We start from the raw sequence: 72,089 nt of genomic DNA on the forward strand, positions 1-72,089 counted from the left end.
GCACAAAATGACAAATAAAATTACAATAAAAAATTAAAAACAAAAAAATTTATATATAAAAAATAAAATGAAGAAATAGGTGGCAATGATTAGTTAGGTGTTAGGTCTATCGGGAAAAAAAGAAACATAGCTGAACCACAAAAGAAGATATAGCCTTTCAAATCAAACTCAGAAATATAATAATATTATTACATTAAAATACCCTATCAAGTAAAGCTCAAGTTCAAACTTGAGACTAGAATAATTGATTCAAACTCTGACTCAATAAATACAATTAAATTATATATTTTATATATTTATTAATTATTTTATATTAAAAAATAAAAAATTTAAAATATAAATATAGAATTTTTAACTTTTAAAAATTTATTAATGCTTTATTTGAATAGAATTGAAAGCTTATAAGGTCTGTGAAGCAAATTCAAATGGTTGAAATTTAAGTTTGACTTGATAATAATCGAATCGAAGCTAATTGTATTAGTGTTTAAAATTATCCAGTAATTAAATTGAACTGATTTTTAAACTAAAAATTAAACAAAAAAATAAGTTATTCGAAAAACCGGTTTATATACTGGTTTAAAAATATAAAAAAATTAGTTTTTCAATTCGATTATCGGTTTATCTAATTTTTAAAATTGATTAACTAAATAGAACCAGTTTTAAAATGTTAAATAAAATATTTAACATATTTTCACAAAAATTAAAAAAATAATAAATTTTTTTTAAAAATTTTGTTCAAAAACAGATTAACCAAAAATTTGGTTTGATTAATTGATATTTTCAACTAGGTTTAAAATTGATTAATATTTAAATTAATTCAGTTTCAATTTATAATTTTTTCTAAATCAAAAATTTAATTCCATTCAAAAAAATTAATAAACCAATTCAGGTAACTAATTAGTTTGCAAACTTGCTATCAGCTAGCAAAAGATACCACCAAATTGGTGGTCATAATCACCTTTATAATCACTTAATTTGATCTTGATTGGTGAATTATAAAATATTTAAATTAAAAAATTTGATCCAAATGACTGGATGTCTTGTAGAAAAGGAGCAAGGCTGGAACAAATCTCTTTCAAAACTATACTCATGAGTGATGACTTTGAGACAATCAATTTCAACTAACCATTTGATTTTTGATCAGACTGGCCCGAGATCTTGCCTTTGATTGTGATTTAACGTAGGGGGTTAAATCGGAATGCACCGTTAACATTATTGAATAAACTTATACCTTTATCCATTATTATTGCTTTTAAAACATGGGATTACGGAGGATTGAATTCAGATTGAATTAATTTAATCTCAAAAATCTGCTTAATTTGGTTTGTTTCATTTAATTTAATAAATTCGAGTTAGATTGAAAATAAATCAAACTCAAGTTAAAAAAAGTTCTATTCGATTCTATTTGCGAGTGAAGAGATAGTTTGATTCAATTTAATTTAACTCATTGTTTGATTTAAATGATGTTGTTTTATTAATGAGTTATAAATTTAAGTCACGAATTTGACTTATGGATTTGAACCATACATTAAGTCAAATTAAACTGAACTATTTGAGTTAAATTCAAATTACTTTTAATTTTAACTTGTTGAAATCGAGTTAAACTATTTTTTATTTGAATCAAACTCAAACAAAAGAATGTTTGAGTTTGACTTGATTCGTATATACTATTAGTGATAAATGCTTCTCTTAATAGAATATTCGATAACCTTATAATAATAGGAAAATGACTTTAAATAAAGATTAAATAACATTAAGAAAGTTTAATTAAATTAAACTCTCTATAACTAGGAAACATGCCACCTCATGCCATTTAAGCAAGCCACATCGCTTTGCTATGTCACACCAAACATGTTGTCATATCATCCACTCATCCTCTCTCTTGCCTTTGGTTTGTTTTTTTAATATCTTTATTCACCTTTTCCACCCAATATCCCTCTTTTCTCGAATCTTCTATCGACCTATTTTCCTTCCATAATTTAGTCTTATTTTTCCTCCATGATTGAAATGTTTTGATCTCTCATCACAAGATGTAGGGTTTTTAAGGCACCGATAACCAACAACACAATAAAATTTAAAATTTAAAAAACAAACAAACCTAAAAATCCTAACCAAGATACCCATTTTAAACATACGTTCATGAACATGCAAAACACTCATAGGATGTTTTAAGTTTATACTTACGTTGATAGCTCCTCCGAATCTTCACGTGGCAAGAGAAAAAACATTATCCAACCCTCACAAGGTGGTGCTTGGTATCTACACAGAGCACGAACGTGATTGAAGAAATTCAGACGAAAAGGTTGCTAAGGCTCTTGATTGGATTTACTGGCTATTGATTGGATTTATTATTCAGGCAAGAAGAGAGAAAGCAGAACATATGGCTAGGGTTTTTCTTGTTTTTGCTTTTGTGTGTTAACTCTCTTATTAAATTAATTCATGCCTTAAATATATATTTGTGTAGATATCCAAGTATGACTAGAATTCTAAGCACGCACAACACTCTGAACACACATGTATGGCTGGACAAATAAATGCACAATCGACATAGTATAAGGCTATTTGCATGGCTAGCACACATATGTGTGTTGGGCAACATGGCCAAGCCTTGCACGGGTGGCAGACCAACATGGCTTGTTTGCATAGTTGGGACACTAAAGTATGCTCGACAACATGGCCATGCCTTGAACGACTAGCACACAAATGTATGTCGGTCGTGCTAGGCCATTGAATACATGATACTGGTCAACACCATTACACCAAGTACATGGGTGGCACTTGGTTAAGACATGATCAAACCAAATTCTCTCAACCTATAGAGCAAACTTAGTCCATTCGCGAACAAGATATCTGGTCTGAACATCAAATTATCAATAAACAATCCATTCCTTTAAGTTTGATTCAACTCCTTTATATGTGTGACCCATACGCTCTTTATCGAGTCGTTAGTGCTTGAATTCAAGGTGAATTCAGGCACAGACCAAAATTGGCCTCTAGTAAAGCATTATGGTCACCCGGATAATAAAGTGTCAACAGACATCTCTTAAGCTTTTACTATATCACAGTTATATGCAATTCATCCTTTTGTTAACTAATATATCTCGAGATTAATACATAAAAATGTGTTTATCTTAATGATACGCTCTTTATCGAGTCGTTAGTGCTTGAATTCAAGGTGAATTCAAGCATAGACCAAAATTGGCCTCTAGTAAAACATTATGGTCACCCTGATAATAAAGTGTCAATAGACATCTCTTAAGCTTTTACTATATCACAGTTATGTGTAATTCAATCATTTTGTTAACTAATATATCTCGAGGTTAAGACATAAAAATGTGTTTATCTTAATGATCTCTTAGCACGAATTAATACACATCAATGACTAACACAAATTAAGTTATAACCTCATCCCACTATGTCACAGATTCAAGCTATCATAGATGTCATTTAATTTTCTCATGTGAGATATCTCCTTTTGTGCTCAGGAAAGATGAATTATTTATCGATCAACCATAGTCACTATGTATCTCAAGATATGATTAATTACTACCTTTATAATTACCCAAATTATGATGACACGTTAGATAGCGTCAAACCATATCAATCTTTACACGAGACGATCTGGTGATCTCAAGTCAAAAGATCACACGCACCTGCAATGTTCAGAAGATTTGTTCCATAAATAGTAAAGTAACCATTTATATGGATATCCTTTGATTGAGTTAGTCCAATAAACACGTCTATAACATGCATCCATATATTATACAAAGTTGTTTACAATAGCTTCGATAGGTGAGAATTGTCACCACTTTTGGTGGGGTCACTCAACACTATAATAATCTCATCATCATTACACTTGCTCTTGTTTATTGTAATGTCGAGATTACAAATGTTTCTAGAATAACCACTAAATATGTATATAAGATTCTTATGATCAGTTATTTGATCTTTTTATCATCGTTTTATTATTCTAAGAGCATATCATTTATACAATCATATAAATAGTCAATATATAAATTGAATAACAAATCATTATTTTATTAATTATTAATATAAAATTATATTTATAAATGTCAAATTCGGTAACTTTAAAACACTTATCCTAACACAAGACTCTAACGTGACTTATGATTAGTAGGTGTGGGCTGTGTCCCTATAGGCAATGCCAAAAATTTATTTTAAAAAAAAAAAAAAAGGCCCTAGGCAGCCCTTGACATGCCTAAAAGAGGTAGACAGAAACATTGTTTGGATGAAAATTTCCCCAATTTGAATGCGGCCCTCGCCAGCTTATATGGATGAGACTCGTAGATGTAAAACTCTAGGGGGAATATGGTGAGTTTCCCTGACTTTAGTGGTTCACTACCTGCATGTCGTGGCTGGAAAGAGCAAGTTAGTAGACTGGTGGTGATTGATCAGGTCAGTTGGTGCAGTGATTTCTGTCCAGTTTGTACGTTACCCACAACAAGTCCCTCTCTATTTCTGCACTTTGATGAACCGAATCCGTGCCCCCCTCTGCCACACACTCTGTTTTTTTTTTTCTTTAAACAGAAAAAAGTTTTAAAAAAATAATATTGAGTTTGCCTTTTTGTTTTATTTATTTTTATTAGGAAGCTTTATATTAATAGATTTAAATTTTTAATGACAAAATTACATGAAAAACACTTTTTATTAATTTATCTCTACGTATTCATATAATAAGATATGATTTAACAATTTAAAAAGAGAAAAAAATTAAATATAATTTGTATAATTTTTTCATTTTTAATTTAAGAAAATATATTTTTATTAAGAAATTAGCCTAAATAATATAAATAAAAAATAGTATAAGGGTAAAATAATAAATTTATTATTTATTAAATTTTAAAAAGTAAAAAAAATTATTTTATGAATTATTTAGTTCTTAACTTTAAAATATTTAAAAATTTATAAATCAATCTTTAAATAAGATTTTCAATGGTTTTCGCATAGAAAAACCACTATGAAGGGAGGGGAGATGCTGTTAGATAAGAACACCAAGAAAATTCACCGTCGAAAAGTTAGAATGAAGTTTTTGAGATGTACATGCAATATTTTAAAGTTTGAGGGCGTGACTATTCATTCAAAGTTTGGGGCGTAAATGAATGTTTCAAAGTTTGAGGGTGTAAAAATTAGTTCTTAGTTTTTAAAACTAAGAGGTTAAAAAAATCAATTTTTCTTTATCTAAATAAAAATTTCTAAATAACGATTTTATCTTTAACTATAACAGTGAAAACTAATGGATGAATTAGTATTTGAGTTTTTAAAAATTAGTGGAAGTAACTTTGGATTTTCACTATACTTTGGGCGAAAATAAATCTTTTGGCACTTTTTTTATTTTGAATCAAAAGAGTTTAATTTAGATCGGTAAAGTATTACTTATGCTATTTAGAATTGAAGAAGCCAAAATAAAGGGTAGCTTAAATCGATTCATTTGAATTATTAGGGAAGAAAAAAAAATTATAAAAAGAAAAAAATTATTGAGAAACCAATTTGGTGCAACAACATCAACATATCGAGAGGGTTTGAATCAAATCGAGTTTCAATTGAGAATTTTTCAATTCAAATTTCACTAAATTCAAACAACTTTGAGCAAATTCACACTTACATGAATTTGATTAAATCATAACAAGATGAGTTTTGGAAAGAAAAAAATGTATAATTATAATGACTAAAAAAAATTGAATGGTAAAAAAAAAAAATTATGTGTATTTATTTTAAGTATATAAATATAAATATTTATGTGTATTATAGTGTAATTAAGTGATTTTAAATTTAAAATAAAGTAATATTTAATCATATTATAATACACATAAAAAAAAATATATATATATATATATATATTTCTTAAAATAAATATAATAAAAATATATAAATTGCTACAAAAAATAAATATTCTTCCTCAAAGAGCAGGGCCTTGGCATGGCGAAACAAAAGGTGGTCGAGAAGTGAGTGAGACTGTGCAGAGAGAAAGAGAAAGCAAAAGCCACAGAAAGAGAAAGAGAGAGTTCGTATGGAAAACCCAAAAAAGAGAAAATAGATAAATAAATATTTACTGAAGATTAAAACAAAAGCAAAAGAGGCAAAAACACAAACATTGCTTTCGTCTTTCAGTTTCGTTTCCATCTTGTGTTTTGTGTTCATAAAAATAAAAACCCACCTCGTTTTCGTTTTTTTTATTTTTTATTCCATCGCTTCGTGATTATCCTCATCACCATCAGTTTCAGTTAAGAAAGGATTCTTTTTAACCGCCATGGCCATTTTGAACCAACACTTTCTTCTCTTCTTGTTTTGTTTATGTTCTTTTTCTGGAGTTTATCTCTCTTATGAGCCTCGTAACCATGAAGGTAAAATATTTCTTTTCTGTTTTCTGCTTTAACGCTGCTATGAGGATGCAAATTTTGTTTTTGTTTTGTTTTTTTGTTGCAGTGGAGGCGTTGGTGAGTATAAAGAGAGGCTTGAATGACCCACATGGAGTGTTGAGCAACTGGGATGAAGACTCAGTGGATCCTTGTAGTTGGGCTATGATCACTTGTTCTTCGGAAAATCTTGTTGTTGGCCTGTGAGTTTTTGTCATTTTGGTTTGTCTAAATGTATTTTAGTCTTGAGAAAGTTGAAAAACAACTTTTTTGGGTTTTAATTTGTTGGCAGTGGAGCTCCAAGCCAGTCTTTGTCTGGAACTTTATCAGGAACAATTGGGAACCTCACTAATCTTCGCCAAGTGTATGGGAATTATCATTTTCGACCACCCATTTGGTTTGAATTTTGTTTAAGATTGTAAATTTTGTTGCTTGCTTTTTCAAAAGATTGTTGCAGAACAATAACATATCAGGTGATATCCCTCCTGAGCTTGGAGCTCTTCAGAAACTTCAAACTTTGGATCTCTCTAACAACAGGTTCTCTGGTGTAATCCCAAGCTCTCTTGGTCAACTGAATAGTCTGCAATATTTGTAAGTACTGGATGATCGTTTTGGTTTCACACATGATCATTTTAGCTACATAGGTGGTCTAGACTTTGTCCTATTTTAATATTCATATTTAATAAGCAAATGGGTTTTATGACATCTTTGCAAATTGCTTCTTTGAACTAATTATATACTGTGTTGTTTTGTCATGTAATGAGAGCAGAAGGCTGAACAACAATAGCTTGACGGGACCTTTTCCTGTGTCTTTAGCCAAAATTTCTCAGCTTGCTTTCCTGTGAGTGTGGATTTTCTTTATCTTTATGGGTTTTGTCTCCTTTTTTGTCCTGAGAATAGGGACAACCTGCAAGTGTATTGGAAATTTTCTTATTTTTAAACATTTTGGATTGATGATTATTTTATAGATTTTGTTTTGTTTGTTTCTATGGTGATTCAGGGATTTGTCTTATAACAATCTCAGTGGACCAGTTCCCAAGTTCCCAGCTAGAACATTCAAGTATGTTCTCTCACCAATGGCTCTCTCTACTTTTATCTGTTAAATGTTCATTCATCCTGATTCTTTACCTTTCTGGTGCACTGTTGTTGAATCATGAATGTAGTGTTGTGGGGAACCCATTAATTTGTGGAAGCAGCTCCACTGATGTTTGCTCTGGATCACTCAATAGTGTTCCTCCTTCCTTCCCTCTAAATGCTTCACCTGGTAACTTTGTGATCAGAAAATTCGGCATTTATTAATCTAATCATCTTTGATTTTTCATATTTTAATCTTTAATTTGTCAGGGAAACACAATTCCAAGAAATTAGCAATTGGTCTTGGTGTTAGCCTAAGTGTTGTGTGCCTCATACTTATTGCTCTTGCACTCCTTTGGCACAGAAAGAGACAGAAGAACCTAATTATCCTTAACATTGGTGGTGAGTAACATCACAGCCCCGATTTAATAATTTTATTTTTGAAGCAACATTGAATGGGCAAAATCTCAATAGGGGTCTATAATTTTTGTTACAGACAAACCAGAAGAGGGTCTAATAGGCCTTGGTAATCTGAGAAGCTTCACTTTCAGAGAGCTACAACTAGCCACAGACAACTTCAGCTCTAAGAACATACTTGGTGCCGGTGGATTTGGCAATGTTTATAAGGGAAAACTGGGAGATGGGACTATGTTGGCGGTGAAACGGTTGAAGGATGTGGCTGGAACTTTTGGGGAATCTCAGTTTAGGACTGAATTAGAGATGATCAGCCTGGCTGTTCATCGGAACTTACTTCGGTTAATTGGATATTGTGTCACCCCTAATGAGAGGCTTTTGGTGTATCCTTACATGTCTAATGGCAGCGTGGCTTCCAGGCTCAGAGGTTGATACTTTATCTTACTGCAGCTTTTGTTACTAATTTTGCATCATGGACAAAGTCAGTCACTGTTATGCTTCCGTTGAAGTTTTGCATTAGCCACCAGATTGGTACTTATCCAAATATAAGTTGGTCTTGATATGGGCCACTATTGGTTGTTCCAACTTCTATTCTAGGCAGGTTGGGACCATGACTATGAAAGTTGGTGGTTCCAAGTCCCAAAAAAAAAAAAAAAATCAATTCCCAATTTTAGATGAATGTGGTAGATCAATTTTGGAAGGTGTCAAAACTGGCTCTTCTTTTTTATGAAAATTCTCCAAGACGTAACTTAGAAAATAAATTGGTAAATGATGAGTCAATTTGTTAACCATCATACGGTTTGTGCTATTATTTTTTGTCTGTCCCAAATTCATTATTTCGTGATGCTATTTCAATTACAAGCTTCGATTGAGCTCTAAAATGTTATTATATGCATATTTAGTGTTAAAGTAGAACAGTTTTTGTCTGGTCGGATGCCGACATGTGAATATAATTTTGTTGTTATACTATAATCTTCAGGTATACAAACCACTTTAACCATTACAGCTGCTTAGCATTAAGTCTGTTGACGATTTGTTGATTTTTTTATGTCTTTGGTCTGTTAACACAGCAAAACCAGCTCTAGACTGGAATACTAGGAAGAGGATAGCCATTGGAGCTGCAAGGGGTCTGCTGTATCTACATGAGCAATGCGATCCAAAGATAATTCACAGAGATGTGAAGGCTGCTAATGTACTTCTGGATGACTTTTGTGAGGCTGTTGTTGGTGACTTTGGCCTGGCAAAGCTACTTGACCACGCTGATTCTCATGTTACTACTGCTGTCCGTGGCACGGTTGGGCACATCGCACCTGAGTACCTCTCCACTGGTCAGTCATCTGAGAAAACTGATGTATTTGGATTTGGCATTCTCTTGTTAGAGCTCATTACTGGGATGAGAGCTCTAGAGTTTGGCAAGACAACTAATCAGAAAGGAGCCATGCTCGAGTGGGTAAGTTTAATCCTAGTAGTGGAATTAAATGTCATAATTTCTATCACTTGAATTGGTTTGAACACGATACAGTTTTGATTATGAACAAATGCAGTAGCATTCATCTTGATCTGAATTTTGTGTCACGGTGACTAAAACTTGAGATGTGGATGGCAGGTGAAGAAAATTCACCAGGAAAAGCAAGTAGAAGTATTGGTGGACCGGGAGCTAGGAAGCAACTATGACCGCATTGAGGTAGGGGAGATCCTACAAGTGGCATTGCTGTGCACACAGTACCTTCCCGCCCACCGCCCGAAAATGTCAGATGTTGTCCGCATGCTCGAAGGCGATGGTCTAGCCGAAAAATGGGCAGCATCACATAATCATACGAATCCCACAATGAACCTTTTCCATGGCAACAACAACAACAACAACAACACATCTCGCACCACTACCGCACCAGACCATGTCCACACTCACTCTCATGACCATTCAAGCATGTTCGGCACAGGAATGGACGATGATGACGATGACCATTCTCTGGATTACTTTGCCATGGAACTCTCCGGTCCAAGATAGTAAGAACAACAAACCAGTACAAGCAAAATTTTTTACCAATTCTTTACAAGCCAGTACATGTTTAAGCAAAAGATAAGTTGATTATTAAGTTTTCTAGTTTCATGGGGTTGCTGTAATGTAAATATTGCTGTCAATGTGGGGGTCATGGTGATGTATAGTGGGGACATTATGAAGATTCTCTGATCCCAAGTCAGGGAGTCACAGAGAGAGGCAATCTGGGGAATTGATTTCAGAAGGGTTTGGTTTTGACTGAAATTTGGTAATGATATTTGCACTGTTTTTTGAGGAGTGAATGTGTGAGTGAGATAAGATTTGTGTTCAAAGTTGCAGTTGTTATGGGTCATTTTCATGGCTGCTTTTTGCAGGTCACGCGGTTGGATTTTTGTTCCCGGTCTTCCAATCCTTGCACAGGTTCTGCCATCACTTTAACTGCTTTTCCTTTATAAGCAATGTTACCCAAAAGGTTTGGGATCTCTGCTCTCAGCTCCCTGTATCTTGTTTTCATATTTTTGTTTTCAAATATCTTAAATCCAACAATATTACAATAAAATTAAGGCCACCCAGCTTTGAGTATTTATTTGTGTGTATAAATAATATATTATTATGTGATTGAATGATTTTAAATTAAATATAAAATAATATTTAATTACGTTGGGGAACATCACATCATTTGAAAATTAGGTTCATGTGGTATTGCTCATAAATATTGAGTAAAAATAAATAATATTTTTCCACTCAAGGTTTGTCCCATAAACACTTTTCCATCTTCAATTGACATAAACAATATTTTTTCACTTAAAATCAAATTTTATTAAAAAAATTAATGACGTAACAATAAAATAATAATTTTACTGTTATTTAATTTTGCAAAAAAAAAAAAAATTGAGACCAAATTTTAACATGATAATTTAACTCTTGAAGATGTTTTAAAATTCACAAATTAATTTCTAAAAATTTTCGAATCCCATGTATTTTGAAATTATATATGACCTTGATAGTTCTTATATAAGATTTACACAAATAATTTATCCATTATATTCAATTCTTTAGGATGTAACTCTAATTTTTTGTGAATGAAAAAAAAAAACTCTCATTTTTTAAATTATTAGGGAAAGACGCATTTAGGGTTGGATTCGAGCCGAGTCAGCTCGAGCTTGAGATCGGCTCGGCTCAGTTCGATCCCGAAACGACGAGTTCGAGCTGGCTCGGTAATTTTCTTTTTAAATTTTTTATACAAAACGACGTCGTTTTGATCCATATATATATACAAAACGGTGTCGTTTTGATATGAAAAACGAGTCGAGCCGAAAACAAGCCGAACTCGAGTTCGGCTTGAATCCAGCCCTAGACGCATTTCAAAAGATCCTAAACTTTTTTAAAATTTTCAATAACCCCTAAAATTTTGAAAATGATTTTAGAATTTTTAAAATATGATTTTATAATAAAGACGTCTTTATCTATAAGAAGAAAGTAAAAAGAAATGAAACTAAAAGACTTTGAATATAATTTGAATATTTAAAAGATTATTTTTAATTTTTAATAATTTAAGGATACATAATAATTTAGAAAAATAAAATAGTAAGGATAAAATGATAATTTTACTTCTTAATATCATTGTTTCATTTATAGAGTTTAATTTTTGGTGAAAAAATATTATCTATGCTTGATTGTGGGTGAGAAAGTTCTATTATGCTAACTATGAGTGAAAAAAACTTTTCAAACAAAATCTTGGGTAGGAAAGGTAAAATTACTCTCTGCCTAATATGCTCTTTTAGTTCAAGTGGATAAGGTAGTGACATCTAAGCAAGAAGAAGATATGAATTCAAAACTCGTCAGACATGTAGCAAGATTAATTTTTTGTCTTTATTTGATTATAAGATCGGAGTTTTCACTTATTTGATATATTCAGTTCAAACCTGACTAGCGATGGTTCAATGTACAAATGGTGAATACATGATATTCAAACCTTATCAAAATTGTTGTGGTAGCATGTCATCTATTGCTAACCTTCCCTTTATATCTGGTTGGATTAGATTTTGGTTGAGTTTATACAAGTTTTAACTTAAAAATAAACTCAGTTCAAAGTAGTTTAATTTTGGATTCGGCTCAAATTAATTTAAACTTGAATGTTTTATATATATATATAAGCAATATTGTTTGTATCTAAATTTGAATATTTAATTAATATTCAAATGATATGTCATTATGTGATTATGTATTATTTATTCTTAATTTAAAGGCCAAAGGACAATTTCCCACCTAAGGTTTAATGAAAGGACAAATTCCCACCCATTAACTTTCAAAAACTCAAATATCCACCTTATGAATAGGGGTAAAATTGTTATTTAACTAAAAATATTTAAAAAATAAAATATTATCACGTTTTTCCCCCACTCAAGGTTTGAAAAATTACCATTTCCCCCTTAGGGTTTCATTCCTTCTTTGATTACATTCTCTGATCGACCTTTCGTCTATCGATGCTCTCTCCAACCTCCATGACTAAGACACAGTCATGAAAAGGCCACGAAGATGACAATTGGAACTGAAGTCGTTGAAGATTCGTCGCGCAATGGATCGTCTGAAAGCAATGTCTGAAGCCAATAATCTCCGACCAAGATTTAGGGTTTTAGACCAAAAGGAAGAGAGAAGTTAGAAGGGAGGGAGAACGCGACCGGAGATGACGAACTCTGCCATCTCTGGTGATAGTTTCAAAACCCTAGGGGGAAAAGGTGATTTTTCAAACCTTCATGGTAGGAAATAAATTTATAAACTTAGGGGGAAATAAATTATTTTTATTTTTATGAAATGACAATTTTACTCCTATTCATAACAATAAATAGGTGGGTATTTAGATTTTTGAAAGTTAACAGGTGAAAATTTGTTCTTTCATTAAACCTTGGCTGGAAAATTGTCCTTTGACCTAATTTAAAAACACTTAATCACATAATGATATATTATTTAAGTACTCAATTAAATACTCAAAACTAGACATATAATTTTATTGATTTTTTATTTAATTTTAAGCCGTTAATACTTGTATAGACTTTAACTCAAAATTTTCTAAACGATTGAAATATTTCTTTTACTTCATATATTTCTTCTGTTGAGGAAATCCATGGAAAAAGTAATCACATAATGGGATCAATCAGAAAAGGGTTGGATTTAATCTAAACAACACTCGAAAAAGGTTTAATTTGATGAGATAAGGTTTGAATTTAATTTAAAAATAATTTAATTTTAAATTTGATTCTATTTTACTCGAATTCATAAATAAAAAAAGCCAATATTTAGGATCAAAATTGGCTAATTTAATCTGAGTTAGGGTTTAAACTGGAGTAAATGTAATCAAATGTAGTTCCTTTGTCAAATCATGTTTCAGATTTCCTCTCTCTGCTTGTTATTGAAGTAAGAAAGAGCTTTTGGACCCAAGCCTGCCAAATCTGGGCCAACCTAAACCCGCCACAAACTCTCTTCAACTATACGTCAAAACTCCATACTTTCTGTAATTTTTGACCTTTAGTTCGAAGTTGAAAACTTGAATTCCAGACACCATCAACAGCAAAGCCGAATCAAATCAAATCTTCAAACCATTTTTATACGAAATGTCGGGTCAATCCTTTCGTCGTTTCTTTCAATTAAGACAACAGGTACGTCTGTCAGTCAGTTTAGTTCCGCCACAATCACTTCCCTCTTCATCTGTTTATTTTTAATTTTTTGAAATTCTGAATGTAAGTTTCCTTTGTGCCCTAATTATGTGCCGTTTGATGTCAATTGATGGAATATTTTGTATTTCCTGAGAAACAAACGGAAAATTATGTAACTTGAGAGACTGAATTATTATTTTTCCGTTCTAACTGTAAGTGAATTCATTTAAATTTACTTTTTATCGCAGAAACTAGAATGTATTGTATGTCTTAATGTGAACTTAAATAAGTTTGGTGTAATCTTATATATTTCCTGAGAAACAAACGGAAAACTTTGGAGTTTGTAAGATAAGATTATTTTTTGTGTGAATAAATTGTTGTATTGGATTTGCTGTACGAAGGATGGCTCGAAACATTTGACTCAAGTGCAGGCAGTTGGTTAAATAAAGGGTGTTTTCGGAATTTTTTTTAATTTGTGGTAAAAATGTTAAATGTTTATATGCGTGATAATTTTATATATGAGGTTGACTTTTTGAGAAAAATTTCAATGTCCCTTTTTTGGCGCCTTTAATTTCTCTCCGCTAGCGGTTGGAGCTATCATAATTGCTGAAATGCTATATAGCTCTAGTCTTCTCGCCATTTTTGGAGCTTTCATAATTGGATATATCAAATTAGGGTTTCTTTCTTGCTTTTATTGAAAATAAATATAATTTAATTATTTTATTAGATATTAAGGGATTGTTTAGTTAAAGATAATAAAAATATTACCTTAGTAAATTATCTTTTATAATAAAATATTATGGTATATAGTTATTCAGTTAAACCGATGATTTCTTATTAGAGCAGATAGCGATAACCATTTCATCCAACATAAGTATTTTTTATTTTCTAGTAGATTTACATCTTTCTCTTTCATTAATGGAAATTTTTTGATGTAGTTAGTAATGATGATTCATTATTTAAGAATTCTTGTTTAAATAGTTCATACTATTCATACGTAGTTTTTGATCTAAGATTTCAATTCTTCTATGTTTTAGTAGTGGCATATTGACGTTCCCAAAATTCGTATTATTGGGTTCGGTGAATTTAATAATAGACACTTATTGAAATTCCAGCCTTTCTTCTCCTTTTAGGACTTATCCGAAAGAGTATCCAGTACTTCTTCTTGATTGTGGATATCTGAATAGGGTAAACTGTCTCGTGGATATCTTTCCTTTGGTACAAATGAATTTGAAATAGGTTGAGTCAATTGGAATATGTATTATCCATATAGGGGATCTTCCAATTGAGAAGATCTATCGACCTAAGATAAAAGAAGGGTGACTAATATTGATGTAACAAATAATCTAAGAGAAAAATCTAATTACTAATTTCACCTTAGGTATTAAAAGATAAATAATTTTGAATTTATTACAATCTTATCCTTATTTATTAATTTTTTATAATAAAAAGACTCTTATTTTCAATTAATATAACAAATAACATGTAAAATATTTTAAAATAATTATCCCAAAGGATATTTAAGTAATAAAAATTTTTTATATTATTTTATTATATTCAATCAAATACAGTAATTATTTATACTTATTCATTTTTATTAAATATAATAATAAGTTATACCTAGTATTCTTTTAAGAAATCTATATTTCTGAAATTTTTTCATTTTTAATAGTTACCCGAAATAAACACACCATAATGTTTCATTGTAAAATTTTGACTTAATGGAAAATAATATGAGATTTATTTCCTTATTTTTATATATTTTTGAAGAACAATACGAATTTTAAATTATTTGACAATAATTATCTAATTTATTGTGAAATTACATTATTAATTAACGATTGTGCGCTACATTTGTTGTAGATAACTTAAATTGGAGGCATGACCTTTAATCTTTACCTGGTTCTAAAACCTAGATAATTCATTTACTGACATATTATGCATTAATTATTTGGTTTAGTTATAAACTACAATATAAACCTGTAATTATTTGATTAATGTTTGAGACTTTAGGTTATTTTTGTAGCAATAAATAAATAGTCAATTTGACCAATGTTTTCAAACCCGAACTGTATATCAACTTGGAGCTGGTCCAGGCCTTACACTGATTCGATTATCTATTGGATTGATAATAAATTAAATAGACATTATAATAATATTTAACCAAATAAAACTATGACTTGGTTGTATATGGGGCACAATCATGATTAGGTGGACTCAATTTGAGTCTTAGACTAGGGTTTTAAAACATTGAATAGCTAGTGCTATGATCCAATTCACTATTCGAACTAAATTGACTATTGGGGCCGACTTTTCATCAAATCGATTTGATTGGTTTAATTTGTATTTTAAAACACTAAATAGTAATTTATGATTTTTTAAATATTTAATTAAATATTTAAATTATATATAATTTTATAATTGATGATTAAGTACTTTATCATTACACTAAAATTAATTAATCATACAATAATATATATATAGAGGTTGGTTATAATTCTACGCTGTTTCGAGGCTTCTATTTTTTCATTTCATGTCCTTTGCTTCTTCCCAGATTCTCCATATTATTCTACTCTCCTTCAAAGCCTTCCATTTCTTCACCTCTAACTACATATTTTTCAACACTAAATGGCCTTTGTGTGTGCCAAAAATCTCAATCAATCATTCTAATTTAAATCCAAACATTCATGGCTCTCCAAATTAAGCGCCATTCTTTCTCCCATGGCCGCCATTCCTTTCAGTCTCATTCCTCCTCTCATCTTCTTCACCTTCACAACCATCACCTTCACTGCTTCACCAAAACGGGTCGTTATCGAACTCATTCATAGAGACTCAATCCACTCTCCGTTTCACAATCACAAGCAGAGCCTCTCAAACAAAGCTCAACAAGCCATAAATACTTCCTTTGCTCGCCTCGCTTACTTACAATCCAAAACCAGATCATCATCTTCTTCAACCTCTGAAGAAGAAGAAGATTACCAAGCTGATGTTTTTCCCAGCATTGACTCGTCGTTATTCTACTTAAATTTCTCCATCGGCCGCCCTCCCATCCCACAGTTCACCGTCATGGACACCGGCAGCAGCCTGCTATGGATCCAATGTCAGCCTTGCATAAACTGTTTCAAACAATTTGGCCCCATTTTCAACCCTGCAAAATCTTCCACCTTTAATAATGTATCATGCTTGTCGCCTTATTGCCGCTTCTCGCCAGGCACCAGGAATAAGAGCTGTGATAAGGCTAACTCTTATAGCAAATGTATGTACAATCAAACGTACGTTCATGGTCCTTCCTCTTCCGGCGTCCTCGCCACCGATGAAATCGTCTTCAAAACGTCCGATGAGGGCACAACAACCGTTCCGGAAGTGATATTCGGCTGCGGCCATGACAACGGAAAGTTGAACGACCGTCAACTCAGTGGAGTTTTCGGCCTCGGCCTTGGCCATTTATCCCTCGTCTCTCAACTGGGTCGTAGCTTCTCTTACTGCATAGGCAACTTATACGATCCTTTCTACCACCACAATAAGCTCGTCCTGGGATACGGTGCGAGAATCGAAGGCGATTCGACGCCTCTCGAAGTCATCAACGGCCGTTACTATGTAACCCTAAAATCCATAAGCGTAGGAGAAAAACAACTCGACCTTGATGTGAATATATTCAAAAGAAGAACGTGGAGCAACGATGGAGTGATAATCGATACGGGGTCGCCGGCGACATGGCTGATAAAAGAAGGGTTTGAAGCTCTGAGGGATGAAGTGCAGAGTCTGCTGGACATGTGGCTAAACCGTTATTGGTACAGTTCGTGGAGTTTGTGCTACGAGGGGTCGGCGAGGGAGGACCTGGTGGGGTTTCCGGTGGTGAGGTTTGAATTTGAAGATGGGGCGGAGCTGGTTTTGGATAGGGAGAGCTTGTTTCTTCAGGCGTGGCCGAATGTTTTCTGCATGGCTGTGTTTCCAAGCTTTGTTAATGGCGATGCCTACACCAGACTATCGCTCATTGGGATGATGGCGCAGCAGAATTATAATGTGGCGTATGATATTGATGGGAGGAAGCTGAGTTTCGAAAGGATTGATTGTGCACTTCTTGATGATTAAGGTCATACAAATTCTATTTCGATATTGAAATACATAATTTATATATAATATAAAATCTCAGCCATTTCCGGGAAATTAATTAAAATAATCAGTTAATTTACCGTCTAAACCTTTTTTGACAATAATTATTAACTTTTATTTTTTTAAGTAAATGATATTTTTCATTTCAAAATTATCTTTCATTTTATTTTTCTCCATTTACAGTAGTTTTCACAGCAACTTTCATTAATCAATCTTTTATATTTCAGAGGATACGAATAAAATTTATAGGTTAAAAATATATTAATTTTTATATAATAATTGATACTTATATACTTTTATACATTTACAAAATGATGGATATAATTAACACAAAATATATGGCCAAAGCATGGGCGTTTTCTCAAAACGGTATGTTTTTCCGAGGGGGTGTGAAAATGTGCGAAATGGTACGTGAAAGGGTGTGGCAACACTTAAGAAGTGCGTGAAAGGGTGCGGGTGCATGGAAGGTGTGATACGTTTGAAAGGGCGTGTGAAGGGGTGCGACAATGTTGAAAAGGTGCGGGTACGTGAAAGGGTGCGGGTGCGTGAAGGGGTGCGGGTGCGTGGAAGAGTGCGACAATTTGGAAAAGTGTGCATTAAGGGGTGCGTCCTTTGCGTGAAGGAGTGCGGATGCGTGAAAAGGTGCGACAATTTGGAAAAAGGTGCGTCAAGGGGTGCGAGTGCGTGGAAAGGTGTGACAATTTGGAAAAGTGTGGCGTACCAACCCTTGCATCATCAATAACATTATCACCTATTTCCGTACCACAAATATCACTGTCACCATTATAATCTTTATCATCGTCATCATCACAATCATGATATTCATTTTTTTCTCGAAAGTGAATATTATTTGTTGGTAAATCATCTGCTTGACAACAGCCTTCCGGTGTACCCCATATTAGTTATAGGCCTCTTTCACCATATGCCTAGTCTTGAAACAAATTGAAACAAAAGATTCCAACCAACATTATTCTCAATACTATGATGATCATGATTTATATTTACCCCGTTATTTTTTGGTACACTTTCTAGTTGTGTATATATATGTTATCCATGGAATGAACTTCAGTTGATGGATTATGATAAATCCCTTGATGAATGTCTTGTTCTAGTTGTGAATATTACTCATAATTACCTTGAAATTCAATTTGTTGCATCACCACTTTAAGAAATAAGAGAGACCTTTTGCGTGACCTACATAGCTACATCATCATTCGAATATCGTAATCATCTTTTAATAAATAAGACAAATCACTAAACTCAATTGGATTTGACACAAATTTTAATCTCATTATAACTTTGATTGATATCTAAACGAGAACATACTCCTTCTACAAATCCATCATAATTGATTCTTTTATTGGCTTGTGTCATTGTCCACTGAATCCAAGCATGAACATCACTGCTACCATTTTTTCTGATCAATGGATTCAAGAACAGAAATATGAGGTGGGTTTAGAATAAAACAAATTTGGAATAATGAAAATAACTAAAGAAAGAGATGTTTATGAAATAACAAGAAAAGGTTATTTTTGGAAGAACTAAATAATTGTATTTTTATAAATATTGCAGTAAATACTTTCATTTGCCTCAAATCTACTCTATCTAAATATTAATGAAAAAAATGAATTCTCTCTTCTAGTTTAATGAATTAATTTTTAATTTTTTTTATGAAAGTGTTTTCATTACAACTAATGAATTGTGCATGCAAGCATGCACACGCCTTTGGAGAGAATAACGCACCGTCCATGCACCCATGGAGAGAATCACACACCTTTTAGGGTTTTCATGCACCCCTTGATATTATAACGCACCATTTCAAAGTGTCGCACCCTTCCACGTACCCCTTCAATGTTGTCGCACCTTTCAACCACCTTTCAACGTTGTCGCACCATTTCACGCACCCCTTCAGTGTTGCCGCACCCTTTCAAGCACCCGCACTCTTTCACGCACCTTTTCATCATTGTTGCACCCTTTCATGCACTCCTTTATACTTTTGCACATTTTTGCACCTGTTAAAAAAATGCACCATTTTGAAGATACACCCACCCTTTCACTCATTTTCGCACCATTTCCAATCGTTTAGAAGAGACATGCCCCCTTTTTCATTCGACACAACCCACACATTCTGTATAAGTTATATCCATCATTTTATAAATATGTAAAAGTATATAAGTATCCATTATTATATCTTGTTTTCGTCAGTAAATTTTATTCATTACTGATAAATTAAGCTTAATGCATATCCTCTGAAATATAAGAGATTGATCGGTGAAAGCTACTGTAAACAGAGAGAAATACGATAAAGGGTATTTTTGAAATAAAAAATATCATTTGCTTAAAAAGATAAAAGTTAGTAATTGTTGTCGAAAAAGATTTAAACAGTAAATCGGCTGCCTATTTTAATTAATTTCCCGCCATTTCCTAAGTGTAATTTACCTAAATATTTAGGTGAGGCCAAATGACTATGTCCCTCCTAAGGTTTGATAAAATATCAAATTATGCTAATTTTTTAAGTGAAGTCAATTTTTCACCCATTTGTTAAATTTTTTTTTTATAAATTCTATTAACTTTTTTATAAAATTTATGAAAAGACCAAAAAAAGACACTCAAGATAAATAACATTATACCTTTGAAATTTTATTAAATAATTTTATATCTTAATTTATACTTGATTTCAATTAAAAATAATTAAAAAATTATTGATATAAATATAGATATTGATGTTAATTCTGTATAATCATATATTTCGGATAAAATATAATTTTTAAAAACATTAAGTTTTTAATGAAATTGTTAAGAGGGTTTGAAATTTGAAAAAGTTTGGGATGTTTGTTAAATTTTAATATGTCTTTTAATAATTTTAAAATTGATAATTATATTCTCAAAATATAAAAAATATAAATGTTATATTACAAATATTTAATATTTTTAACTATTAAAATTAATAATTAATTTAACAAATTAATATAAATTAATTTTTTTAACTTTACAAATGAAAATTGATCATTTTATCAAATCTCAAATAAAAAATAATTAAGACGATATATTTAAAATGGGCTTCTAGCCAATCCGTGCATTGGGCTTGTCACCTCAAATCGGATAACCTCTGGTTTTTACCAATCAAATCGCCTTTTATTTTTCATTGACGAATGGCATGTCTAAGAACTCATTGTTCTAGACGAAATTACGCTTATACCCAATTTCTATTCCATGCACACAGACACATTTTCCGCCGTCGATCATATCCCATAAAACGTCGCGTCTGCCTTCTACATCAACGGCGATGCAAAGTAAACAGCACCTTGTAGACCCCCTTCAGTTTTTGTGGCGACGGGTTCATAGAATTGGGCATTTGGGCTTCTATTTGGAATTCCAATCCCCACGACTGCACACGCTTTTTCCCATGAAAGGAACCCCAGGAGTTTTTTTGGGCCAAAATGACTATTTCGTACTCAAAGTTGGGTAAAAATCAAATTTTTTATTTGTTAATTATTAAAAATTTTAATATTTATTTATCTATTGTTATTATTAATATAATATTGTCATTTAATAAAAATATTTAAAAAATTATAAATTTATCATATTTTTCTCGATAGATTTGAAAATTAACAATTTATTTTACCTACCTTTACCTAAAATTTAAAAAACTTACATTTTCCCTTAAGATTTTTGTGATAGTTGCCAACAGCTAGAAAAGACAGTGACAGTAGCGTTCTCTTTCTCTATCTTGGCTTCATTCTCAAACGCGATCCATTTATGAAAATTATTGACCATCCTCTTCCCTCACCATGTAACGAAGAGATTGAGATCTCTTCGTCGCATGATGACATGATGAAGAGATTGAAATCTCTTTGTCGCATGATGAAGAGACTTTTATCTTGGTCTCGTTATGCTTTAGCCGATGAGGGGAGAGGATGACTGATGATTGTCAAAAATGGATCGTAACTATGAGAGAAGCCAGGAGAGAGAGAGAACACCTTTGTTGTTGTCGTCGTTTACGAGCACTGACAGTTACTGCAAAAACCCTAAGAGAAAATATAAGTTTTTCAAACTTTGAGTGGGGGGAGGACTTTGTTAGTTTTTAAATTTGAGGGTTAAAAATATGATAAATTTTTAGTTTTTAAAATAGTTTTGTTAAATAATAATTTATCGTTGATAATAACAGTTAAATTTAATAGAAGAATAAATATTTAGATTTTTGATAATTAACAGGTGAGAAGAAGTAGATTTACACTAAACCTTGGGTAGGAAATATATATATATATATGGCCCTAATTCAATGGAATGATCTCATTAGTTGAATGAATGATCACATTAGAAAAAAAAGTTTTTATAACTATTATATATAAATAATGTTCAATATTTTCTTTTTCAAACTTTATATGCTTTGATGTTGAAAAAAAGTGAAGATTCTATTCTATACGGCCTTTGCATGGTTAGAATCCATTGAAAAAGTATTTTTGACAGTGATTTGACAATCTTTTTGTATAATTTTAGGGGGATATTAATTAAAATAGCAATTATTTTTTTTGCAAAAATCTTTTTAGACAAACATACTATAATTTTACTTTATATATATATATATAATTTAATCAATTTTATTTTATTTCTTTTAATACCTCTTTTGGTTAATTACGTCATATTTGACAACATTTGAGCATACTATATTTGATAAGTTATGATTTAAAGAATTAAAAACTTATTTAGAAATTGATTAATTTTTATTTTAATATAGATCGAAATGAAAAGATGAACATAAGTATAAAGAATGACATAAGTGCAAATAGGTGAGTTCGAGTACATTGGGGTATGTGCAGGCGTGTTCGGATGTATTCGAGTGCATGCAAATGTGTGAGAGTGCTAAGAAGTGTGCGCACTTTATGCACTCATAACTTACCAAACATAATATGTTCAAAAAGTTATTGAAAAAAACTATACCGAATTTAACGTAATTAGCCGAGAGAGTGACATAATTAATTGAGAAGGGTATTACTGAAAACAAAATTAAATTTGTTTATAAAAGTAAAATCACTATAAGTTTACCTAAAAAGATTTACACAAAAAAATTAGTGCATATTTTAATTAATATCCAATTTTAGAGTTACAAATAGTTTAATTCGATTTAAATAAAAATAGAAATAACTTTTAAAAGTCTAAAATATTAAATTTACGTTTTCGAAATCTCAGTTTTATCTAGCAAATTTTTTATTATAATACGATGTATCTCATCTTATTCTTCAAATTTTAAAATTTGTACATATAATCTAACACCGAATTTTGAATATTGAAATATAGTCTATAAATATATAAATTATAAAATTTAACATAATTTCTCTCGATCGAAGTCAAGTTATCAATTTTTTATCTCACTCAATCCTAGAAAGGATAATTTGACTAGTAAAATTGGATTTTTAGTTCATTCCTCCCCAAATAAGAAGAAAATTCATTGATAAAGACGTGGATAGAGACGAAAAAAGGGATGAGTAAAATCTCTACAATTACGAATAAAATAAATATCTTATTAATCTGTCTTCTCTCTTAACTTACATATTATGTAAATTTTTATATATTGAATTATCTTAAAAATTTTAAATTATTATAAATATATTTTGATACTTAATAAATATTATATTATTTTTTTAACAGATATAGATAGATAAAAGTGAAATGAATTTTTCTCACGAGATAGAAAAGAAAAAGAGAGATAAATTTTATATAAAAAGGGAGGACACAAATTCTCTGTTATCTTAATATCATAATTCTACAAAAACAAGGATAAACATAAGATTAAGAATTAAGATATTCAACTCGATCTCCCGCGTTATTGTCTCTACTATAATTTACAACAATATTCGTATTCGAGTGCATTAATATATAAAAAATATAAAATCATATAAAAAGTAATAAATCATGTGTATAACAATGATTAACGCATCATATGATATAATTAGAATCCTGATCATGCTCGTAATTATAATTTTACCCCTAAGGTTTGACCTAGGTAACTTGAAGTCAGTGAAAGTTGCCGGTTACATTCTAGTCTGTGTCAGTAACATTTTTGTACCACGGTTTAAGACGAAAGTACCCTTCACCCAGGTCAAACTTTGAGCACTAAATTGTAATTTAGCAGTAGAACCATTAATGAAAGATAATGTGAGTCGTAATCACGTGTCAAAGTACTGAAACAATTTTCTAAGTGCAAAAGACAAAAGCTGACGTGTCAGCATCCTCCAAAAATGTTTGAGTATTGAGAAACTCAACTTTCGCCTCCTCTTTCTCGATTTCTCTCCATTTTCCAGTCCAATTTCTCCCAATTTCTTCTTCTTCTTCTTCTTCTTCTGTACAAACTCTATTTCAATCAACCAAAACGGTGCGTTTGGCTTTATTTTTACGCTTTTTTATTTGATTTTGTTAAGATTCTTCTCATCTGTTTGATAATACTCTGTTTTTGATTCAGGATTGTATCTTCGTTTCAGATAATTTGTCTGAAGCTTGTTACGAACGAGACTTTTGTTTGACAGAAACGACGAGTTTCTGTGTCGTTTTGGGGGAAAGATGAGGAGAATTGTGGGATCTGTTCGCTACTTTCGATCAGCTCTACGTTGTCGAAATCGTCTTTTGAGGAGATCCCAGTGCTTGATTGAGAATGATCATACCCCCCCTTTCCATGGTTCTGGGTACAGAGTTATTAGTGCTAATGTGGGAAAAATCAATGGAATTGTACGGCCAAACATGTTCATCGTTTCAAGAGCTTTGTCTACAGAAACCGCTCTTGAAAAAGCTGTTTCAGGTTATTTTTTTATTCCCTGTGTTAGGTTTATTTGGTTTAATTTTATGAAATGCTTTTGAGAGAATTGTTTTTTTTTTTTTCCTGAGAAGTGCCTTTTTGGTAGTGTTTTTGTAAGAAGTGCTTTTGCATGCTGACTGCTTGATTAGGATCTGGGAAGTGCTTTTCTGTTTTTGAGAGAGGCGTATTCTTTGGGAGGAGTGCTTTTGTGACTCCAAAATTATTTTAATGGAATCTAACAAAATTAGGTGGAAAACTGTTTTTTTTTTTTTTTGGGCGTGCTCGAAGCAGTTGTATGGGAACCCTGATGTTGTGGACGCAGAAAATTTCAGAATGAAGAAAGAGCATTTGGAGTGGCAGAAGCACTTTTAAACCTGCCCTTCTAATTATTGACGTTCAAAGCGAATTAAATGTTTTGTCTTTCTGGGTTTTGCTAATTTGGATGCAGAGGTGTATACAGCAGGGCCTCTTGTGGAGTATGAACGAAGAATTGCAGCAGGTGACCTTGTTGATGGTGATACTTGTCAGGTAAAAAACAACTTCGCCTTCACTGTTTTTTGTGTTTAATGGATATGATATGTGGGAAGTGTTAGTTTGAGGCTGTAAATTCTTCTAAGTAAATTTGCCCATGGTTTGAACTTGGAAGTCTAGCTTTCTTGACCGACAAAGAATTTGGAAATTTGGGTCTCATTTACTTGAAGCTTTATTTTAAATTTGCTTGCAATATGGCCACATACAGAATTGCAATGGATGTTAGATGATGTGTGTAGGGTTTGAACTGTGTACTTAATTGTACATGGAAATGGCTGGGTAAGCCTTGTTGGAAGATGTTCTGATAGTGATTTTTGCAGGTAGGAACCTTAAGAGAACTTCAGAGACTGTATGATGAGCTTGTTGAATCAGCTGATGCCTGCAAGTTAGATCGCTATGCATCTTCTGAGAAGTCTGGAAGGTGAATATTCTGTTTTTGAAGTTGTTTGATTCAGCTTTTTCCTGTTTTAATTTTCCTAAGAATGTTGAAACCATTTATGTATTTTGAGTCTACATAACACTTTTCCATTTGGTCCCCAATCTGTTTGTCTTCAGGAGTCGGTGGCTGTGGAGTCGTTTAATGCCACAATCTTCATACTCACCTGTCACAGGATTATATCTTTATGGAGGAGTTGGCACTGGGAAGACAATGTTGATGGACTTGTTCTATGATCAATTGTAAGTTTAATGCTCACATATATTTGTTCTGAGTTTTTCATACATTTCTCTGCATTCAGAGTAATTAGGAAATGAACTCAGTTTAGACGTAAGTGAAATGTGGAAATATTATGTGATAGTTTTGGTCTCATCAATATTAACATTGGCCCAGCTGATAACCAATGTTTATTTTTTCTCAGGCCTGGCAATTGGAGGAAGAAGAGGATTCATTTTCATGACTTCATGTTAAATGTCCATAGCCGCTTGCAAGTAAGAGACCAGAGTAGTGATTATATTAATTTAGATATATTTTAATTTCTTGAAATTCAGGTTTTTATTATCATGTAAGAAGTATTTTTGTTTGCCTGGATTACACTTCTTTTCACATAGTTGAATTTTGCATTTGAATGTATGATTCCTTGGATGATAATTGGCTTTTTGGCCAGAAAAACTAGCTCTATTTTTTCTTTTTTAAGAAGTGTGGGGGTTACCTTTTGCAATTCAATCTTCTCTAATATTTCCATTGATGTTCAATCAAGCTTATTCTCTTAGTTGGGACTCAAAATAATCAATAAAGATATTTCAGTTATTGTAACCTCATCAATAATTCTTGTTGATTTTGCTTGGAACTTGACCAAGTTTATTGCTGAATTCTTGCAGAAACACAAGGGTGTGTCAGATCCACTTGAAGTTGTTGCAGGAGAGATATCAGATGAGGCGATTTTATTATGTCTAGACGAGTTTATGGTATATTAGTTATAACACCATTATTCTAAATGAAAACATTTGAAAAAAAAAGTGTAAGTTATGGTACAAGTATTTGTGTTGATTTTTTTTTTTTTTTATCCTTTGTGGTCATTTATAGGTAACTGACGTTGCTGATGCATTGATACTGAATCGTCTTTTTGGACATCTATTCAACAATGGTGTTGTAAGTGATATATAATATGTGAATCGTTTTTTATGATTTTGCTCTATAAAGTATGAGATATTGAATTTTGCTGGAAACTGACGTTGAGTCATATTTGCATGCATGTTGGGAGGCAAGTGTAGATACTGGTTGCCACTTCAAACCGTGCTCCAGACAATCTCTATGAAAATGGATTGCAGAGAGATCTGTTTTTACCCTTTGTTGCCACCTTGAAGGTATATTTGTGGACATTATTTCATGTAAACTGAATTTTCTATCTATATCTTTTATCCTCATGAGCGTTAGAGTACTTATACAATCATGTTATTTTGTGTAACTGAAATTGGAAAGCTGTGTTGTTGTAGGAAAGATGTGTTGTCCATGAAATCGGCTCATCAGTAGATTATAGGAAACTGACTTCGGTATGATACAATTCTCTTTCCTGATCCAGGAGAACTTTATTTCTGGTTTTCAATCTGATAATTCTTATTATTATTTTGCATTCTAATTGCTTTGTGATTTTCTTTGAACTGCAGGCTGAGCAAGGTTTCTACTTCATCGGCAAAAATTTATCAGACCTTCTTAAGCAAAAATTTAAGGAATTGATTGGTGAACATGAAGCTAGACCACAAGTGGTTGAGGTTGTAATGGGAAGGACATTACAGGTGTGTTGTAGCAAGTGCTTCTGCGTCGACACAGAATGCAAACTGCATATTTGTTTTTTTGGTAAATTTCAAACTGCATATTACTTTAGATTGTATTTAGGCCTTTTTTGGTTCCAATGCTGTTAGGTGCCATTGGGTGCTAATGGATGCGCATATTTTGAATTTGATGAACTCTGCGATAGACCCCTTGGAGCTGCTGACTACTTTGGATTGTTCAGTAAGTGATGTCTCTGGTATCCTGGTTTCTGTAATAAATTTGTTTAATTTGACATAGTACATTAGAAAAAATATTATTTTTAGTTTAAATTTGGTAGAGCTTAATTTATTTCCGATGTGAAAGCAAGATGTTGTACATGATTTGATTTTTTTTTTTTTTGTGAGTTTATCATGGCTCTACTGAAAACTGCAAAGTTGCAGTTCCTAGATAGGAGCTGTCCAAACTGCTGGTTTTGTTCATTATTCACGGGCTAAATTTCTCTAGTTTCCTCTGTATTTTTCAGTGTCATCGTTTCATCTCCGAAATAAATTCTTATACGGGTTTCTGTTTATTCTTCTTGCAGAAGATTTTCATACTCTAGCTTTGGACGGTGTCCCAATATTTGGACTCCACAATAGGACGGCAGCATACCGGTTTGTCACTTTAGTTGATGTATGTTCCTATTTCTTCTTATTCATCTGGTTGTTTTTAAATCATAAAATATTTAGACTGGAAATCTAAGCGAATGTTTTTCATGGGTGCGCATTACCTGTAATTTTCTGCCACTGAAGGACTACAAGGCCTTCGGAATATGATAAAAGTATCAACTGACTCAAACCTCTCCGACGAGTTCATTCAATGCAAAATTAGGATTATATGCTTTTTCTTGTCATGAAAATGCTTTTTACAGGTCATTCTGATGTTTTCAGGTAATGTATGAGAACAAGGCCCGATTGATGTGTACAGCGGAGGGTAGTCCTATTCAAATTTTCAGTAAGGTAGTGACAATTGCTGACGCCCAGCACATCGCACCTAGAACTGCCTCAAGATCTAGGAAAACCGATGTGTCTGATCTGTGCGTCGACAATGAACTGGGATTTGCAAAAGATCGCACCATTAGCAGGTATATTGCTACTTATCTTATGATTTGGTTGGAACTTTTGTTGCAATTGTACTCTGATCAACTCTGAGATGATTGATGTTTTTCATTATAACTGCTGTAATGAAACTGATGATCAACGCAGATTAACAGAGATGAATAGCCGAGAATACTTGGAGCATCATGCTGCCATGTTGGCCGAGAAGCATAATCTCTCACATCAAGTTGGCAGTGCAGACTCCATGCAAGCATTGATCAAAAGGGTCCCACATGTTTAAAACCCAGAAACCATTTTTACTGAAAGACTTGAAAAACATGCCCAGGGTTTGGCTTAACTGGCCGGGCAGTTACATGGATGACAAGAAAAATATACACACTGGTTTCAGGGTAAAGCTGATTATCAGCCGAATAAAATGTAATCTAACAGTTGTTACTATTTTAATTATTCGACTCTAACGAAAATTTTCATCAATAATATTGTGCAATTTGACATTTCATACAAAATTTCTGGTTATAATATATTCCTTGTCAAACAAGTAATTAGGATGTTCTCTTGGGTACCTGGACTGGACATTGAACCATTGAACCGATAGGGGGTCAGTCCAAGTCTTGACTGATCCGACTGCCAGAAACTTTGGAAAATATTCAATCAAACAAAACTATAGCTTGATGGTGTAAATATATATATATATATATATATTTATTTATTTATTTATCTAATGGACTCAGATTCCAGTTTAAGATTACAAAATTTTCTCCAACTTGGCATCCAAACAGAATTGTAGGCTGTAACCTCAGAAAAATTATGAATTACTTTATGCTTAATTTAGAACTACTAAATCTACCCAAATTGGCACTCAGTTATATTTATATAGGCAATAAACTTCTCAAATAAAGCCGTTCATACATTACAATAGAACACAAGCAAGAAATATAGAGTCAATTTACAAAAAAACTTTGAAATAAAATAAAACAACTTCAAATTTCTAAGATCCCAAGAACAACTTAAAAACATCGGGTGATCATCAAATCCCATATATGACAACACAACAGCCCAGGATTGTATCTTGTATCATTTTGTAGACTGGTAGCATTCTTCAGAGTCTTATCTTCCAATAAACATAATGTAACTATACTGGAAACAAACTAGCTAACGTTGGAATTGTATAGAATACGAACCCGTGTTTGGATCTTTAACAGCTTTGAAGTTGTCGATGTTCATTCCAAATCGACCCAGTACAGAGTTGCCCATTTCTTTCAGTTTTCCTGCTCACAAAGATACATATTCACATTATGTATATGATGACGGAAGCATAAGAAAAAGCTGTCCACACTCAGCCTAAACCTTCTTCTATAGAAAGTCTGGGTATTCAAGTAGTCATCATAACAGTGATACATCCTCCTAAAAAACAAAGTAACCTGTTGGTTCAACTACATGGATATCCGAAGTATATGCAACCGAAATGATCTCTTATCAACTGAAGACCAGACAATCACCATAGCGTTTTTAAATTTGTTCTTTTTACACAGAAAATATATTGATTCATGCATATGTCTCAGTCACTGATAACAGGAAACAAAATTTTGTTCACTAACATTTTTGGCTTCCCATCAACATGAGAGAAAAAAAACTGTATCAAACAAGAAAATCACTCATTCAGCTTACCAATCATCTCCTCCTTCATCTTTTCTAGTTTTTCTGCAGCCAGTGGCTCCAAGCGGATAATGGTTTTCCTGGCTTGATTGTTCGATGGATCCAGTTCCAAGATCTTTTTCAAATCTGAGATTGCAGAAATGAAGGAATATTAAAAAGGGAAAAAAATCAATAACGAAAACAGTTAAAGAAACTCCAAATCCTACAATATCTAGGATAGAAAGAAAAGAAACTAATCAGAGATTATCAGCTTACAATAATCATCAAATCCTATAGCTTACCAGCAATAGCCTCTTCAAAGTGTTCAAGCTTTTCATGAGCCTCTGCTCTTCTTACCAGAGCTTTCATATATGTAGGATTTAGCTCCAATGCCTTTGTGCATTCCTTGATAGTGTTCTCGTATTTTCCCTGAGAACATATTGGTGTCAATGTAGAGTCAAGGAGTCTACAGGGACTTTCTATAGGAAATTGACAAAAATGAGAGAAGAAAAAGAAAATAGTAGGAGAATTCAAACTTTAGAATAATTATATCCATCAAACTCCCTAAATCTAAATCTTCCCGTTAGAACTTAAACTCATGTCCAAGAACTTGATAACTATAAACATATAGAACATCAGGGCAAAGGGACAGATCAAAACAAAAAGAATACTCTAAGCATTAAAGGAAGTACTACTATGGAGAAATTGTAGTCCATTAAAACAATTCAAGAAACCAGAGAAACAAGAAACCTGTCAGATCAAATCATGCAAGACAGGTATACAGAATTGGCCACACAAACAATAAAAGATACAGGAAATACATACTGAAACAGATGGATTGGACAAAGATATCAAACTTGTTGTGCTTTTAGTAATCATGAAACAGTTGAACAAAAAAGTAGCTTAACTGATGTAGGCACAAGATTCAAATACTAAAATCTATCCCTACTTCAGCAGTTCCCGAAAACCAGCCAGCTTATACTATGCTACAATCCTAAACAATACTGGAAGTCAGACTGCTACACACTTTTGAAATTTAGACAGGGAATTTCGTTATATACTCTGGTTTCAAGGTTCACCAGAGTATGTTGATTCTCAGATTTGATCAAATATACCACTATGTATCAACAAAAGAGTAAAGAAATTGAGTAAAACAAGAAAACCACCATATCCACTCACTATGAATCTGCCAGAGCTGAAACCTCCTTCTAATCCTATTCAACAAGCAAAATAAAATAAATAAAACTTGATCCACCTAGGGTTCGATCCCTAGCCTCATCTCAACATGGTCACCGACCAAGATTTAACTTCTACACTAGACCTTAGTTGCCACCCATAAACTCACCCATTCTTAATGATCACAAATCATGAAAATTTCCATTAACATTCAGAAAAGGTAAACATATTAAGTGTGAATAAAAGTTTTATTACACCATGACGAGTGTGATATTCTATAAATAGTGCACATTGTAGTAAAATTTTAACTAGTAACATTATACGTTTCTAAGAATCACTTACAAGTTTCAGAAAACAAACGGCCCGATTTGAGTGACAAATTGAACGCAATTCATTCAATTCTTCAGGCACCGATGCCGATTCAGCCACACTTAACGCGACATCGTATTGCAATAACGCTTCTTCATACTTGGCTTCTCCGAACAGTTTATTCCCCTCAGCTTTCGCCTCAGTTGCCTCAGTTACCGCTTTCTAAATCATTCATTCATAATCAAGAAATTGTAATTAACCTCAACACAAACTAATAAATCAAAACGAAAAACCAAAACCGACCTGCTGTTTCAATGCATCGTCGTTTTGATGATCCAGAGCGCTATCGTTTAAGTCACCTTGAGCGTCTTCGTTTGGGTTGTCACTAAGGTCGCGTTCACTTGCCGTTTCGAATCCGTCAGACGAGGCAGCGTCCCCGTGATCGCTGGTCGTGGAATCGGAGATTGCTGTTTTTGGAAGGTTTACGAGAGATTCTTTAGTGTGATTTTGCTGATGTTCTGGTTCTTGTTCAATCAACACCATTTTCAATTGAAATTGAAGCTTAACTTAGGGTAGGCTCTGCCTCTGCTAGGAGAAGAAGAAGCTATAAAAATGGAGATTAAAAATAAACTCTTTATAAGTTGTGGAAACGTCTCTTTAAAATGGGAAATTAAATTAGTTATCCATTTTGCCCTATATTAAGCAAAAAATCAAATTTTCCTATTACTAACCAAAAATACCCTAAATATTTTTTAAAATACCAAAACTACCCTTGACCACATCTATATAAACCCTCTCACTCTCACTCTTATTATATATATTTCTCATATCATTAAAACATTTACTCTCATTCTCATTTTTACTTAATATTAATTACTACAGGTTCATTCGAAAAAAAAATTTATATTTCTAAATTCAAATTAAAAAAAGTCAATTTATGATAAAAAAGTATTTATACGAATCTTAACTCAAAACTTAATTTTATTTGTTAAATCTAGTTCGTATGTCATATAAAAGGGGTATTTGGAGATTGGATAATAATTAAGGGGTTAAATGAAATGTCAAAAAAATATGGAGGGCATTTTGATATTATACAATGTTTGAAGGATTTAAATAAAATGTTAGGAATAGATAGATGTATTTCGATATAAGATAACATATGAGGGTGTAAACGAAATATTAAAAAAATATGAGGGTATCTTGATATTAAACATTGTAAGAAGGTTTTAAATGAAATGTTAGGAATAGATAGATGTATTTTGATACAAGATAATATATAAGAGTTTTAAATGAAATGTTAGATAATTATAGAGGGTTAAAAAATGTTAGAAAAATATGAGAGGTATTTTGATATTAAACATTGTAAGAAAGTTTTAAATGAAATGTTAAGAATATATAGATGCATTTTGATACAAGATAATATATAAAAATGTTAAATGAAATGTTAGATAATTATAAGAAGTTAAATAAAATGTTAGAAAAATATAAAAGATGTTTTAATATTAAACATTGTAAGCCAGTTTTAAATGATATGTTAAAAGTATATAAATGCATTTCCATACAAGACAATATATAAGGATGTTATATGAAATGTTAGACAGTTATAGGAGGTTAATTGAAATATTGGAAAAATATGAGAGTTTTTTTATATTAAATATTTTAAGACAGTTTTGAATAACATATTAAGAGTAGGTAAAGATATTTTGAGAAATTAGAGGTGGCATATATATATCAATAAATGGTTGTTGTGGATTTTTTTTTATAAATATTTAATTTTTCCCCAAAAATTATTATTATAGAATTGATAATTAAAATGACTGGGTATGCATCTGTTCGTCTCTAAGGAGAATGAATTCAACATAATGACAATATAATGAAGTATGTTGGAGGTCGTAAACAATTGATTAAAATTTCCTTTGAAACAACATTTGAGGGATTTATTCAACTTTTGAGTGAGCATTGCAATCTTGATCCAATCAGAAACTACCTTCAATTATCTATGAAATCAAGAAAAATTGAGCTCGACTGCCCTGTACAGATCCAAAATGATGAAGACGTCCAAAGTCTTATTGACATGTCTCAATACTTCAAGGAATGTATTCTTGTTTTTGTTATATGTATCCTAATTGAAGGATAAGAAGAAGAAAAAAAATGGTGAAGTGAAAAAAGAATGTGATTTGGAAGATTTCCGTAACGATGCATTTGGTATTGCAAATGAATGGGCTCGTGGAGAGAAGATAAGGTTCCCGTTTGGGGTGACTTTGAGAGGAACAAGATGATTGATATTTCTTTTGATGAGGCGAAATCTGAGGATATATCACCTGTTACCGAGCGTATAAATAGTTTACAACTTGAAGATCCTATTATTGGACGCAAAAATTATTCAGGACCATTTTTTGACAATGTTCCCACTGATCTGTTTAAGTGGCTTCCTGATTTTCCTCCACAGCTTTCAACATCAGCAAGTAGTATAGGATTGATCCGAAAAGGGAATGATGTAAAGCTTAGTAATATTTTTCATAACAAACAATACTTGAAAGATGATATGGACCAATTTACCCTGAAAAAAGGATTTCAATACAGGGTATATAAGTTTGACACGGGGCGATGGAAGATTAGATGTTATGATAAAAAATGCCACTGGTATCTAATGACAACCAAAGCCAAATTCAGTGAAGTTTTCTTAATCGATAAAATGAATCTAACCCACATATATTCAGTTGATCAAATAATGTCACATCACCGACAAGCTGGGGCTCGGGCTTTAGGTCAATTAATAAGGTCAAAGTTTGTATTGATCGATCGAATTTAGTGGCCTAAAGAGATAATTGTTGACATTGCCGATAGGAATAAAATTGACATTTCATAATTACAAGCTTGACGGATGAGAAATTGGGTTTTAAATTCATTGAAGGGCTCACTGGAAGAATCGTTTATGCTCTTACCTGATTATTGCTATAATTTAGAGTATGCTAATCTGGGAACCGTGACTGCTATAGAAATAGATGATGAACATCGATTTAAGTATTTTTTTCATGGCATTGGGAAGTTCCATTTGTGCATTTAAACAATATATTCGACCTATTATTTGCATTGACACTGCTTTCTTTAAAGGTCGATATCTCGATCAATTATTTCTTGCGGTGGGTCTTGATGATAACAATCAGATATACCCAATTGCTTTCGGTGTCCGTAAAAAAAAAAGATAACGACACATGGTGTTGATTTCTGAGGAAGGTTAAAGAATGCACTAATGAAATCCCAAAGTTGGCAATAATATCGGATCGACATCATGTTATATACTTTACAAAGACTGAAGTCTTTTCAAATGTCTATTATAGGTGTTGTTGTCATCATCTTTTGTGTAACATGCGATCAAAGTATAAACGCGACTTAAAGGTAACATGTTTACACATGTATACAATTTTTATTTCGTTTAACACTTTATAAATTTTGATAATGAAATTCTCATATTATTTATAAACATGCTGGTACCGTGTTATATTAGAAAGCCGTAAAATCATATACAGAATCATATTTTGAGGCTATGATGAGGTCTCTTAATGCGATGAATCTTCAAGCTGGGGTTTACCTATCTGAGGTGGGATTTCAGTGATAGAGCAGGGTATATTTTTTAGGGCATCGGTATACAAAAGTCGACAGAAAACACGAAAGGTTGCTACATCGTGGAAGACCCATGATTTTTTTTTTTTTAACAGTGTACCAAGGGAAATTTGGGAAGGAATATGTAAAATTTTTGCTTTATATATAATGGGTATTTTGGTTATTACATAAAAACAGGGCATTTTACCTTAATCCTTAGGGTTTTGGATAATTTCGCTTAAACCCCTTTTGTTTTAGGCAATTACTTTAATTTCCCTTTTAAAATTTATAAAAATATGGAATTAATTAATAAATATTCTCAAATTATCCTTTTCCTATTCGTATTATCATGCAAAAGGAATATGCTATTACGAAAGTACAATGCTATGTGTATATATTTTTAGTATATAAATAAGAGTAATATTATATATATATTACAATTTGAGTATATAGGTTATGTGTCATTATGTGATTAAGTGATACTTTATATTTAAATCAAAAGACTTGTTCACACCCAAGGTATAGTGAAATCCCAAATGTTATCATCCAACTTTCAAAAACTCAAATACCTACCTATGAGTTAAATTATGTTTAAAATTTTATTCTGAGTTAGGGGTAAAATGCTCATTTTACAAAAATATTTAAAAAACTTAAAATTTATCACATTTCCCTCATAGGTATTAAAAATAACAATTTCTCCCTCATCCAAAGTTTGAAAACTAACCTTTTCACCCATAGGGTTTATTTTTCTCCTCCTCCGGTGACATATTCGCTCTGGCCATTAAATGACTTCCTACCATCTTCAAGGCCTACCAATCTTCTCTCTTCGGTGGTTATTTTTGACAAACAAAGACGAATTGTCTTCATTTGATGAAGAGACGCAGAGTCGATCTTCGTCTCTTCAACTAGATGAAAATGATTCGTCTTTCTTCAGCCAAATATCGGTGATAGAATAAGCTTATATGGTCAAAGACTCATCATCCAAATGGATCGTCTGGACGACGATTTAGGGTAAGGAATGTAACAACCAACATTGGTGACTATTTAGGATGGAAAGGGGACATGGCTAACAAGGAAAAAAAACTAGGTTTTGAGGGGGGGGGGAATGTGATTTTTTAAACCTGAAAAAGTTGTTGGAAGGGGTGAATTATGGATTTTTAAAACCTAGGGGGGAGAAATAATAAATTATATATATTTAATAATATTATTAAAATAATGATTTTATCTTTTATTCTAACTGAGATTTTTAATAGAATTTAGTTCATGGGTGGGTATTTAGATTTTTGAAAGTTAAAGAGTGATACTTAAGATTTTACTATACCTTAAGTGGGAATAAGTCTTTGGTTTTATATTTAATTCAAAATCATTCAATCATATGATGATACATAAATACTCAAATTATATACAAAAAATATGTACACATAGTTTTGTTGATCAAATAAAAGTCAGTTTAATATTTGAGATCAATTTAATTTGAAATCAATTTGAGATTGATGAGTTGAATTTCAAAATTGATTCAAAAAAATTTAATTTTCACATATTAAGTAAAAACAAGTCTAATACTTCACTTTAGCTTGTCTTGTTACATTTGAGTTCAATACAAACTCAACAGAACTTGTATTAAATCAAGCCCTAGCATCACCAAACATTTTGATATTATATTAGGCGAAACTAAAAGACTATTTCTCACCCAAGTAGGCTTGGATTTGAGTTGATCCGACTCAGTTCAGTTTAACTCGATCTAAATTCGTTTCTTACGAATTCAGGTTAAATCCAAACTATAGTATATAACTTGACTGAAAAAAAAAGTCGAACATCAATAAAATAAGATTTGACTCGAAATAACTCGTGAGCCAGCCATTAGTTCAACTCGGTTTGAGTTGAATCATGGCTCGGCTTGAGTCTAGTTGAGAGGTTTAAAACTGCCTCATTTATAAAGTGAGTATATAAACCGCCTTTTCATTTTTATCAACATTTCTCACTTTTTCCTTCACAAACGTAACCCACAAAATCTCACACTCTTCTCTATCACTCTCTCTCTCTAGTCTCTATCACCATTCTTTTGCATTTGTTTCTTTTCTTTCCTTTGAAGATTACCATTTTGAGACCAAAAATAAGCAAGTAAACATAAATTCATCTTGGTCTCTCTCCTTTAAACCTTTCCTCTCATTGTCTCTCAAATCGACAATCGTTGTCGCTAGTGAAAGTCAGGATTCTGATTATAAATCTCTATCTTGTTGTCATCGACTAATGCACCATATATTTTTTAGTTTTCATCTTAAGCAATAAGAACACTAACTAAAACTCTAATGTCTTTGTTTATTAATTAATCAGTTAAAGATTCATATTTTTGTTTGTTTGATTACTTCTTCAGTTTAGTGGTTGTATTTGACCAAAAAAGATGTTCGATGACATGAGAAAGATGATGGTGGACTGTTAAAAGATGTAGATGTCATGTGATATTGTTGAATTTGTAAAAATGAGTTAATGCATGTGTTTGACACTCTCTGTGCTTTATACAATGTCAAAGACTTAAAAGCTATTGTTATTTTTATTTTCTTCTGATTCCATTTATATTTTTGCATACTAAGTTTTCTTCCCTTAGACTAGTGAAATATATACATTCTGATTGTAGTCCGTAAATTTAGTCACGAACTCGAATCATAAATTCAAAGTTACAAATTGAATCGAACCATGAATTTTCATTTTTTTCGAGCTAAATTTGAATCCTCCTTCAGATTGGCTCGATGAACTCAAGCCAACGTATGTTCAAGCTTGATTTGGTTTGAATTCATCCCTATACCCAAGGTTTGTTTAAATGATAAATTTTCATTTGTTAAGTTTGAAAATTTCAAATGCTTACTCATTATCTATTTCTGTTACCATCCTCTGTAAGTTTTTAAAATAAATTATTGATTTATCATTTTCTAATATAATGAGAAAAACACGGTTATAAATTAATATACATTTGAATTACATATTTATAATTTGTTTAATTGAATATACAAAATTACCCTTTATATAAAAAATAAAATTTAATTGAAATAATTAAAGTAAATTTATCAATTTAATTTACCAATTTACTTTATTATTTCCACACTTCATTAAATTCATCTAAAAATCATTCATTGCTCTAACAACCTATTAAGAAATTTGAAAAAGTATTAATTCTTAAATATTTATCATTAAGAAATAAAATATGTAATACAATTTAAATAACAGTTTCAAACAATAAAACTGTGTATAATTTTGTACAAAAATAATAATATATCATCATATGATTAAATGTTACTGTATCTTTAATTTAAAACTACTTAATTATATAGCGACATGTTATTGTTTATACACATTGTTTGTATATATAATACAACTTAATTCCAAAATGACAATCTCACCCTTATTGACATTATTTAAATATATTTACATCGTCAGTTTGTGGCCATTAAATTTTTATTGTTGATCTAATATTGAAAAATGTTTTGTATTAAATAAGTTCGATTTTTACATTATGAAATGATGAACTATTTTTTCGTTTTATGTGTTCTTATCTATCATGTATGAACGTAAATCATATTTTTCATAAAACATTTATTTTTGTCCACTCAATTTGTAAAATAATACTTTTTTTAATTATAAATAATTTAATATATTCAAACAGTATTTTTTCAGTTTAATTTGATTTGGTTTGAAAATTTTTCAAACTATTTTTTTGTTTAATTTGAAAAAGCTCTTGAATTGCACCAAGCAAGACTATGCATATTTCTACCTATGATTGTTTTATTTTTTCACTTCTTATGTTCTCATTTATTTGATAACACTATTTTATTCAATGGTTGGATTTTATTCGTACTATTTGGATTAAACAAACCGAGTTTGAACCTAAGAATTAAGCTCATTTTCATATATAAGTTGACTTCGAGTTGATCTAAATATTCAAGTTTAAATTGGTTTAAATCATATATAAAATTAAATTATTTTTGAACTGAATTCAAAACTTAACTCATTAATTTCAAATTAACTCTTTTATATTTAAATCGATCTTAAACTAGACCTTGTTTATGTTTAACTCTAATCGACCCAAATCCTAATTTATACAAGCTTTTAATTTATTCTGAGGAGATCTAATATTTGTTTAACCTTTTTTTTTTTTGGAAGCTAAATTAAATGCCCTAAATTCATATAACTGAAAAAAAAATGCCAACATTATTCATGCAAAGCCAAAATGCACACTCATGAGGTACTGTTCACTCACAGAAAATCACTGTTCCGCTAGGACTGTTCACTATTCACTCACGAATTAATTGTTTATTTTCATGTTTTATTCATTTTGGTATTAAGAACACTCAATAATCAACTCACATATTTAATTGTACAAATATGAAAACTCTTACTTAAAAGCCAATTAAATCTTCTTTTAATTGTATAAATCTTAATACTAAAATAAATAAAACATAATAAACAGTAAATTCGGGAGTAAATAGTGAACAGTAATTCATGAGCAAAGTGGGTATTTTAACTTTGTATAAATAATATTGAAATTTTTGTTTTGGTTATATGAATTTAGGGTTTTTTTTTTTGCCATAATTATCCTCATAAATTCATAATGAAATTTTATAGAATAAATATATGGCCAAAGGACTATTTCCCGCCCAAAATATGTTGTTTTCTCAAGTTTTTTTCTTTAACTTTGAAAATCTCAAATACCCACCTACGAACAGTTAAAATTAACAGAACCCTAACCCCTTAAAATTTTATCTTTGTTTGCCCTCATAAACTTTAAAAACTAAAAGTTTATCCTTAACCTAAGTTTTAAAAAATGACGGTTTCCCCCTAGGATTTAGTTTCCAGATATTTGAAGCCATCTCCGGTGTCATTGCTGGTGACCTCTCCCTCCCGAAGCTTCCTCTCTCTTTGACGGTCTCTCTCCACCCATTTGGAAGCTTGATTGATGTCGGAGGAGGTGTGGAAGACGAAGACGAAGTTGTCATCTTTCGTTTGGGAAGATGACGTCTTCCTAGACGAAGACGACAACTTCCTCTTCATCTGGGAAGATGAAGAGTTTCGTCTTTCTCAACAAAGCTCTTCGTCTTCCATGTCTTTTTCGACGCTGATTCGGCATCTAAATGGGTGGAGAGACACCGCCGGAGGGAGATGAAAAATAAAAGTGGTCAAGTTCTTGATTGGTGTATGTTGTTGTCTGACTTGACTTACAGAGTCTGAGTCGTTAAGATTAGTTTACAGAGTTTGAGTCGTTAAGATTAGTTGGTTTAATATTCTTTAGCATAGTAAAACTAAACCCTATGGGGAAATTATCACTTTTTAAAATTTAGGTTGGGAAAAACTTTCAGTTTTTAAAGTTTAGGGAGGGGAAAATAGATTATATTTTAGTTTATTTTTAATATTATAGATAAAATAATGATTTTACCCCTACCACTATTAATTTTAATCAGTCATAGATAGATATTTGAGATTTTCAAAATTAAAAGGGAAAAACTTGAAAGTAAGCAAACTTTGGGTGGAAAATAGTCCTTTGGCCTAAATATATTGATTGCCTTCAAATATTGATAGTACATATTGTCTTTATTCAAAGACAAAACTAAATCATAATCTTATCTTGTCTTGAATTTATTGCACTTTGAACACTAAAATTTTGTCTTTCTCAATCCCACTTTGAAAATGAATGACAAATACTTCAATGCAATTTTTCCCTTTTTCATGCTCTAACAACCATTATGAATAAAGGGAATAACCATTTATAGTGAATTTTAAATTATAAATAAAATATTATTCAATTGTATAATTATATATCAATATGTATATTTATATATACAAACCTTGTCAATACATATATCATTTTACTCAATCTTTTAATAGATTGCAACATTCTCGACCAGCTTATTCAATTTCTTTGTTTTCAATCTCTTTGCATGCATTTTACTTCCTTTACCTTCGTGCCTACAAATATATAAAAAAGAAAAAAAATAAGCCGAAAAATTGGAAACTTGTTGATTTTATTCTGAATTTGCCCAATTTATTTATGGGACATCTCTTTTAATTTTTCCTTTAGTGGGTAAAGGAATCAAAGGGTTTAAGCCTTGTGCAAGTTTAAAGGCTTGTTCCTCAGTGTTCACAATCTGATTGAAGCAAAAATATCGCCCACATGTTGATTGATCCTCGAAGGCGCAAATATGAACATCTGCTAAGAAATTTACATCGACAAATGCTAGGACTTCATTCTCGTACATTTCAACAGCACCTGATCAATCCGAATGTTGTGAATAGCGAGAATTTTGAGTTTAGAATTTTAAAAAATTAGTGCGTATGTAAGAGAGACGGATCATATGTTACCTTTGAGGTAGAACATAGTCAAGGCCGGGTATTTTTGGGTAACACGTGAACCCAAAACTAGTCCGGCGTTTATGGAAACCATAGGCAACATTCTATCCATGGATAGAGCCCAAGCAGCCTGTTCTGAGAGTGTCTTTGCTAGAGCATACCATAACTGTAAAATTTAAGAAAGAAGTAAAAAACATTAATAATTATAATATAAACCAAATAAATTTACATTAATAATTATATAAAAGGATAATTTTGAATAAAAGATAAATTTTTATAGACAATCATTAGATAATGTATAATTATTATTAACAAATTAATATTTATTATTAAAATTAAACAGATCCAATAATTAATATTAGTACGACAAGTTAAGTAATTAATTTAATATAATTATAAGAAAATTAATTGAGTATTTAAAATACATAGTCAAACACAGAAATATTAGCCCTAGTATAGTCTAGTCTAGTCAAAACCAGAAAACTAAGCAAGTGAGGCCACCGCCCCCACTGGTAGGGCTGGATTCGAGCCGAGCCAGCTCGAGCTCGAGCTCGGCTCGGCTCGGTTCGAGCCCGAAACGAGCCGGGCTCAGCTCGGCTTGATCGAGCTCGAGCCGAGCCCGAGCTGGCTCGGGTTGGCTCGGTATATTTTTTTTAAATTTTTTTTATACAAAACGACGTCGTTTTAATCTATATATATATACAAAACGGTGTCGTTTTGATATAAAAAACGAGCCGAACCGAGCTGAAAACGAGCCGAACTCGAACCGAACCGAATTCGGCTCGAGTCGAGCTCGAGCCGAACTCGAGCCGGCCCTTAAAAAGCCGAGCCGAGCCCGAGCTGGCTGCGAGCCGAGCTCGGCTCAGCTCGAATCCAGCCCTACCCACTGGTCCCTTTCATGCCCTTCTATACCTGTTAATCACGTCATCGATGCTCCAGAAAAGAGTATTAGTTTATAGGCCAAATGACTATGTCACCCCCAAGTTTAAGTGTTATCCCGTCACACCAATGAGGTTTGAAAAACTCAAAATCCCATCGATCTGTTAAAAATCACAGTTATGATAAAAGGTAAAATAGTTATTTAATAAAAAAATTTAAAAATTTAAAGTTTTGTTACATTTTCCCCCCATCAGCTTGAAAATCTCATAATTCAGCCCCCACCTAAAGTTTGAAAAATTAAAATATTGCCCCCAAGGTTTGCAAATCATGGTTGGAGTCATTGGAGACAGCCGTCTTTGGTGGCGTTGGCTCTCCTTCCCGGCTCAACTCTCCCTACTGATCACTTTGTAGTCACTGGCATAGGTTATTTCCTCTAACGAAAACGAAATCGTCTTCGTCATATTTTATTCGTTAGAGACAAAGATGACTATCGGTGGTCTCAGACGATCACGTCATCTCCTTCTGAGACCTCCAACAGTCGTCTTCATCCAAGACGAAGACAATCCGATGAAGACGATTTTATCTTCATCGGAGGAAATAGTCTATGTCGATGGCTGCGAAGTGATCGGTAGGGAGAGTTGAGCTGGGAGGGAGAGCCAACGCTACCGGAGACGATCGTCTCCAATGACTCTGACCATGATTTACAAACCCTAGGGGGAAATTTTTGATTTTTCAAATTTTAGGTGGAGGCTGAATTATGAGTTTTCAAGTTGAGGGAGGCCAAAGTAATAAAACTTTAGTTTTTTGTTAAAAAACGGTTTTACCCTTAACCTTAACTGAGATTTTTAACTAATGGGTGGGATTTTGAGTTTTTCAAACCTCATTGGTGTGTCTTTGCGATAGCACTTAAACTTGAGTGGGAAATAGTCATTTGGCCTTAGTTTATATCAATAAAATCACTAATAAACTCGTAATTTTTAAAAATATATATTATTTTTTTATTTATATTATGTTATATGATTTTCCAACACTTTGTATTTAAATTTGATTAGAGAGTACTTCATGTATAATGTGAAGCTTTTTTTAAGGTCATGCCTATCAAAATGAACAATTAAATTACTTGAAATAGCTTATCCATGAGGACTTGGCTTTGATGACACCATAAGAAGAAATTATTTCAATAAAACCCTAATAATTTTTAAAGTCTAACAACCATGATGGAATACATTAAACATTATATGTTTAGAAAGAATTATGTAACAACCCCTAATATTTTCTATCCAAAACTTGGAATTCTTATCAATACCCCAAATATTAATTATAATTCATTCCAATAGTGTTAGGCATAAGCTTCTATCTAAAATGGGCTAAAACATTAATGCTAATTAGATGAAGAAATTGCATAAACTGTTGAAAGGGAGAATTGTAGGGACAATACAAAAACTTCATGGATTATTTGATTCAAACTGATGCAAGAACAACAAAACAACCTCTATAACGGGAGATAATTATTTTTAACCCTTGAGGTTTAGGATAGATAGAGTTGAATTTGAGATAAATTGGCTCTGTTCAATCAGATGTTTGGCTTGAATAAGTCAAACTCGAATTAAGGTTGCATCAACTCAAACTCAAGATGAGCCGGCTTGAATTGACTGTTTATTTCTTTCAATTTTCTCCCTCATGATTGGACTTCATTGAAATCAAATAATTATGATATTGTTTTAATACCATTTAATAATAGTTTAAGAACCTTGAACAACATTATGGCAAATATTAAAAAAAAAAAAAAACAAGGAACAAAAAATGAGAAGGGTATGTAAAGAATTGGATGTTATTATAAAATATTTATATATTCCTAAAACAACATTGCAGGTCAAGTAGTGAATTCAATTGAGACTTTTTAATGCAAATGACATAAGATTATAAAGAATAAATAATATGAAATAATAGCTTTTAAGACTTATTCTTTTATCAAAATTTGATCAAATGAGATAAGCTTTGACATTTTATAAACAACGATGTGGCGAATATTCTTGAGGTAAATGTTCTAGTTTCTAAATGGAATTTAAAGTTTCAAATTTTAACCAACATATGATAAGCTTTTCAAATATTGAAAATGAAATTAAATATTTTCTAAAGAGCGACATGAGAACAAGCCCAGAAATATACCAATGACCTTTCTAAGAGGTAAAAATTGCAATTGAAAAAACAAGCTATGTATAAACTCTTTTAATAAAACTATGTATATTTGTAACAAGTATTAATTTATATACCAATGATAATATGTTATTATGTGATTAAGATGATTTTAAATTAATGTTAAAATATTTCCAACAATAAAGTGACATATGAGTATTAGTATCTAAATTGATACTTCTTATAAGTGCATCCCAATAAACTATATAGTCTCAACAATTGTTTAATAAATATAAATAAATAGCGTGTCTTAAAAGTAATGTCAAAACTGTTTTTGTACACTAGTTTTGTGTATTTAGCCTATATAAAATGGTGGATTTGAGTTGAATCAAGTTTAAACAATAACTAGTTTGAATTCAGTTTGAATTTATTATACTCCGCTCGAGCTCAAATCGAAGCTCATTTGAACTAGTGAACAGTATCATTAGAAGGTTACTAGTGGGGTAAATGGTATTATCGGAGAGGTAAACATTATTGTCGGCTATATGAATAATGTCACTAGAGAGGCGAATGAGTCAAACTCAAGCTGAGTTGTCAAACTAATGCTCTAACTTGAGTTTGGGTCGAGTTTGGGTCATTCAACCAACTTAAATTGAACCCAAACCAAACTTAAACAATATCATTAGAAGGTTACTAGTGGGGTAAATGGTATTATCGGAGAGGAAAGCATTACTGTCAGTTATATAAATAATGTCACTAGAGAGGTGAATGAGTCAAACACGAACTGAGCTATCAAATTAATGCTCTAACTTGAGTTTGGGTCTTTCAACCAAACTTGAATTCAACGCAAATAAACTCAATTCGAATCTAACCTATCTATATATAAAGTCACTCAAAAACGTTTCCTCATTTGCATAAAATGTGGATACAAAAGAGGAAAACTGAATTATATTATGGCAATGACAACATGCAAGAAGGTTCAAAATAAACATTTCGAAACAGCCATAAATTCATAGTGTGATGAAATGGGGCTAACCTTTGCAGCATTAAGGTAGGCAGTGCTGTGGCTGGGATGTGTTTCAGCAGGAACTGCTTTTGCCATTGCAATGTGGAGAATGTGACTGCAATAAGTAGAACTAACCTCCGGTTCATATGTAGTTGTTACAAAATCAAATAGATGAGATTTGAAGAAAAGCACTTCGGAATTTAAAGAACCTTGAATTTTCATTCGATATCCACGGTCAGCTCAAAGCACAAATGCGGTTAACACATACAGACATGAAGCTGATATCAAAAGTTCAGTTTCATTTCACTTTCGTTAGTTCAGAATGCAGTTGAAGGAAAATAGCAGAACCGAGAGTGGATTTCATAAAACATATAGAATTGAGATTCAATCACTTCCCAACTGTATATTTCAACCTTTTTCGCATTTTTTTCTTTCTCAAAATTGGTTTAAAGTGGACAGCTTGTTGAGGCCATTAAATAGCAGTTGAAAAAATGATAAATACACATTTAATGATACTTAACAATGTCAGCAAATTATTTGCCAACCCTGCAGTCTGTTCCCAAAATATTCCTGTTTCCACCTAAATCATGAAACAGGATGACACCACCATAGCCCTCCTTATTGTGAAATCGTAAATGAATGAGTAGCATCAATGACTGAGTTAAATAATGAATACAACACTGAACAAAGCCAGAATTACCCCATCCATAGAAGGATTAGGTTGCACTATGGATTTCTGAACAAGCTTGATGGGACCTGAATGAAGAAGAAAAGTGTCATTACGAAAGCTTGTAGATCAAATGTCAAGAATGATACACCAATTAAACATAGAGTTGACCATCCAACCCAGGTTTGGGAAGCAAAAACAATAAATAAAACATGAATTGGAAAGGTAGCCAAACAAAGGGAATACCCTAGCTAATCTAAACAGAAAACAAGCCACCTTCATTCAAAGAATTTTACTATTTATAAGATCCTTTCCCAGAAGAAAAAAGGTTTGCCTAACTTAACATGATGTGTCATGAGATTATATCATAGCTAGAAGAACTTACAATTATTATGGAATAATGAAAAATATGTGAAGATTAGTTGCATCCAAGTTCGAGCACTCAATTCTTTTTGACATAGTTGTGAGTTAGGTCAGGTTGGGTGGGTGCCATTGACAAATAATAGACCAAGTGCTTTACCAACCTTGGTTGTCTGAAGATATGGTGATAATTTAATCCTAGCTTTGCAGTGGGCAGTAACAAGTTGGTATCTTTCCCTTTGCCACTGTTCACAAGAATAACAAGCTCTTAAATTTTTCAAATGTAAGTTCTGCGCATGCCCTCTAGGGAACACGGACTGCTCTCAATCGACCCTTTACATGATCTTAATTCCAATTTCTCTGTGTTCAAAACACGGCTGATCATGGGAATTTGTTGTGGCAAGCCTTGACGGAGAATAAAATGTGGAGGGTGTTCACTTAAACTAAGCTAGAGGTAAGGACATATAATCTGATAAACTAGGCAAGAATCCTAGACAAGCAACAATATGCAAAAGTACGGCACATTGAATACAGGAAGAACCAAAGTAGCATCCATCTGGCTCAATTGAACCAAAAAAAATCCAAATTTAAGAGACACCCTTTTGCTTATCATATTAGAGGCCTCTAATTGGAAAAGTTGGATCGTATTTAAAAGGCCAAAGGACTATTTCCCACCCAAAGTATACTGATTTCTTAAATTTACCCTTGTTAACTTTGAAAATTTTATTTACCCACTCATGGACGGTTAAATTTAATGGTTTTAAAGACAAAATCATCATCTTATCTGAAATATTAAAAATAAACTTAAATTTTATTTTATTTTTCCCTTCTAAACCCTAAAAACTAACAATTTCCCCAAACTCAAGTTTTTAAAAACAATATTTTCCCTCCTAGGGTTTCCAAAATTTCAGATCCAATTTTTTCGATGACGACCAGCGATCTCTAAGCACTTACTCTTCCTCTCCGAGGCCTCCTTCTTTTGGTCATGCATCATCCGACGGCATGTGGCATCGTTGTCTTTGTCTCTGAATGAAAACGATTCATCTTCATCAAAAATGAACGTCTTCATCTTGACGAAGACGCTTCGTCTTCATCGACAACGACATCACATAGCATCGGAATAGTAGGTGCTTGGAGATTACTAGTCATAGTCAAAAAAATTGGATCTAAAAGTTTGGAAACCCTAGGGGAAAATGCAGCTTTTGAAAACTTGGGTTGGGGGAAATTGTTAGTTTTTAGGGTTTATGGAGGGAAAATGATATGATTAACTGACTCAACTAATTTTAACCGCCTATGGGGTGGGTAAATGAGATTTTCAAAGTTAACAGGAGAAAACTTAGAAAATCAACATACTTTGGTTGGGGGGTGGGGGGGGGGGGGGGGGGGGGGGGGCGGCGGCGAGAAATTGGCCTATTTAAAACTTATGCAACTGTCGGGATACCTAAACTGCAAGAATTAAGCCAAACAAGATTAAACTATAGTAGATTGACTAGAGGAATGCCTATGCCTTGGATGTAGGATTTTATTTATGAAATCCAAGCTAAGTAAAACTCGTGTATTTTGTTCTTTCGTTCTGTATCTTCTATTGTTTACAAAATTGGTAATACTCTTGGGTGAAAGTCATAACAACTACAAATAAACTGAACCAATTTATTAATATTAGAGGCAGAAATAAATATAATTTAATGTAATAATATTTAATTAGATGATATTAAAGTAAGAGAGAAAGTAAATAATTGCATAATTCAATTACAAACTATTAGTTTGTTTACATGCATAGTAGTACTTTTTGAATATATTGTTTAGACATTGAAGTTCAGAGGAGGGGTAAAGTTGTAAAACATATAAAATAATATAGTTCAAAAGACTTATTCCTACCTAAGGTTTAGTCCATTATCAAACTCTTTTGTTAAGTTTTGAAAATTTAAATACTTACCGATCAACTGTTAAAGTTAATAAAATTCATTAGTATTAAGAGTATAATTATCATTTAACTAGAAATATTAAAAAAGAAAATCTTATCTAATTTCCCCACCTTAGTTTTAAACCCTAAGTTTTGAAAACTTACTTTTTCCCTCTAAGGTTTCGTTTCTTTCCTTCCTTCTTCAACGACCTCTCTTCGGTCGATAGCCTATCTTCTTTCTTTGTCAGCACTCCTTCTTACCTATCAAAGAAAGGCAAATTGAAGGTGGCTTGATGGAATCAAAGACAAATTGCTCTCTCTCGTTCAAACACAAGTTGTCTTCATTAACTTCAATTTGACAAAGACAAAGCCAAAAGGTGTTCGAACACAAGTTGTCATTGTCTAGAGTCAATTTGACAAAGTGCACAACTTTGATTCAACGATTCATCTTTGGTCAATTCCGTTAGGCCATCTTCGATTTGTTTGTCTTTGGGAGGCAAGAGAGAGTGCCGATAGAGAAAGAAGATGGGTTGTCGGCTGGAGAAAGGTCGTTGAAGAGAGGAGGAAAGAAATGAAACCTTAAAGGGGAAAAAGTATATTTTCAAAGCTTAGGGTGAGAAGAATTTGTTAGTTTTTAAAATTAAAGTAGGGAAATGAGATTATTTTTTTTATATTACTAGTTAAATAATAATTATATTCTTAATACTAATAAATTTTGTTAACTTTAACAACTGACGAATAGATATTTGGATTATAAAATTTAACAGATATGGGTTTGATAATTGACCGAACCTGGTGTGAAAATAAGTCTTTTGGCCAAAAATATATTATATATGTGCTGAATTCAAATTGTTATAACAATTTCTGGAGGCATTGACTATGAAAGAGATTGAAATATTGAAAGAATTGAATTGGACCTCTCCAATTTTTTAATTTAATGGATCAAATTTTTAAATTTTATAGAAGAGATCAAACTTTTAATATTTTCTATTTGAGACATTAGCTTCAATATGAAATAATGAAATGCTAGTTCATTCCACAACTTTAAAAGTTCAATATTTTCAATAAAAAAAAGAGTTCAAAAATTTTAATTAAAAAAAAGGTGAATATTTATTATGAATATATTAGATTGCCAACAAATGTTTGTTTAAGTTTAATTTTAATATAAAATAGTCAATTCAAACTCGCACTCGATTCGTTCAAGTGTGTAAACAATATCTTCTTGAAAGAAGAAGAATAACTCCAAAAAAAAAAGAATCATTGACAAGACAAAGAGCTCAACTCATCTTAATTGAATTGAGTCAACTCGATTTGAATCTAAATTTGAAACTAGAGTTGTTAAAAATTAGGTAATCGAACAGATTTGAACGTGTTGTGAACCAAATCGAATTGTTAGTTAAAAAAAAATTATGAACAAAAACTAAACCAATTATATATAAAAACTTGTTAATAATCGAATTGATTTTACCAGATAACCAAACCAAATTTTTTATTACCCAATTTCTATATTTTATATATAAAAATTTGTTTTCAAAATATTTACTGAATTAAATTATTTCACCAAATTTATTTTAATTTTTTAATAAATTAAACTATTTCGCTGAATTATATTATTTAATAAATAAAAATTTTGTTTTGAATTTTTTCAAGGACACTTACAATTTTTTAAAAGGGAAATTAATTAAATTGCCCCAAAGATAAGGGGGCAAAATGAAATTACCCCTGCATTTTATGGTTAAACGAAAATGCCCCAAAATTGTGAAGAGATGAAAATGCCCCTCATATCAAAATCGACGATAACCACGTGCATATCCGCCAAACACACGAAAACAGACACTTCAAATACACGTTTTCACGCACTCGGGAACTTCGATTTTCTCCGATGATTTTTGCGATGTTTTTGGCCACGAAGATGGACAAAAAGGTTAGTAAAACAACCCTTGTCATCTCTTTATGCATTTCGGTTTACTATTTGAGCGAATTGATGTGAATTTTGGGTGTTTAGCGTTAGGGTTCCGATTTGAAAATTTTGACGAAAATGCTTGATTTATTGGTTATTTTGATAAATCTTCTCAAGACTTTTGTGTTAGATTAGGTGTAGAGTTGATTGTTGTTGAAATGGAGTTTGAAAAACGAAGTTTGGGAGGTGAAATGTAGTCACACGAATTCGGCAGCCACCACGCGAATGACGCAGTGACCAGACGAATTCGTGTGGTGAGATTTGTTGAAGACGGGGTGGTTTTTTGCATTTTTCAAACTTGGTGGACTATATGATATCGTGTGGTTGGGGGTGAAAATGCGAGTTTTCATAGTGTGGTGGGGCAAAATATAAATTGAAAAAGTTCGTTGACACGCGAAATTACGGTCAACCCCCCGAATTTGTGCGATTGACGTGCAAATTCGCATGGTTGACACGTGAATTCACGTGGTGGCGGCAAAATGCGTTTTTCCAGAGTTATCCGCTAGGCGAATCGAGTGGTTGGAATTACGGGGGCAGAATGCAATTATATAAAATTTAAGGGCTTTTTTGATATTTTCCATAGAGGGGCAAATTGAAATTTGTCCATCTTAAGGTTGTTTGACGTGTAGAATTTGAATTTGAATTTGATATCTGTTTTTTCAAATAAGACCTCTATATATAGAATTGAATAATTTATAATATAAAATTGATATAAATTTAATATAATTGTAATTTAATTTTTATACAGGGAGCTAGACAAAAGAGGAAAAAGGACGAAGACAAGGATGAAATGCGATTTTCTCTCGAGAAACACTTCAAGGCTCAAGTTACTACGGGAATGTCGTCGTCAAAATGCTTTGGTTTCATGTTTAACTGAATGTTATATATCTTTCGATCTATATTACACTTCTCACTCACTATTTGGATTAATTTTTCGAATGATATGTGTTCTAGAATTTTAATCAATTTCCTATTACCTCCAACATATTTTATAACATTGTCACCCTTTTCTATCCATTTCCCCCCATATCTAATTGAAGCATATCCAACTATTTAGATTAATCCTATAATAAAATATATAATTAACATAAATAATATGACTAAAAATACTATTTACAGATGTCTATTGCATAATTATACCTATTCCATAATTCAATTATATATTGTAACTATTTAAATATTTTAATTAATGTTATACTAATTTGTGGAAATATCACTTTATCTTTACATTGTATAATATCATGTTTTCCTAAATATTATCTAACATATCTCTAACACTCTTCATTATAAAATATCATTTTACCTTCTAATATTGTCTATTCAAAACTATCCTCTAACACCCTTTATTAACAAATATCATTTTATCCTATACTACTATAATATTTACAACATAACCTATCTAATTTTTATTATTTTACTTATTATACACAACTATAATTTATTATATAAAATATCACATATAATTACATTATTAATAAAATAATAATGATTGAAGTAATAGTAGAGATAAATACCTCGAAATGACGAATTTTTCTCTTCTCGCCCGAAATTCTGAACACGAATTTCTTTTCTCTTTTCAGAAATCTCTCTCAGATATGTTAAAAATGAAGGAAGATATGTGGTTTATATAAAAATAAATGAAGGGTAGTTTTGGTATTATTTTGGGCATTTTTGTTTAAAAGCCTTAAATTAAGGGTATTTTATTTAAACCCCAACATTAGGGGTAAATTTTTTATTACCTTTAAAAAAATAATAATTTAATTAAGAAGGGTAGTTTTTGTATTTAAGGGGATATTTGGGGCATTTTCGTTTAAATACTTTAATATAAGGGTATTTTTGCTTAAACCCCAAAATTTGGGGTAAATTTTATATTGCCCCAAAAAAAGGGATAATTATTTTAATTTCCCTTTTTAAAATTTGTTTTCAAAATGTATTTTTGATAAATCACAAACACTTCTTACGATTGTTTTTAAAGAAAAATGAAGTACAAATAGATTTCATCCTACAAGCCTGCAAATAGAGAAAGCCACGCGACATTAATTGGGATCATTTAATGCTACGAGGGGAAAAAAAAAGGCCAAATGACTATTTCCCACCCAAGTTTAGGTGCTCTCTCAATATCACACCCGTGAGGTTTGAAAATCTAAATATCCCACCCATTCGTTAAAAATCTCAGTTAGAATTAAAGATAAAATTGTCATTTAACAAAAAAAACCTAAAGTTTTATTAAGTTTACCTCCCCTCAACTTGAAAATCTCACAATGCCCCCCACCAGAAGTTTGAAAAATCAAAATTTCTCCCTTAAGGTTTGCAAACCATCGTTGAAAATAACAAACTTCGTCGTCTCTGGTGCAGTTGGCTCTCCTTCCTAGCTTAACTCTTCGTGTCGATCACTTTCTAGCCATCAGTGAAGCCCATCTCCTCCAATGAAGACAAAGACAATCGTCAAAGGTCTCAAACGGTGATGTCATCTTTGTCTTAGACCTTTAACGGTGGTCTTCATCTTGGATGAAGACGAAATCGTCTTCGTTCGAGACAAAGACTTTCCAACGAAAATGATTTTGTCTTTTTCGGAGGAGATGGGCTTTGTCAGTAGCCAAGAAATGATCGACATGGAGAGTTAAGATGGGAGGGAGAGCCAACGCCACCAGAGATAGCGAAGTTCGTTGTCTCCGACGATGGTTTGCAAACCTTTGGGAGAAAATTTTGATTTTTCAAACTTCAAGTGGGGGCATTATGAGATTTTCAAGTTGAGAGGGACAAACGTAATAAAACTTTAGATTTTTAAATTTTTTTATTAAATAACGATTTTGCCCCTAACTATAACTGAGAGTTTTAATGGATAGGTGGGACATTTGGATTTTCAAACCTCACAGGTGTGACATAAGATAACACCTAAACTTGGGGGTGAAATAGTCCTTTGGCCAAAAAAAAAAAACATGTTTTTCATTTGGTAGACAAATATTATATTGGGTTATTATATGAAATACCTAAAATTAAGGGGGGTTAAGAAAAGTACCCAAAACTTTAAAAATTAAGCAAAATGCCCTTACTTTGTGAAATGACCAAACTGCTCTTAAATATAAACCAAGAATTTTACATAATTCCCACGGCTTTTTTTCCCTGGAATCACTATTCAAATTCAAAGAAAAACAGTCTTCCACAGGTCTTCTATGGGCTTAACAACTTTTTATCTTTTCTATAGACTTTTCACGTTTTTCGATATCAAAAATAGCAAAAAAGGTTAGTATATCATCCCTTGTCTTGTTTGGATCAATTTATTGGTAGGATTATTGAGATTTGAGTGAGATTTTGTGGTTTGAATTTTTAGAGTTCCGATTTTGAACAATGCATAAAATGTTTTGATTCTTGGTTGTTTTGCTTGAATTTCTTGAGGGGTTTTATGTTATAGGATATATAGATTTAATTTGTGTTGAAATTGAAAGTAGAAACAACGATTTTAGGACCGAAAAATGGGTTAGAATTATCGACGCTCGAGTCCGAATGAATTCTCACGGGCAGGAGAGATCACCCATGGGTTGGGGGGAAGTAGCTTTTTCAAAATAATAGGGACTTGGGGAACATAGGGTATTCCACTGGGGGTCTTTGTGAAATTTTACATAAAACCGTGGGTTAATGCTGTAAAAACCATAGGTTGAGCGAAAATTGAGTTTTTTTAAACTACAGGGGCTCTAAGACATTAGAAAATTGTTGAGGGAGCAAGGGAAAAATATTGGACCTGTTTCTAGTAGAAATTTCTAAGGGGGTAAATTGATATATTCCACATCTAACGTTTTTCAACGTATAGTTTTCAAATTTCATATTCGTTTTTTCTATTTTAAAGTTTTTCGATATGTAGTTTTCGAATTTGATATTCGGTTTTTCATTTTTGTGCTTTTTTAGGCACATTTTATGATGTAATGATAAAATTTCTTATCGATATTTCGGTTTTTCATTTCTAGAGTATTTCAATGTTTAGTTTTCGAATTTCAGTTCCGTTTTTGTTATTTTTGCCGTTTTAGGATATATCGACTCGTATTTTTTTAATTTCTAAGCGATTTTTCAATTGTTGACATTTTAGGGTGTTTCAACATATAGAATTCCAATTTCAATTCCGTTTTTCAAATTTTGTTATTTTAAGATATATCGACTCATATTTTTTAGATTTTTGAACGATTCCTCGATTATTGATATTTTAGGGTATTTCAACGCATAGAATTCAAATTTTAGTTTCAGTTTTTTGAATTTTGTCATTTTAAGATATATCAACTCGTATTTTTATATTTCCAAATAATTTCTTGATTGTTGACATTCAAGGGTAGAACTGGCCACGGTTCATGAACCACCGGTTTTGGTTCAGAACCGCCGGTTCACGGTTCGAAAATATAAGGACCCTGAATCGAAACCGTAACAGGACGGTTCGTCCACGGTTCGGAACCGTCGGTTTCGGTTCATGGCCCCGGTTCGGAACCGACGGTTTCGGTTCGAAACCGATATTGAACAGTCAATTCTAATACATGATCTTGATTTAATTTTTAAATTATTAATTGCAATAATTGAAAATTAAAAGAAAGGTTTGGACTTAATTACAATAAATAAAATTAATTATATAAATAAATTATATGATTAATTATAAAAGATAATAAAAAAATAATAAATAAAATTAATTATAGAAATAAATTCTATAATTAATTATGAATTGTATAAAAAAAATTGAAATTGAAATTAATAAAAAATTAAGAAAGAATTTAATTAAATTTAAGAAAATTTGATTGAATTGAAAGATTGAGAGAGTATTAAGAGTTTAAAGAATGAGAATGAGAGTTTGAAGGATTGAGTGAGAGAGTAGAAAGATTGAAATTTGAGAGAATGGAATTTGATGGAGTATATATAGGAAAAAACTTTTTTGAAAAAAATTAAAAATAGGGGGGGTGACTTGAGATTCAGAGAAATTGCAGGGGATTGGTCCCCTACAATTTTCCCTTCAAGCCAACGGTTCCCTGCGCAGGGAACCGTTGGCTTTTTTAAAAAAATTCAAAAAAAATCAAAACAAATTCAAAAAAAATTCAAATTTTTTCGGTTCAGCACAGTAAACCGCCGGTTCATAAATCAGGTGTGAACCGGTGGTTTCACGGTTCCAATTTATGTAAATCGGAACCGAACCGTAGAACCATGGGCCAAACCGATTTCGATTTCGGTTCAGTCCAGTTCCGGGTCTGTCGGTTCCGGTTTCGATTTTAGGTGGGTCGATTTCGGTCCGGTTCACGGGCCAAACCGGCCCGTGGCCAGGTCTATTCAAGGGTATTTCAATGCATAGAATTTGAATTTCAGTTTCATTTTTTTTATTTTCACAATTTTAGGATATATCGACTCGTATTTTTCAGATTTCTAAGCGATTTCTCGATTATTGACATTTTAAGGTATTTCAACACATGAAATTCAAATTTCAATTTTGTTTTTTCGAATTTCACTATTTTAGAATATATTGACTCATATTTTTCAAATTTTTGAATGATTTTTTTATTATTAACATTCTAGTGTATTTCAACGTATATAATTTCGAATTTCATCATTTTAAGATATATCAACTCATATTTTCAGATTTTCAAATGATTTTTCAACTATTAACATTCTAAGGTATTTCGATGTATATAATTTGAATTTCAGTTTCATTTTTTTGATTTTTACCATTTTAGGATAGATCGACTCGTATTTTTAAGATTTTCGAACGATTTCTCAATTGTTAGCATTCTAAGGTATTTTAATATATAGAATTTGAATTTCATTTATGTTTTTTCAATGTTTGCCATTTTAGGATGTATCGATTCGTGTTCTTCTAGGCAAAGGTTATATGTCGTGTACAACACACCACCATGTCCAAGATTAGGTCAACACTAACCCCGAATCAACTTCGACTATTTGAGAGAACATGTTTTGAGCATCTCCCTCGTCTACCTTATATCAAATTTTCTAGAATGTTGGTGCATGCATTTCTCCTACGACAACTACATCGGTCTTGCATCAGAGATGAGTTATGGTTTAGGGTTAATGGGGTTGACATGAGATTCAACCCGTTCCTTGGTGACAGAGCTATCATTTAGCCGACTCGTTGCACTTTCATCATATATTCTCTATTCATCCTGACATAGGATTAGATATACCTACTTTCGAGGCTATCCAAAGGTGTAGTATCACCACATCGAGCGTGTTTTTTTGGCTAGGCCACGAGGGAATGACGATATTGACACCATCAAGATAGCTTTACTATACTGCCTACATATGGTGTCGTTAGGGAATGATCGACAAAAGAAAGTATCTGTCGAATGTTTACAGTTGGTTGATCATCTGAATGGGTTTAACTCCTATCCTTGGGGCGTTATAGTGTGGCAAATGATGTACGAGTTGATGTTACAGGCAAGTGATAGAGTCTACTCCATACTGATGCCTGAAATGTGTAAATATGACCTCTATGGATTTTTGTTTGCATTTTAGGTCAATTTGTATCTATTAATTATATATATTAATCGACAAAAGTACAAATTGATCTATTTTAATCATTACTGGTTATATTGCAATATTGGATATATCAGCCGCTGGACACCCTGTATGATTGGGTTGATATGATTGATATATATGCGTATCCACGAATGTTTAGGTGGCATACTTGGGATGTTCTTACTTGGAGTCATATAAACACTATTTTCATCGATGATCAGGTATGTAATCGTTAATCACTAAGTTAATTAATTTATTGAATATTGCAATTATGTTGAATTATATATCTTAATGAATAAGATGATGTCACATTCCCGCTTCGTCCATCACCAATTGAGAAGGCTAGACCATGGTATGCAGACATTTGTGAGTACACTGGTATGTCGGATCTGTATTCTTCCTCATGTTTTCGATGCCTCCCTTGACAAGATATGGGGTTTCTCTAATCAAGCTACCTTTAGATATACTAGTCGGTACTCGTGGGACATTTGAGGAGCCTATTCAGCCTTCTGTTATGGATCAACCTTTATGTCCCCCTGTAGTTCAAACCCTAACGGTTGAGACCACAGGCCTTCCTAAGGTTGAGGACCGTGCTACCTATCCTATCACATAAGAATGTCTTCTGTCTGCATCACCCATTCGGTCTACAGTAGATGTTGTATTGGTGCACTAGGACACTATGATTTTACGTGAGATTTCCTGTTTTAACAATAAGGTGTCTTCACAGATGACCCGATTATGCAATGACGTGTCTTCTCAGATAACTCGATTATAGGATTGTCTGACTCGTTTGGAGGAAATTGTCACGCGTACATGTCCAGCTCCAGTTGATCAGGGTATGCACAATGGTGTTTGGATGACCTCCCCTATTGACAAATCAATACCATCATATTAGCCACATAAGGTCTGTATTTAATTTCTTAGAGATATTTAATGTTAAATGTTGTTATTATATTTTTATTATGTTTTATATGAAATGTCACTGATCAAATTATTATTACTATTACCCTAAGGTAGTCGCTATAAGGGATATCGGTTGGCCCTTTTATTACATCACCTCTCCAATCTAAGATATATCATTTATCGTTGTCATTCTATTTTTTAATTAATTATCATTGATTAATTCCTTTTATATATTCATATAGGATCTTGCTCCTGAAGGCATTTTGGTCAGACCTTCGATTGCTTCAAATCCCTCACTTGAGGTATGGAAATTATTATAGTTATTATATTTTATATGAAATATCATTTATCATTTTGTTCTTTTCATTCGTATAAGGTACTAGCCTTGAGGCATTATCGAACGAAACATCCTAATGCCATGAAAAAATACTTAAATTGATGGTTATTGTTTGTTTCAATAGCAGTAATGGTTCCTGTGGTACACTGTAAATTATAACAATAATCTGGTAAGAGGAAAAATAGTTCTTCCAGTAAGCCTCTCAGTGAATTTAAAGCTCAATTTTTTGCCCGTCAAGCTTGTGAATATGAAATATCAATTTTATACCGGTTAGTGATGTCCACAATTATTTTTTTAGGCCGATAAATTTGATTAATCAACACAAACTTTGACCTCATTAACTGACTTAAAGCTCAGGCCCTACCTTGTCGATGATGTGACATTATTTGATCAACTAAACATGTATGGGTTGGATTCATTTTACTGATTTGAAAGACTTCACCGACTTTGGATTTGGTTGTAGATATATATCACTAACAGTTTTTAACCTCATACTTAATATTCCATTGCCCCATATTAGACTTATTTACCTTGTATTAAAATCCTTTTATGTAGGTCAAATTGTTTCACAACATCTTTCAATTGTTCTTTATTATAAAAATATCACCAAGCTTTACAACATTCTCTTATCGGATCGATCTTGTACCATTTGATGATGTTGATAGTTGTGGAGAAAAATTAGGAAGCCACCTAAACGAATTAGTGGGGACATTGTCAAAAAATGGCCCAGAATAATTTCTATCACCCAAAATAAGATCTTCAACTTACAAACTATTTATACTCTTGGTAACAGGTGGCTTATGCTCGGGTTCTGCCTTTTCAAAAGGAATATCAATCATATCATTTCCATTAAAGTCATCTAGTTGAGAACCCTATCTTTCTCTCCATGAGCCCATGAGTTTGCAATATACAATGCGTTATTATTGAAATCAATCAAGTTGTCCAAATCATATTTTTTTTTTTTGCTCTACTAATTTCTTCTTCTTCTTCTTTCTGTCCTTCAATCAGGGTATAAGTAACAAAAATAGGAATACATTCCTATAAGTATTGAGACATATTAATAAAACCCTAGACATCTTTATCATTTTGGATCTATACGGGGCAGTTAAACTCAATTTTTCTTAGCTTCATAGATAGTTGAAGATTGTTTTTTATTAGATCAAGACCGCGAGACTCCTTTAAAAGCTGAATAAATCTCTCAAATGTTGTTTTAGAGAAAATTTTAATCAATTGTTTAGATCTTCCAACTATTGGATCTGATCCACCCATGATGGGTTGACCCGATCCATTAGGGTTATAAGACTAACCCATGTAAGCGATATTACAAAATTACCCTTGGTAGTTATTTTTAATAACTGTCACCCCCCCTCTTATTTAAATAGAATGTAACTTCCATTAGGAAGTTAACTGAAGCAAAACAGATACAGAATTACAGTACTCTTCCAAATCAATTCTCTGGAAGAACTCTTATAGAAACGAGAGAGAAAATCAGCAAATTTTGTTGTGGATATTTTCAGGAGTGCATCGAATCATCAAGTCATCATCAATTGTCAGATTGTGGAAACCGGGTATGTTTTCTGTGATCCTGGAATTGGTTTAATTAATGCTTACATTGGTATCGAGCCACTTATATCTGTGCAATTGTGATGTTGGTGATATAAACATGATTAGGAAGCATGTTTAGGGCTTGAATTACGTGAACAGTAATTTATTTATTAAATAATGCGTACGGATGATTATGCTTATTGATGGATTTGTTGCAATTTTGTGAAATTGATGCTTAGAATCATGTTAGGATGAATCATGGATATTAGTTTCATGATTAATTAAAAAAAAAATTGCACGAAATCGCATGAAATTGGACGAAATTCAGTGGTCTATGCATCACCCAAAAATCGTGACATTCATGCATTTAATTCGCTAAAATCCGGTGACTTCGTCGCCTGAAATTTGATGGAACTTAATCGTCATGTCACAGGCTTCAAAAGCCCTATGAAATTGTCACCGAAGGGTGACCGTAAGACGGCCAATTTTGTTGTCAAAATGTTAGGGTTCATACTGCGTCGCAGGTCGTAATCGGGTTGGGAAAACCTAATTGCCTGATCCGAATGGTCAACGGGTTGGTTAAACCCGATGGTTAATGGGTCAACCCGTTTAGTCAACCGAGTCGACCTAACTCAGATCCTGACCTATGGTAAATCGGTCAACTATTGATCGTTGACTGGTCAAACTATTGACCAGTCAACGGTCAGCACTTTGACTGCGCGTGAGTGCACGTGGCAACGTGTGTGGATCTAGATCCGATGCGTGGAGGCATGTGACATTATTTTGGCGAGTGGAAGCGCGTGCATGCTTCTATTAATTCTCAACAGCTTATATTAACTTAGATTCAGTTCTGTGTGATCTGTTTATGCATGAATTAAACACTTATAGGTGTTATTTTGATCATGGTTTTGAATTATACTTTGCTAAACATGTAAACATGTGTTGTTTATATTGTTATGCATGTATAATTTATTATTGTCCATTTGTTGGTCATATATATAGGGTGAATGTTGACTAAGGACTACTATCTGAACTATAAGATGAATCCAGTGCACAATCTTTTTACTCACCTTGGTGTCATGCATGAGAGATATAACGATTTAAAAGACAAGGACATAAAATTAACTGAAAAAGAGAGGATATCTGGATTACTAAGATCATTGCCAGATTATTGGACTTCAATAATTTCTAATCTTGTTCGGGGCAAGAAATTCAAGAATTATTGGCAATGTGTGGATGAATTACAGCTCGCTAAAGAATGCAGAATTACAATGAATATAAGAAAATCTACATCACTCTCCATTTTTCCAAATCAACGAAGTGCGAGGCATGTAGGCTATCGTAAGCATGATAATAACTTTATCTTAGATAAAGTTACTCCTAGTATTGTTAGAGATAGAGAAAATGTTTTTTCTCAATCTGATTGGTGGAGATCAAATCCCTATAAATATGGAGAGCGTTTAATTAACAAGATGCCCTGTTTTAAATTGTACAAATCTCAAGCCAAGGATTGTTCAGAAGTTAGTCATAGTTATTGAATTTCATGTCCATATTTATTTTATGCATATTTGTTTATTTTTGAATTATGGTTATGTTGAATTCTCTATGTTGAAATAATATATATGTTTTATGGATTATTAGTGGGAACTCTGAGACAGGTAGAATTAAATTATTCTCATCTGGAATATACATTGACGCGATTGGATTAATTGTTAAAATATGAAACATTTGTGTCAGAGACGATAATTGGAAACATAGAGAACTTTCGACTCTATGTCTTATGTGACATATTTTAATTTTTAATGCACAATTGCGACAATAAAATGTGTATATATCTTATTGTTGGTGTTGTGTTGCGTATCTCTGTAGTTATATATTGAAATGGCTTCGAAAAACATAATTGCTGATTTGAATAAGGGAGAAAGATTGAATGGAGACAATTATAAAATATGGAGAATGAGAATGCACTATATCCTAGATGAACAGGATGCCTTGGAAGCTGTTAATAAGGTTGTAGATGAGCCCCAGCTAGCTGAGGGGCAAAATCCTAATAATGTCCAACATAAGCATAATATGGACGCTTATAATTCCTGGAAAAAGAAAGATTCGACTGCCAGAGGAATACTCATCAGCTCAATGAATGATGATATTGCTTATCAGTATGAGCAATTTGAAATTGCAAATGCTATGTGGGTAGCATTGAAAGAAAAGTTTAAAGGAACGACTGTCTCTAAACTACGGCAGTTGACCATCAAGTTCGACACATATAAGAAAGTTCCCAATAAGCCGATGAAGCAACATCTGAGGGAAATGTTGAACATGATAACTGAGCTGAAGAAAGCTGGGCATGAACTGACTGATGAACAACAAGTGCAGGCTATTATACGATCTCTTCCTGATAGTTGAGAGCACATGAAAGTGAACATGACCCATAATGACAATATCAGGACTTTTGATGATATTGCTCGCCATTTTGAACTGGAAGCTGAGCGCCTAAAGGTTGCTGGACTAAATGCTCAAGCATATGTTGCTGAGTCCAGTTCGAAGAAGTTTTATGGCTATAAGAGAAAATGGCAAAAATCTGGAAAAGGAAAAGAGATCGTCCAAGGACTTGTGAACAAGAACAAACGGTTCAAGCACAAAAGAGGCAAGCGTTATGGGAAAAGAGATAAGTTTAAACTGATCTGTTATAACTGTGGTAACAAGGGTCATTTCGCCCATGAATGCACGAAGCCGAAAAAGGTATTGTCTTATCTTGTCTCAAATTGTGAGATTTATGTTTCCAGTACCGTTTTCTTAACTGAATCTCATCCTATGTGGACTGTAGACTCAGGAGCCACAGACCATGTAGCTTGTGACAGAGACACTTTCGTAGAATTTCATCGAATACCGAGGGAAACACGGTGGATATATGTAGGTAATACTACTAAAGTTGAAGTAAAAGGAATAGGCACATGCAAATTAGTTTTGCGCGGTGGTCAAACCTTATACCTACATGATGTTTTATATGCTCCAGAAATTCGACGAAATCTGGTCTCTGTAATGGTTCTGTTAAAACTGGGATATTGTTTTATTTTCTCTGAAAACTTGGTTAAACTTTCTTATAATGATATGTTTTATGGATGTAAATTTATGTCTGAAGGTTTTATGGTACTAGACACCTTAAATTGTATTAATGATAATACTGTTAGTTTTTCTTTATTTGCAACTCCTAATAGTCTAGATGTGGATGCAAATAAATGGCATGCTAGATTATGACATATTGGCCAAGAGAGAATAAACAGATTGGCCCATGAAGGTTTATTAGGATCTGTCACAAAAATAGATTTGCCTATTTGTGAGCATTGTCTAGCAGGAAAAACTACTAGAAAACCTTTTGGCAAAGTTATTAGAGCTGAAGTTCCTCTGCAACTTGTACACTCAGATATTTATGGACCTATGAATGTTAGAGCTAGAAAATGAGCATTCTATTTCATCATTTTCATAGATGATTATTCACGTTTTGATTATGTCTATTTGATCTCCCATAAGTCAGAAGCAATAGATTGTTTTAGACATTATATGAATGAGGTTGAGAATTAGTTGAAAAAAAGAATAAAAGCCTTGAGAACTGATCGAGGTCGTGAATATTTATCTACCAAATTTAAGGAATTATGTAGTGAAAAAGAAATTATGAGGCAATTGACGATTCCCAGAACTCCGCAACAAAATGGTGTAGCGGAGAGACGAAATCGAACATTGTTGAAAATGGTTAGGTCTATAATGGCGCAAGCAAATCTTCCAATTTCGTATTGGGGAGATGTTTTATTAACTGCGACTTATATACTTAACCGTGTGTCTACTAAGTCAGTAACTTCTACACCTTATGAGTTATAGACAGGTAGGAAACCTGAATTAAATATGATGCGCCCTTAGGGGTCTACTACATATATTCATGACACATTCCATAAATTCAGAAAATTGGGTCCAAGAGGTAAGAAATGTATCTTTATAAGATATTCTGAACACTTCAAAGGGTATGTGTTCATAGAAGAAGACTCTGATGGAAGAATGACTAAAATAGAATCTCGAAATATGACATTCATAGAAAATGAATTTCCTGAAAAGGGTGATATTGATAAAAGTCTTCATCTGTATGAAACGGAAGAGGAATATGGAGAAGGTTCATCCCAACGACCATTAGTTGTGTCACAAGAGACAATGTCTCTACCTGTTCCAGATAGTGAGAGCAATGAGGTTATGCTCCAACCTATTTCGGATAGTGGGAGCGAAGATCCTCAATTGCGTAGGAGCGAACGTTCTCAAATCCCCAAGAGACATTTCGAAATTGAAAATAAAGTTTTCATAACTGCTCCTTCGGAAGACGATGAGCCTAAAAATATCGAAGAAGCTCTATGATCCCTTAATAAGGAAAAGTGGCAAAAAACATTTGAGGAAGAAATGAAATTCATGGAACTTAACCAAGTTTGGAGTCTAGTGGACTTACCGCTGGATCGAAAACCCATTAGGAATAAATGGATTCTCAAAATTAAACGAAAGGCGGATGGCTCAATAGATAGATATAAAGCTCGCCTAGTGGCAAAACGCTATACTCAACAAAAAGGTATAGATTATGAAGAAACATTTTCGTCCGTTGTGAGATTTACTTTAATCCGTGTCATTCTAGCTATAGTAGCACACTTAAATCTAGAATTGCATCAGATGGATGTCAAAACAGCTTTTCTTAGTGGAGAGCTTGACAAAGAAATCTACATGGATCAGTCTGTAGGTTTCGTGGTAAAAGGCCAAGAGCGTAAAGTGTGCAAGCTCCAAAAATTTATATATGGCCTAAAACAGTCATCAAGACAATGGTACTTAAAATTTCATAAGGCAGTATTGTCTTATAATTTTTAAATGTTAGAACAAGATCATTGTGTTTATGTGAAAAGATCTGATGACAAATTTACAATTCTATCTCTTTATGTGGATGATGTGCTGATAGCTGGGAGTGATTTGGAATATGTGATGATCATTAAAAATTGGTTATCTGTAAATTTTGACATGAAGTATATGGGTGAAGTAGATTATATTTTAGGAATAAAAATCAAAAAGGATCGTTTAAAGAGACTTTTGGCTCTGTCACAAGAGCATTATATCCAAAAGATTTTAGAACGATTCAATATGGGAAACTGCAAGCCCGTAGATAATCTTGTGTCAAAAGGCGATTCATTGAGCCAAGACTTGTGTCCAAAGACTCAAAACGAAAGAAATGAAATATCTCTAGTACCTTATTCAAATGCAGTTGGAAGTCTCATGTATGCGATGATGTGTACTCGTCCTGATATATGCTTCGCTGTCAGATTGGTTAGTCGATATCAATCGAATCTAGGAAGGGAACACTAGAAGGCTGTAAAGAGGATATTGAGATATCTGAAAGACACTGTGGATTATTGTTTATGCTACCAAGGAAAGGATTTACGTATCGTTGGCTATTCGAATGCTGACTGAGGTGGTGACTTGGACCAATGTAAATCAACTTCAGGTTATGCTTTCTTACTCTAAAATGGCGCTCTATCTTGGAGCAGTAAGAAACAAACGTGCATAGCCTTATCCACAATGGAAGCAGAATTTGTAGCATGTTCTGCTGCTGTGCAAGAAGTTGTTTGGTTGAAAAGTTTTTTTTTTAGAATTTGGGTGTAATGGATGCATCAGTTGGTCTTATAGTTATGCATTGTGATAATCAAGCTGCGATAGTTTTCACAAAGGATCCCAAATTCCACAATAGAACCAAACATATCGACACCAGATATAACTTTGTCAGAGACATCATTTCGAAGAAGGAAGTGATGGTACAATATATTTCTACGCATAACATGATTGATGATCCTTTAACTAAACCGATCTCAAGAGATGTATATCTTGCACATGTTAAGTCCCTTGGCTTGCATAGAATATGATAGATAACTTATTGAGTATATATTGTACTTGTAACACAACGTTATAACATCAAATAATTTGAATTTATTTTATGTGTTTGAATTTATGGTGTTTATGGATATACACATAGTTTATTTTGAAATCTCAACAAGATGATAATGTCACAAAAGTTTGATTTGCTCTCTCACACGAGTAATCACCTTTGACGCTGAGGAGAGTGTGCAAAGATGAGACATATTTCTTGAGGTTGATACTGCTTAAAGAGCGCACTTAGAAAATGAGAATTGTTCAAGAAATGAATTATTTGATATGTCGCCTTGATGATTAATCAAGATGAGATCATGCCTTGATAGATTTGAAAATGACCCATTTGGATTCCCCACGTCCAAATAACTTGTGAATGCCAGATGTGATTTCTTAATAGATAAAGATACCTGCAAGATTGGAGAGATGATTAAGAACTCAGGTTAGGCGCTGAGTGCAGCGATTGAACTAAGATCTGTACAATGTTGGTAATGACATTTTGAAAAGATACATATTGTAGCACATGATTCATACCATATGTGCTTGAATAAGACAATCGCTTGAAGTAGTGGAAGGATGAATCCCTGCTCCTTCACTGTGTGAGACTTTATGAGGATTACCTCATGATGGTACCCTTTGACTCTTTGTTGTTATTTGATGTTTATTCTTAGTATTGCTATCTTAGCTTGGAACCTATGACTATGAATGATTCGGTCTATGGAATATGACTAGAAAAGCAGTTAAGTTTAAATTGAGAATTTCGAATAGATGAGGAAGACTTATATATTACATATGTCCAATGGTCGGCTGATCATGTCACTCATAAAGGAGATTAGACATGATCATGGATACATAGGAATATAACACAATAATAATAAATGAGGGATTAAAGGGAGCTAGTGTTATCGAGTAAGTCTGGGGTGCTGCGAGACTAACGCTTTATCTTTTTTGGGTTGAAGCGACTATGTTATTCCTAACAAATGCATAGTAAATTAGCTCCCAAGTGCAGGTTGCTCGCAAGGTCGCACGACACATTTGCTAGTATGAATTGCTCTGTTCTATAAGATTTCTGTAGAAGAGTATTGTGATTCGGATCATCCATCATATGTGAGTGGGAGACATTGGATCTGGTCCACCCATGATGGGTTGACCAGATCCATTAGGGTTATAAGACTAACCCATGTAAGCGATATTACAAAATTGCCCTTGACAATTATTTTTAATAACTGCCACCCCCCCCCCCCCCCCCCCCTTTTATTTAAATAGAATGTAACTTACATTGGGAAGTTAACTGAAGCAAAACAGATACAGAATTACAGTACTCTTCCAAATCAATTCTCTAGAAGAACTCTTACAGAAACAAGAGAGAAAATCAGTAAATTGTGTTGTGGATATTTCCAGGAGTGCATCGAATCATCAAGTCATCATCAATTGTCAGATTGTGGAAACCAGGTATGTTTTTTGTGATCCTGGAATTGGTTTAATTAATGCTTACACCAACATATTTCATTATGTTGTCATCACCTTGAATCTATTCTCTTTGGTAACGAACCAACGCATAACCACCCATTTTAATTATCAATACTACAATAACAAATTTTTGGAAAAAATTAATCATTTCTAAGAAAAAGTCCACAATAACCATTTGAAACAGTTTTACAATGATTAATATCAAAATATCTTCCATATTTTTCTAATATTTTATTTAACTCTCAATAATAATCTAACATTTTATTTAACACCCTTATATATTGTCTTGTATCAAAATACATTTATCTATTTTTAACATTTCATTTAAAACATTCTTACAATGTTTAATATCAAAATACCCAAATATCTTTTAAACATTTCATTTACCCCCATAATTATCTAACCTTTCATTTTACACCCTTGTATATTACCTTGTATGAAAATATATTTATCTATTCTTAACATATCATTTAAAACTGTCTTACAATGTTTAATATCAAAATACCCCCATATTTTTCTAACATCCATTTTTCCCTCTATAATTATCTAACATTTCATTTAACATCCTTGTATGTTGTCTCATATCAAAATGCATCTATCTATTTTTAACATGTTATTTAAATCCTTCATATATTGTGTAATATTAATATACCCCCATATTTTTGTAATATTTCATTTAGCCCCTATACTTATCTAACCTTTCATTTAACACCCTTGTATGTTGTCTTGTATTAAAATACATCAATCTATTCTTAACATATTATTTAAATCTTTCATATATTGTATAATATTAAAATACCCACATTTTTTTCTAACATTTTTTTTACCCCCTATAATTATCTAATATTTTATTTAACACTATTGTATGTTGTCTTGTATTAAAATAGATTTATTTATTCCTAACATTTCATTTAAAACATTCTTACGATGTTTAATATCAAAATACCCCTCATATTTTTAAAACATTTTTTTAGCCCCCATAATTATCTAACATTTCATTTAACACCTTGTATGTTGTCTTGTATCAAAATATATCTATCTATTTTTAACATGTCATTTAAATTTTTTATATATTATATAATATTAAAATGCCCCCATATTTTTTCTCACATTTTTTTAACCCCTAAATTATTATCTAATATTCAAATACCCCTTTCATGACATACATACTAAATTTAACAAATAAAATTAAGTTTTGAGTTAAGATTTGTATAAATATCTTTTTTCACGAATTGATTTTTTTTACTCGAATTCAAAAATACAAACTTTTTTCTTCCGAATGAACTTATAGTAATTGATATTGAGTAAAAATGAGAGTGAGAGTGAGTGTTTGCGTGATATGAAAAGTGTATGTAATAAGAGTGAGAGTGAGAGTAAGAGGGTTTATATAGATGTGATGAAGGGTAATTTTAGTATTTAAAAAAAAACTTAGGGCATTTTTACTTAGGAATAAGAAAAATGAGCATTTTGCCTAATAAAAGGGTAAAATGGTCATTTAATTTAATTTCCCTTTTATATTTAATGTTAGTTGACCTTATTATGGTCCTTTAATGAATATTTGATATAAAATAATTTTTTATTATTTATATAATATAAAATAATTATGTAATTGATTTTCAAATTTTAATAAACCAAAAACTGAACTGAAATTTTGGTTTTCATAATATTTCAACCTAATAATCGAATCAGTTTTATGGTATCCTATTTTTTAGATCGATTTATGATTTGAATATCAGTTCAATTCAATTTTCAAATAATTTTGAACTCCTTTATTTGGAATAAAGCTTCAACCCCATGAGACAGTTCCCAAATAAAAATTGTTGCTCTTCTTAGAGCGACTTTTTCTTTCTAGTCAAATCTTATTAGACAAATTTGCTCATCCCCGAATTTAGGGGTGGATATAATTCGGTTTAAACCATAAAATCAAACTGAGTCACTTAAAAATTACTATTTAGTTTGGTTTAGCTTAAAAAATTTTCAAATCATTTTTTCAGTTTAAATTATGGTTTAATTGATTTTCAAACCATAACCATGTTTTTTTAAAATACATATATATAATTATATTTAACAAAAATTTTAATAAGAAATTAGGTGTATAATTTAATTTTTTCATATTTATTTTGTCATTTTCTTTAATATATATTATATATATTTCATATTTATTTTACACATGTATATTATAATTTTATTAAATGATTGATATATATATATAATTTTAAAATGTTCAAACCATGATAATTGAATTGTGTATCAAAAACTTAATTTTTATATTGTATGATACGTTCTTTAAAAGTAAAATAATAAAATACTAATAAAATATTATAATTGATACATAATCGTTTTGAAAAAATCCCACACCTTTAACATTTAAAAATTTTTCATATACACTTTTATTGGACTAATATTTTCTCTAAAAAATGATATCGATCAATATCGATAACATATGTCGTATCACAAGATACGTATTATATCGTATGATACATTTAATTATATCGTATGATACATTTACTTTATTATATTAATTCGATGCACTTTATGATATTTATTGATTTCCACTTATGTCATATTACATTATAAAATATGTATTATATATCATAATATAGTGATAATTAATGTTTAAACTGTAATCCAAACAATATTTTTCTAATGTGGTTTGAAACTTAATATGGTTGGTTTAAAAATTTTTTAAATTATTTTTTCAGTTTGATTTGAAAAACTCTTAAATCACACCAAAATGAACTATACACACCCCTACCCTAATTCACTATTGGATTGACGGTTTACCCTAATCAAATCCCATATCAACATGACATCAAATTTTGTGAAACATTGAACACGAGGGTACAAGACTTGAACCGCCAGGCCAAATGAAGCATAGTAATATAATTATATTAGTTTTCATTTAACTTAATTTTATTTTGCGAAGAAAACATACATTATCACCGGGCCAAATTCAATTTTGATTAATTGAAATTCAGATTTATTAATTAATAATTAAATAAACGTAATTACTTTTAATATTTATTCGAACAACACATATATCCGGCCACTAATTGGCCCAAAGCGGTCCTTAACCGGGTCAGTCTTTGGTTCCGATTTGAAAGAGCATTGCTTCACACAAAGTTGTCACCGTCTCAAGATTGTTTCACTTCAGAATTGCTGCTCTGTCTCTTGTTTAATCTTTGGTTGTTTCAGAATCTATGAACTACAAAAATAAAAGCATGGCAATACAACCATCCAAAGCGAAAATGAAACCGAGAGAGATTCCCATAAGCATACTTTGGCGAAATTCTGGGTTGAGACAAAGTTATTATTTTTGCCTATATATGAGAAAAATAACAGTGTCAGGAATCAGGGCAGGCCAGTAACAAGAACATTTTCTTGCTTAGTTAAGTCGTCAAATTAGTAAGATTTTTTCCTCCTCGATGCAATTTCTTTGGCCCAAGCTTTCCCGAGATCAGTCTGAAACTTTCCTGCAGCGAGTGGCAAGCATTGGTGAGCAGTCGATTGACATAAAAGATTGATGCTTCAACAAATATTGATGTTGCGCTTTGCATGAAGAAAACGCAATCAGAAAGTAGTTTCAGGCAAAGTTTATTAGCAGCAATAGACATGGATTGCTACCTAACAACTAAACCAAAAATGAAATGCACCTTTTCTTGGTTTCACTTTTCCTAGAACAGAATGTGAAAGCCCCTTGATCTATAACTATTCAGGAAGCCAAAACTTCTATATCATGATTTATGATTCATGTTGACTCCCAATTTCTTGTGTTAAGAACACAAATAAAAGCCATTTGGGTAGAGTTATTTTGATTATGATGAAAAAATTATAAAATCAACTGGAGGAAAAATAATAAAGATGGTTCAGAAATTATACCAGCAGTTGACTGGAAAAACTCATCCAAATCCTTCCCTTGTTCTGCATTAAGCCAGAATAAATTGTAGTTTCAAGAGTAAATTTTCTAATCGATTGGCACCACAAATATTATCCCTGTTTAAAGTAAAAAATAACTTTACACAAGTAGCACGTAGATCATATAATTTCAACTAGTAATAATCTGTTGTCAAAGAATAGTGAAACAGCAAAATAGACAATCTATTTTCTCACTGGTGGCACATAATGCTGAAAAGGAAATAATATATAAATGAAGATGTGGAGAAATCTCATATTTCATACAAAGTGTATGAAAAACAAGCAAGTACAAATTGGTGAATAAAATATCAACAGTAGGACTTACCATTTTCATATTCTAAAGCTTGAAGTATCATCTCCACCTAGACAAACAGATATTACCAACAGATTACGCAGTAAGCAAATCAGATAATCAACAACAAACTATCAATAAAGTAAAAACATGATTTAATTATCAACTCTGCATATATTGCCAATATCACTTTAATTGCCACCAGTCAGTTGGCAATTTGCTGAATCTTAATCAACATATGCTTCAGTATTTGTAACTATATTTTTTTCACAAACTATCACCCAAATCCTTCCTACCTCTGTGCCAACTTTCAAAGGGAAAAGCAACAGAAAACAAAACACGATATATACCTTGTCAAAGTCCTTAACAATTTTGGCTTCTGCTGAAGAATTTTCCTCATACTCCATCCACAATTCAGCTATTTCCTTAGCTACAATTTGCAAATTTAGATAAAGCAGTGAGGAACTTGAAATCATAAACCATTTTAAGGTACAGGAAAAAGACCAACTATTATAATCTCACACACACACACACAAAGTAAAGTACCTCTTGCCTCTCCACCAAGTAGTTTGCACATGTGGTCTAAAGCTTCTCGTTCTTGTCGACTCTTCTCTGCCTTTGAGATCCCATCCAAAGGGGTAATGTCGCCAACAATTGCTATATAAACAATTACAAAGTCAGAAACCAACAGAAGGTCAACTCAAGAAAAATTATGGCAAGATAATGTATACATATTCTAACAAATTATTTAATCTAATAAGATTAACACCAAAACTAGCATTATTATAGCTAGAACAGTCAACATATTGAATAGAACAAATTTCAATATAACTAAATACAATCTAATTTCGTAGTTCGCTGAAATAAAAACATTAATTCCCATACTTTCCAGCATTACTGTTATGTAAGGATATTTAAATAAACCTAAAAATTCCTGTCTAATCTTCAGTAAACTTTACAGCAGTAGA

The 72,089-nt window shown here is 32.2% G+C and overlaps 6 protein-coding genes across 9 annotated transcripts in view; 3 read left to right on the forward strand and 3 right to left on the reverse strand.

Annotated features, from left to right (window-relative positions):
- The first annotated feature begins 5,985 nt into the window (after positions 1-5,985).
- On the forward strand, positions 5,986-10,443 carry LOC123193857 (probable LRR receptor-like serine/threonine-protein kinase At2g23950). 2 transcript variants are annotated; one of them, XM_044606926.1, is made up of 12 exons: positions 5,986-6,362; positions 6,445-6,577; positions 6,667-6,738; positions 6,822-6,965; positions 7,144-7,215; positions 7,375-7,434; positions 7,538-7,638; positions 7,719-7,850; positions 7,945-8,289; positions 8,933-9,312; positions 9,469-9,869; positions 10,236-10,443. In XM_044606926.1, coding segments are annotated over exons 1-12 (1,935 nt in total). In that variant the 5' UTR covers positions 5,986-6,268; the 3' UTR covers positions 10,237-10,443. The 2 variants fall into 2 exon arrangements, 1 of the variants encoding a protein (XP_044462861.1); XR_006497154.1 differs by having other exon boundaries at positions 9,469-10,129.
- A 5,792-nt stretch (positions 10,444-16,235) lies between these two features.
- Positions 16,236-17,606, forward strand: LOC123194933 (aspartic proteinase CDR1). Its single transcript, XM_044608441.1, has one exon. The coding sequence runs from the start codon at positions 16,236-16,238 to the stop codon at positions 17,604-17,606; it is 1,371 nt and encodes a 456-aa protein (XP_044464376.1).
- A 6,234-nt stretch (positions 17,607-23,840) lies between these two features.
- On the forward strand, positions 23,841-28,760 carry LOC123195321 (AFG1-like ATPase). 2 transcript variants are annotated; one of them, XM_044609010.1, is made up of 15 exons: positions 23,841-24,000; positions 24,088-24,420; positions 24,866-24,945; positions 25,269-25,369; positions 25,504-25,626; positions 25,806-25,875; positions 26,266-26,352; positions 26,471-26,536; positions 26,659-26,751; positions 26,881-26,937; positions 27,052-27,180; positions 27,307-27,397; positions 27,741-27,829; positions 28,087-28,280; positions 28,402-28,760. In XM_044609010.1, the coding sequence occupies exons 2-15, from the start codon at positions 24,186-24,188 to the stop codon at positions 28,532-28,534; spliced, it is 1,548 nt and encodes a 515-aa protein (XP_044464945.1). In that variant the 5' UTR covers positions 23,841-24,000; positions 24,088-24,185; the 3' UTR covers positions 28,535-28,760. The 2 variants fall into 2 exon arrangements, with proteins under 2 accessions (XP_044464945.1, XP_044464946.1); XM_044609011.1 differs by having other exon boundaries at positions 23,864-24,000; positions 24,107-24,420.
- Positions 28,761-29,098: 338 nt separating this feature from the next.
- LOC123194094 (tetratricopeptide repeat protein 1-like) lies at positions 29,099-32,035 on the reverse strand. Its single transcript, XM_044607243.1, has 5 exons — positions 31,678-32,035; positions 31,408-31,596; positions 30,192-30,318; positions 29,923-30,036; positions 29,099-29,522 (listed from the first exon to the last, which is right to left on the reverse strand). The coding sequence occupies exons 1-5, from the start codon at positions 31,915-31,917 to the stop codon at positions 29,407-29,409; spliced, it is 786 nt and encodes a 261-aa protein (XP_044463178.1). The 5' UTR covers positions 31,918-32,035; the 3' UTR covers positions 29,099-29,406.
- An 8,809-nt stretch (positions 32,036-40,844) lies between these two features.
- Positions 40,845-45,430, reverse strand: LOC123194935 (cinnamoyl-CoA reductase 1-like). The gene is made up of 4 exons (XM_044608443.1): positions 45,365-45,430; positions 41,326-41,479; positions 41,034-41,233; positions 40,845-40,928 (listed from the first exon to the last, which is right to left on the reverse strand). The coding sequence occupies exons 1-4, from the start codon at positions 45,428-45,430 to the stop codon at positions 40,845-40,847; spliced, it is 504 nt and encodes a 167-aa protein (XP_044464378.1).
- Positions 45,431-70,158: 24,728 nt separating this feature from the next.
- The window catches only part of LOC123194280 (5'-deoxynucleotidase HDDC2-like), a 3,272-nt gene continuing 1,341 nt past the window's right edge, over positions 70,159-72,089 (reverse strand). Inside the window, exons 4-8 of one of the 2 annotated variants that reach the window (XM_044607449.1) lie at positions 71,668-71,778; positions 71,472-71,551; positions 71,155-71,191; positions 70,794-70,835; positions 70,159-70,387 (exon numbers count right to left, since the gene is read on the reverse strand). In XM_044607449.1, the coding sequence (XP_044463384.1) occupies positions 70,317-70,387; positions 70,794-70,835; positions 71,155-71,191; positions 71,472-71,551; positions 71,668-71,778 (341 nt within the window). In that variant the 3' untranslated portion in view covers positions 70,159-70,316. Of the gene's footprint in view, positions 70,388-70,793; positions 70,908-71,154; positions 71,192-71,471; positions 71,552-71,667; positions 71,779-72,089 lie in introns of both variants that reach the window. The other variant, XR_006497240.1, reaches the window with a different exon arrangement.

Source organism: Mangifera indica, chromosome 13 (assembly GCF_011075055.1).
Source record: "Mangifera indica cultivar Alphonso chromosome 13, CATAS_Mindica_2.1, whole genome shotgun sequence".
Lineage (NCBI taxonomy): Eukaryota > Viridiplantae > Streptophyta > Magnoliopsida > Sapindales > Anacardiaceae > Mangifera > Mangifera indica.

Excerpts from the sequence above, each read along its gene's own strand:
- LOC123194933 (XM_044608441.1), top strand. The coding sequence starts at position 16,236 with ATGGCCGCCATTCCTTTCAGTCTCATTCCTCCTCTCATCTTCTTCACC.
- LOC123194935 (XM_044608443.1), bottom strand. The coding sequence starts at position 45,430 with ATGGCAAAAGCAGTTCCTGCTGAAACACATCCCAGCCACAGCACTGCC. Across the intron at positions 41,234-41,325 it reads GACTATGTTCTACCTCAAAG|GTGCTGTTGAAATGTACGAG; the intron begins GTAACATATGAT and ends CGGATTGATCAG. Across the intron at positions 40,929-41,033 it reads CTTTACCCACTAAAGGAAAA|GAAGGTAAAGGAAGTAAAAT; the intron begins ATTAAAAGAGAT and ends ATTTGTAGGCAC.
- LOC123194094 (XM_044607243.1), bottom strand. The coding sequence starts at position 31,917 with ATGGTGTTGATTGAACAAGAACCAGAACATCAGCAAAATCACACTAAA. Across the intron at positions 31,597-31,677 it reads ACGATGCATTGAAACAGCAG|AAAGCGGTAACTGAGGCAAC; the intron begins GTCGGTTTTGGT and ends TGAATGATTTAG. Across the intron at positions 30,319-31,407 it reads CCGTTTGTTTTCTGAAACTT|GGAAAATACGAGAACACTAT; the intron begins GTAAGTGATTCT and ends ATATGTTCTCAG.
- LOC123195321 (XM_044609010.1), top strand. The coding sequence starts at position 24,186 with ATGAGGAGAATTGTGGGATCTGTTCGCTACTTTCGATCAGCTCTACGT. Across the intron at positions 24,946-25,268 it reads TTGATGGTGATACTTGTCAG|GTAGGAACCTTAAGAGAACT; the intron begins GTAAAAAACAAC and ends TGATTTTTGCAG. Across the intron at positions 26,353-26,470 it reads TATGTCTAGACGAGTTTATG|GTAACTGACGTTGCTGATGC; the intron begins GTATATTAGTTA and ends GGTCATTTATAG.
- LOC123193857 (XM_044606926.1), top strand. The coding sequence starts at position 6,269 with ATGGCCATTTTGAACCAACACTTTCTTCTCTTCTTGTTTTGTTTATGT. Across the intron at positions 7,216-7,374 it reads ATTTCTCAGCTTGCTTTCCT|GGATTTGTCTTATAACAATC; the intron begins GTGAGTGTGGAT and ends ATGGTGATTCAG. Across the intron at positions 7,851-7,944 it reads AATTATCCTTAACATTGGTG|ACAAACCAGAAGAGGGTCTA; the intron begins GTGAGTAACATC and ends TTTTTGTTACAG.